A 72,089-nucleotide genomic window follows, 5' to 3' on the forward strand; every position below is an offset into this window, starting at 1 on the left:
TATAAGAGAATTAGCACAAAACTTGCCTCTCAGAGCTTTGATATCCTTTGCACCCTTGGATCCAGGAGAACCTCACGGGGGCTGGCAGAACTCCAGAGGAGGCTACAGAAGCCCCCCAGGGGACGCAGCCTGGGAGGAGGCTCTAGAAGCCCCCCGGGGTACACAGCCTCCCTGCAGCTCTTGCATGGGCTCTAGCTGCAGCTGCGATTTCTACAGCTTCCTTCTGTCCCTTCCTTAGGGGCACGGGGAAGAAGCGAGGCCAGCCCAGATGTCATATGCCAGAAAAAAGTGTTTGTAATGGAGCTGGGTCTTTACAGAGAAGTAGAAAACGAATTTATCTGACAATGTGTGCAAATCAGGTGGAAATACAGAATCACAGACGTGTGGGTGGGTGAGTGGGTTCAGAAAAAGGCCCCTTGCTCTGCTGTGTGTGTGTGTGATCTGTCGTGGGAAATGAACCTTTAGGAGGCTTTAGTATGAGCCTTTTTGTATTGTACAGAGGTTAAAATCATTCAAAACTGACCCGTTAAAATACATTGTCTTGTGTCAGTGCCTAACATTGGTAATAGGAGAACATACAGTTAAGTCACATTGTCTCTCTGAATTCCATCTCTTTATTTATGAAATGGAAATTAAGGTTTGTAAATATTTTGAGGGCATACTCTGTTGATACGTATATTTGACATAATCCTTGAGACAACAGTACCTTGCCTCATCAGGGCATATACATACTCCTAGAGCACAAACAGCAAGAAGAGAATCGTGCTGTTACCGTACACGTGACTGAACTCTTAATGGCCCCCGACCACCCACGGACGTGTCCCTGCGCGGTAGTAGCAGTCTGTGGTATGGCAAACTGGAAAATGTTTTGGCACCTCCACTGAGCCAGGAGGAAACTTGTTCCCTAGAATTCAGCTGGGGGTGCTTAATAATGCATATATTTTATATATACGTACGTATATATAATTATATATTTTAACATGTGCAGGACTATGTCACTCTATATATACATATGTTTCTCAACAGTTTTCTTTTGAGAGCAAAATAGCCCTCATCATACCTAAATGCTATTTCAGTTGCTACTTTGTTTGCTTTGATGGCAGCCAGAGTTTTCGGTACAAAGGGTATCTTTTGATTGTATACTGAGTAGCTAGCATAGTTCCTGTTCAGAGGAACACTTTACTTCTTGCACAGTCAGCAGCAGACTGTGCTTTGCTATTGCTCCCTCAACGGAATTACATGTTTCTCCATGAACCTTCTTTTGAATCTAGTCAGTCTTCCACAGGGTTAAGTGACAAATCAACTAAACAAGACTGGCAGGATCCTAAGTGTTGGGCCATGACTGATGAAGGGCTTATTTCCTTTTCTTGGTGTCCTGATAGGTAGTGAGGAAAGGACACTCAGTCTTTAACTGCTGGTTTGGTATGCTCTCCTGTTTTGTGTGCTTTGTGTTGTTGATGAGGCATGTATTAATCTTTAACTAAATTCATGGATGCTATTCCGTGTTGGAGGAAGATCGGCTTTCCCAGCTGAGCGATATGATCTCATATTCCTAATAATTTCTCCTCATTATTGCATCTTATTCTTCAGTGCCACAGGCTCTGTATAGGCATGAGCAATCTGATGGTTGAACTTGGGAAAAATACTTTGAACAACTAAATCCTGGACTTCATAGACCTTGACAGAAAAAATCTAGATATGTTGACTGAAATACACTCAGCCTGAGGGATTCAAAGGCCTGATTTAGGCAGGAGCTCATAATGATCTGTATAAAACTTCTTTGGTAACATGGGAAAGTTCCAGGTGAAAATAGAAATCTTAAATGTATAGCATCAGCCACTCTCATTAACTGGAAGGAACTAATAGAAAGCTGTTAAATCACTGACTAATTGCAAAAGGTGATTATTCAATGGTCTGTCTGGCACCGGCTGAAACCCATTTTTTTTTTGTGAAAGGGGATTAACAGGATTCAGGGAGTGGAGACACTTGGTATTTTAAGTAGAGAAGCAAGAGTAATCTCTTTTTAACAAGATGCTTCCAATTCAGCAATGTTTTGAAGAATAGAGTAATCTGCAAGATGGTTTTAAAGATTTAGACCCCAACTGTGAAGGTTATGTGAGTGAGCCATTTGACTACAAAATGAGACAATGCAGAGGGTTATGATGATGATAATCACTTAGGCAGCTGATGAATCAACTTCTTAGAGATGGGTCTAGTCCTTTTAAAGCATGCTTTTAATAAACTAACCACAAGAAGACTGTAGAATTGAGTGCAGCAGTTTTATTGGAAAAAGTCCACAGGTGTGTGCAATTCCTTTATTAAAAGGTTGTCAAATACATTGGACAAGAGCAATTGAAGATCAAGAGTTATACCTTTTTCTATACATTGTTATTTCCAAAACTATACAAACATTGGAAAACCTCCCTTTTCCTCCATTTTAGCTATTAATAATTCTATAATGATAAGTTACGTATCTCCCATTGCAATCCGCAAGCCCACTTTTCTGAAGGTGGCATTTTGTCTTTGAAAAAAAAAAGTCAGTAATATTTACATGTGCTTAAGGTTGCATAATTGAGCGTCATATAGGTTCTGAAAACCAGTGGATAAATGGATTTCAAGATTCACCCAGACGGGCTGAAGGTTTTAAATACACACAAACTGCATACATATGATTTAATAGCCACGATGCCCTCTGTTCCCCTTTGTTTTTGAGGTTATCTATAAACTGTGCTAGCCATGATAAGGGTTTGTTTTAGTAAAGGTACTCACAGAGTGAAAAGCGGCACTGACAACGACTATTGCTGATCAAGGAAATGAATGGGCACTGAATTGCACATGTATACATGACAAAAGTTTAACGTTTCAAAACAAACTTGAAGTTTATATATAAAAATCATGTCTAGAAGAAAAGCTATTTCTTGGACTGGGTTAAAGAAAAAGAAAAATCGCTTGTGTGAGAAAATTAGTAAAGCTCAACTTGGGAAAAGAAGAAGAGAAGCACATAGATTAAATTTAGTAGCTGATCTTGCAATGCATAATTATTGGAAATTCAGTTGAAATATAGGAACATTATCAATGGAAAATGAAGGCTACAACAGCAGCAGACACATACAGTATACTTTATAAACTATTATATTGGCCATACAAATTTGTCTACATGTTATTTATTTGAATCCTTAAGGCTTCTCTAATGTCTTACATGAAAGTGCTGTCTGCTTAGATCTTCCATGCATGAGGGAAGGGGGTATATTTTTAAGGAAAAAAAATATGATTTTTATCCACATTTCAATTACAATAGCACATCCAGAGACACAAAATAAAAGACAATACTTTATGGTACCTTTGTTTCATTTATTTTGGCCCCCAAAAGATGCATGCACTAGACTTTATGTACTATAAGGTACTGAAATATTTACAGCATTGTACATGTGCTCTTAAAGGGATGGCAAAGGGAAAGGTCTATTTTTGTCTGGGTGGGAGTAGAAGTTATTTTCCTAGCTTAATATCTGTTCAAAGTGAGAGATGACTCTTCCAAAAAGAAAAGCCCACAGAGAATAAAGCTATAGCATAATTATAGCCAATGTTAACAAACTGTACAGTACTTTACCTGGGAATTCTAGTCTCAGTCGCTCATGTTTGAAATGGCAGTACCAACTGCGAAGTAATGTCGCCATGCTCCCCTTGCGTGTCTGCTCTGCTTGTCTCTATTCCAACAGGTATAGCTGTATATAACCTGTTTCTATGACCTTTATTTCAAATTATTTTAACAAGTTGAATGGACATTTAATTCACAATAACCTGATGGCAATTTTTGGACAAATGGTGTGATCAATATTTACCAGGTTATGGCACTAAAGAATTCAGACCACTATAAAGCGCATCATAAATACTTCAAGTGGACTTAGAAAGGAAACCATCTCTCTAAGAAATTCAGTGAGTAAGGCTCATATCACTGATCTCATTCTGCTTTTAAAGGTAAAGATATGATACCCAGTACACCAGGTTAAACAAACAGAAGGCAGTTGGGAAGAAGATGCGGGCGTAAGAGTCCATTTTGGCAATGCGGATGTGTATTCTGCCATGCCTCCACGCTCCTGTTCGACAATCCTCAAAGCAGCAAAAAAAACTGGCACAGTCCTTGCCATCAAGACACTCATACCCGTATTCTTCATCCCTTTCTTGGAGATGTGTGGCATTGTTCATTTGAATAGTGGCTGATCGAGGCCGGATGTCAATTGTGGGTGCCTAAGATGGAGTGGCAGGAAAAAGAAGAAGATGTGGGAGGGAAAGACAGCATTATTATCACCATACCACCAGGGAAGCAGAGGCTAATGGTCAACATGTGAATGATGGTTCTGCATGGGGTACATGGAAAATTGCTGAGGAGTTCTAATGGTAATACTATCTTGAATTTATTCAAATCAGTTGCATCACACACTATAACTCTAGAGGTAAGCAGCACAAACCAATAGAAAGTTAATGACTATGGACAATTAGCTCCAATGCCAAACTAAGTAAACAGTAGAGGTTAAAGGAAACATTCAGAAATGTAACTGATGGCATTCTGAATCGCTTTTGTATTTTATATTTTGTATAGCTGCTTGATACATGAAGGCAATTTGGGTGTTGCACACGGAAGGAACTGAAATAATCAATTGGAAATGCAGGATTTTCTTTAATATAGGACTAGTTCATGCTGAGACATGAGCAAATACTATATATAAGAAAAAAGGCAACAACTGGGTCTTCTGAATAGAAGAGTCTCTATAACCCTCCAATAGTTTGTGTGAATATATGCGGTTCACCATCTCCTAATGTTTACCAACTAGATGGCTGCTTCAAGTTTTTTATAGTAATGTATATGTTTGGAATGAGTTGAGCCAATTAAGCATTTAAAACTCATTTGAGCACTTGATGAACACTGGGATGACAGAAAGACAGGCCTCAGAATTTCTGGCTGATAGTTATTAAGGTAAAATAACAACAATTCCATCTCATGAGTATGCAAATTTATTGACTTCCTTTTGTGTGTGTGTGTGTGTGTGTGTATGTATATTTAGAACAAAATCTCTGCATTTCTGAATGAAGATAAGATTCAGATGTATAACATAGCTAGGTATATTTGCTAATTTGTTAAGAGTGTGCTGATCCAGTGACAGCATTAAAAATGTATACATCTTAAACCCTTTCAAAACTCTAACTCTTGCGTAAGGAATAGCATTTCTGGTGATTACACTGAATTTTGTTCAGGTCAACATCAGAATAGATTTGGTTTTGTAATTTTGAATAAAATCACAAAAGTTAAGAAGAGGCTTAGAGATGAGTTCTGAAAGGGTGTATTGCAGGTTTCTGGTGTAGCTGGTGGCATTGGATCCCATGGGCAGTTGAGAAAGAGAGAAACACAAATGTTTTCAACATATTAAACTCTTAATTCATGTGATCCAATAATGTTGATTACTCTTGAACTTACAGAAAGTTCAAAACCATAGTGAATCAATATTTGGGCTGCTGAATCAACTCTACCAACTGTTCAGAAATACGTAGCCATTCTACTTAATTAGGAAGTTACCTTGAGTAGAATGCTTAGGTGTCTAAATTAAAACAACAACAACAACACTCTTATATAAGCTCTAATAGTTAAATTCAGCAGTCGCATGCAGTGAATTTCCATTCCAAAAAACATTATACCTTGAAGGAAAACATCCGAAGAAGCTTTCATTTTGTAGACAGAAAAGAGAATCAGAGGTTTTTTTTTAAATTAAAGAAAGACAAGAAAGAAAGAGACAAAAATAATGTAAATTAAAAATATGTTTCTAAAACATAGTAAGTCTAAACGGTCTAATTTATAGAAAAGGTGGAGTAATAGTCATTTACACAAGTATCTATAATAAAAAAAACCCCATTCTTGTCTTCTCACTTGCTTGTAACTATATCCAGGCTAAAGACATAAGATATCCAACATCTTTTAGATCTTTTCATATTCTGTAGGTATTCCAATCTTTTGTGTTGGACTGTTTTGAAAGAGATCTGGATCCTCTGCCATTCACACTTTATGAATACACATTTAAAACCAAATTCCTTTTTCTGTAGATAGTCTTCAACACTACTTCTAAGTTGGATTTCAGGCCATAATTTAGATTTCTGTTTGTCCCCAAAAGTTTACAGATAATAACATAAAGTACAAGTAGTCTATGCTAATATGGGCATCTCCATGTGGGACATGCGAACTTGAGATAATTATCCTTTTATTGCTAGTGAAAAATATAGGTGCAGAAAGACGGCTATGTATCTCATCCCCCAAAAGCCAGGATGAATCATGCTCCAGCAGTGCCTATTTCTTTCTATTGTCCAGAAGAGATACCTGTGATAAAATCCAACTTTAGCATATCTAAAGTAAGTTAAATGTGAATTCTTCCTCTGTAACTGCATGGGTGACTTTCTGGCTGTTTAGCCACTGTGGAGCACGTCTATTATTTTTTTAGTATGTGCTTCTCGACAATCTTTTAAAGATGAAATAAGAATAACGCAATAAAATGTTCTCCAATTAATACATTTCTCTATATTGGTTCTTTTCTGCTATTATCTTGAAAAGTCCTTGAAGATTTTAGGAGAAAATCCAAGTGTCTGTATTGTTTCCTTGATGCCTGAAATAGATTTGAAAATTCTCTCTAAAATATAAAATGCTTTTGTTCTTTACATTTTACACAGGCACATTTGATCTTTGAAAGAGATTTCGCTTCTTCTCATTCCCTCTAGTATTTTACACTAATTCTTTTCACCCCATCCACAGGTTGTAGACAACAGATTTTTCAGCTCAGTTGCAAAAGGCAAGAAGTCTGTCCTAGACTAAATAGGCAACAACTGTCTGGGCAAACCTCCTAACCTCTACAGAGGCAGTTTCCAGGATCCCTTGTTGTGGCTACTGTATATATTTTTTATTATTTTATTTATTTTATTATTGTGTACCATCTGCCCACAAGCAACATTGCAAACTGCTAACCAAATCACTTTCTAAGGGAGAGAAATAGATTAAAGAGGGAGAGAATACAAGAAAAATAAGATAAGGAAACAATGAGAAGGAAACAAATGCTTAAGGGGGAATTAGAATTAGAAAAAGCACATGCTATAGTTTGAATATAAAAGATAAACTGTAGTCCTGATAATAAGAAAAACAGAATCAAGTCAGTAATACAGGCATCCCTTCAAAGGTGGAGAATATCACCAAAGTTAAGACAGAGAAATACACAGTTCCAGTTCTGCTGGAAAGGTCACAGCAAGAGCTCTGTCTGTAACATAAATACTAATTTGAGTGATAGTTGTGATTTGCAGAATACTTTGATTAGAAGGATCCTGGTTCTAAGAAATTAGTTGCTCTGGCATCCAGACAACTGTAATAAATGAGCTTTTCATTCTCAAGGTGAATGTTTGCATTTCTATTAATACCAAGAAGAATATATATGTAATAGCAGTCTAAAATAATACAAGCATAAAGTGGGATTTAAATGTTCTCTCATAAAAATTAACTGAATCTTAAACTGTGATGGTTTAAAAAAAAAAAAAAGATACGTACTGGATTTTTCTTCTTTTTGTCTTTATCCTTGCTTGGCTTTCTGTTGCTGACAAAGTAGTGCAAAGTTCCATACTCAACCAGTGCAGAGAAAACAAAAATAAAACAAACTGACACAAAAAGATCCATTGCTGTCACATAGGAAACTTTTGGAAGAGATTTACGAGCAATTGTACTTAGAGTGGTCATTGTCAGGACAGTTGTGATACCTGGTAGATAGACAGAAAACAACAGAAGTATTACTACTTTAGGTGACAAAGAAGTTTTTCCAGTTAGCTCACACTAACTGGTTTTGAAGGATGCCTAGAGCTCTGACATATAGCAAGGATGTTAAAAAGTGCATCCCATGCAGTACATGTGGATTCGATGAGAGCTTCAGGGAACATGAGAGAGTATGGACCATCTTTGCATGGTCGGTGCAAGGGCTGTCCTTGCAGGACACTTTGATTAGAAGAATCCTGATTCGAAGGAAGGAATTAAGTTTAGTTTTAATATAGCTTTTTAGTTTGGTTTTAGGAGTTCTTTAGTTTAGGGACTTAAATTAGACTGAGAAAGAAGAGCTTGTTGTGTCAGAGGAAGAAAACCATGGTGGAGAGAGACTAAAAATATGTCTAACATTTTAGTCCATTCTTCAAAGTAACCTTAAGCCCAGTCTCTTTAAATCTTTTATGCTGCTGGCATCGGTTTCCTTTCTTTTTAGTTCTTAAGTAGTGATAGCACTGTCAGTAAGAAACACATCTGCAGGCATTACACGAGAGAAGTTCATGGACGTTCTAGAGAGAGCACTTAATCTGGCTGGGACTGCAGGAGGAAGTGCGTGTGTGATTGCAGGTATGCCACTTTAACTGAGAAGCACTGTTCCGTGCCTCGGCGTCCCTTCTCCTCTCAGAACATTATTCCCTGTATTGTCTTATGAAAAATATTAAAAATGCATCAGAACAGCTAAAATCCATCATGTTTATACATAGCAAATTTCACATCGCTGATTTTTTGGCCCTTTTACTTCCTCAGTGGTGCAAATAGACTAGTTCTCAATAGAGAGGTCTGTATTGTACATCTAAGTAAAATTAAAAATAACAGCTGCATAAATTTATTAATCTTTTACTTCTTTATTGCAGCTTTTGTAACCTTTTTGGAGGAAGAGTTGAAAAAAGGCAATAAAACACTCAAAACATTCTGTCATGGTAACAGCGGTCCTCTGGTCCTGTGTTTCTTTTGAAGGAGCTCTGCAGTGAGAACGTTGTTTCTCATTTTACACTCATGCTCTGTATTGTAGTTCTATGAAGAAATTAAAATGCAGAAGTAAAAACTAAAATGATTCTCATTCATATGGATTTAATGTAGGAGTAGAAAATCATTCATAGTACAGGATTTCAGATAGTACCACTAAATTCAGTTAATTTTTGTGGTCTGAAGGCTACATTTGACCTATGGTCCCTAAAGTAGAAGTCGAGGTACTATGCTGCCCTCTTTCTACTGCTGTGCGACAGACAGACGGAAAGATTGAAGCTCTCTTGGTATTGATTTCATTTGTATGGCTGGTCACCATGATGTGGAAATAGACCAAAATGTGCCTGCCCTAAATCGAGAAATGTTCCTCATCTTTTTGATTTCTGTTATCAGCAAAGACATGAATTTTTATTGCAGCCAACCTAAAATATACAGTTAGGATCCAACATAGTAAAAAGAAAGAGATGTAAATATTGTTTAGATTATGTGATACCTTGGAAATGAATACATCAGTCTAAGTGATAACAACTCGTGAGTTTTGAGATCATGTCACGCGTTTACAAACTGGTGATCTGCAAAGATGTCACTTCTGTTGTGATGCTTGAATAAAAGGGGGAAGATTCAACAACTCACCCAGTGATGTTCTGGCTGGAACAGCATCCTTGTTAATCCAGAAAGAGACCCAGGACAACACAACAATAAGTGTGCAGGGAATGTAAGTCTGAATTGTGAAATAACCCATTCTCCTGCTCAGGTTAAAGTAGACAGACATGACTACATAATCTCCTGTAAAATAGAAACACATAGAGACAGGGTACTGTGTTAAAACCCCTATCGACTTTATTGATGTTAGGGTATATTCTGATTTTAAGTTGTTTTTTCACCGGATGTGCTGAAGGCAAATATATGCATATCCCTTCTTTAGAGCTAGTAAAGTTCAAGAACTGGTGGGGTTTCCACGCTGCAAAAGTAAACTCTTTTGCAGGTTAATTCAGATGACTTGAACTCGTTTCAAGGGTAACCTCTCTTGCATGGCATAGCAGGCTGCTTTCTTACCAAGTCGTTCGTTATAACTTGCAGATGCCTAGTATAGTCATGCAGTGGCAACTGAGTGCCTGGTGGAGGTCTAGCAAACCTCCTGTCCCCATGCTGCCTCTGCTGCCGCTCGCAAATAATGCATGCTTTCAGCTGTACTTTCTCAATTATTCATGTCCTCAAATATTCTTCGGGGCAGGGCTGTGTCAGTAACTAATTTATGATTTGTCTACAGATCTCCTGTTCTATCGTCTCCTCTAAGAGAATTTGAACCCCCGTTTCCCAAGCAAGGTTACTCTGGAGTGTATTCCACCTCATTCCTGTTCTGAGATTCTATTTCCAATTTTCTTTTATCTGGTCAAACTGTTAAGTAATTCTAGCTGTGTTCAGGAGTAGAGCAAAGGTTCAGTTTATGATCTTTTCTTTCTTTTTTTTTTTTTTTTTCTGAACAAAAAGAGATCTCATCTTTACTTCAAGTTATAGAAATCCTCGCAAATCCCAATTCCCCAAATTCTACAGAATTTAAGGCTACAGATTTCATTCCAATTCTGTGAAATGGAATCCAGAGTAGTTTTGAACTGAGACAGAAGAGAGTTTGCAAATCTAGATATTTTCTTAGAGAGGTCAAAGAGACTCTGTGGCTAACGTGTGCTTTGCTTAGATTAGTACCTTTATTTAATATAGAGTTCTGGATTTTCAGACATAGTTAAAATCTTAATTTTCCCAGAATGGCCCTTTTGAATCTGGCCATAAAAAAACAATTTAAGACATAATTTTTCAGTTGATTTTTTTTTTTTACTTTTCTGTTTTTTTCAATGCAAATGTCCATATCCCATGCATTAACTGCTTTATAATTTAATTATATTATGTTATTATCAAACCAAACATTTAAAACTAATGATATGTGTGCAGTCTCTAAAGAAGATAATACTGAATGTAAGCAACCTATTTTAATTAACTACAGTTATTTGTTCCTTAATTTACAGATGCAGTGTTTGCATTATATGTGTATGTCTGATAAATATACAAAAATATTGATTAGGAATATCATAAAAATGAACCTGTAACATTACAGTATGAATTATTCTTCATCTCTGTGGATCATGTATGAACTTTTTGGAAAGTAATTATTTTGTCAATTTTGGGAATTAATTCCTTTATTGATCCACTTTGATATATACTGTTAATAACCTTGATATTTCAAAATTGGCTTTGTTTCTGCTATATTATGGTAGCAATTGTTTTAAGCAGTAGCTGCATTACATCAAAGCAGTCTCTAGGAGAAAGCCTTTTCCATACTCGGAGTTATTCTGCTTCTTTAATGAGACAAAAAATTGCTATAAAAGAGGTGAAATATAAATTAGAACATATATGAAAATATGAAAAGGTACAAAATATTAGTTCAGAACTGAAATAAAAATTCATCTGTTTTCTTTGTGCTCCTTCTTCTTTCTCTGAAGCTGATGCTACTGCTGTACACTGTCTTCTGGAGTAGCTAAGCTGATGTATCAGATCCTAGGTAACTACTTTTTTGGTGTTTTTAGTCCACATTTTTGGTCTTCTTTTGGACTGGTCCTTCTGGCCAACAGTTCTGGTAGTTCTAGCACTCTCATCTTCTGGAATCTTTTATTCAAAAGAATAGAAAATATCAGGATCTTGTACACAAGCCAGCGCTGTTGCTTATAGGTATTAGAGCCAAATACAAAACAGTATCTGTGCTGAGAAAATGAGCAGATAAATCCAACTAAGCTAGACCAGGGCATATTGTGAAGACCTCGTGCAGAGACTTCTTCAATAACATTATGCGTGACCCAAGCCTAATAGGGATGTGAATAACAGATTAATAAATACATACATACATATATGCGTGTGTGTATATATATGTATATATATATATATATGTATATGTACAGTAGCCTCAGACAGTCTTTCCATTTCATAGACCTTCACAAACACTGTTCTTATCAAGTTTTCTCTAGAAAACCATGAAGATGTCTTTGGATTTTCCACTTAGCTCAAGTAGTGTTTTTATATAGTAAACTATTGCAGCAACATTTTAAAAATATTTTATGCCTTATTTTAAAATAAACATACTTTTTTTTCAAAATATATTATAATTTATAAGAGCTTTGAAAATGTTAACAATCTTGGTCAGTCCTTTATCCATTCAGCAGCAATGAAACATTACCCAGAACTGTCACTGTTGTGCCAATGATGCACTTCAGTGGCCAGTGCATTTCCATAGAGACACCAGTGCCCTGTCACAGAGTATTTGCCACACATCCTGGACATCCTGGAGACTCTCCAGGTGGAAGTTCTTTCATATATATATTTTTTTTTGGTACTGACCATCTAACTGTATTTAGAATTAGCATGTCTGTGCCAACATGTTCCAGAAAGTTTAAAAGTGATGTAATTGTTCTAGATTTTGTTCACCTCTCACAAATGTCATTGCTCCTCCCTATATGTAAGGCCTTCCTACAGAACTTATTTAGTTTTGGAAGTTGTGAGATTGCAGTTGAAGCAGCATAGTTCTCAACCACCCATACCAGTCTTCTGGGAGAAAAAAAAACCCCATAAGGCCTCATTTCAACAGAGCTGAGCCAACAGCAGTTGAAGTTCACCCTCGAGGGCAATCTGAAAGAATATTTCTATAACTGCAGACACATCAGGACTGTTATTGCTCTTGGAGGTTCAAAGGATGACTGCAACTGGACAGGGAACTCAAAATAACACCTAGGTTCAATTCAAATCTCAAATTGCTAATTATTAATGGAAATTTTCATTTTTCATTCTTTTCCTTCATTTCCTTTACCTTCGGGTGAAAGTCGCGTGGTGACCGTTATATAAAAGTAATATAATTACCATTTGTGAAATGTAAATAATGTTTTTCAACCTTACAAATTATGGAGAATATGAAATTAGAGCTTCTCTACAGTAGCTTACATAGTATAAAAGGGCCCAAATAAGAATTCCTTTCACTGTATACTGAGGACTCTTGATAACGTAGAGACAAAAAGAAGAATATTTATATCTTTTCTGTTAATAAAGTTAAATTATTCCACATAGATGTCTGTCCAGCACCCCAAGAGATGCAAGTTTCTCTGTGGAGTACATAAGAAATATATATTCCTCAGTAATCTTCTGAACTGCACATGAATCAGATGCTCAAACCATACTTTGACTTTTCAGAGAGAATTATCTCATGCTGTAGGAAGGACCTGGTTGAGGTGGTAGGTTTTGCTATTGTCATTGCATTCATAGCGATATACTATTCTACTTCTAATACAATAATTATTCTTTTTTTTCCTAATGGATATATGCTTAAAACCCCCCAAATACCTTAGAGATTTTCATAGGGAACACTTTATATCCGCTCGTGTTGTTTATAAGCAAAGCCTACAGAAGTATCCTGCTAGACCCACTTCTCATGGCAGTCAATACTTGACTGAACTCTCAAGGAAATAAAATATAATAATTAAAAACCCCAGGTAAACTCTATTGTCTTCAGAGTTTCTGCTAATGCAGAAGATAAATCAGAGGAAGTCAAAACTTAAATGTCCAACATAACTTGTCAGGCACTGTGGAGCTGACCAGTCTGAGGAATCATTTGAGGATACATAAATTCTTCTGAATTGCGTGTTGCGGGCCTGTTGGTACTACACTCTGTTGTATTGTGAAATCCACTATTTCAGGGAATCTTACAGAAGAAAGGAATAATATTAATTCCACAGAGAGATTTTTTTGTTTATTTGTTTCCTTGGGAGTTTGGGGAGTGGGATCTATTGATGATTTTCTCAAGATAAGATGATTTCTCAAGGTAAGTTAAGAATAACAAGTATAAGATAGGAAATGGTGTAACAAGGTAAGCTAGTAATTCTGTGGTGTACTGAATGTCTCCTTCTGCCTAAAAGTGATATAAGCAATCTTAAGAAAAAGTAAATGGAAAAACAGGACTGTGGAATACTCGGGGAGGGGTTGCCAGGTGTTCCCTAGTTTCTGTAAGTGATTTGGGGGTGGTATAACTACAGGCCTTTTAAATATGTGAGATTTTGAGTAAGAAAAGCGTTCTGGAAATAGTCAAAGATATAATGCTATAGGAGTGTACAAGCTAAGGCAAGACCAAAGATGTGCAATTCAGAACCTAATACTAGTTGTCATAAAATGCAAATCCAAAACACAAAATGCATTAAGTGCACTAGAGAGCATGGACTAGACAGTTCTTTGTTTTAATCCCATTTTTCTTAAGCAAAATATGTTACCTCTGTAAGAGAATCTTTTCCCAGCCGTGTTCATCTGCATTTGTTTTCTGACTTTATTCATGGACCTCTCTGCTCTTCAGCTGAGACCAGCTTAAATACACTCTGTCTATTACTTTCAGATTATCTCTGTGCCGGAGGTGATTTGCACTCCTGGTGTGATGCCTCTATGAAGCTGTCAAACTAAGACATTTGCCTTAGTCAAAAATGACCAGACGATCTTCACCACAGTGTCAGTCACTAGCTCTTTCTTGGTAAATTGCTAATGTTTTCATTAGCACTTCTGTCCCCTTTCCCTGATCTCTGGCTCCCGTTTCCCCAGTATTGTCTAATGTAGCAAGGAGGCTCCTCAGCGCTGCCAGATTGCTGTTTAGGGGCTAACATATGTTTGGTTTTTGCTAGAAATGAGTGATAACGCAACATGGCAATATCTCTGTGAGTAAGACAACGTACTTTAATATTAGGCACCCTAATTAGAAGATTGTAGGTTATTTGGCCTTTCTCCAGAGATTTTACTTCCATGCTCTGCCCAGCCCATTCTGTGGTATGTATAGTTACTATATAAGTGTATAAAACAGTATGTCAATAATTTCCAAATTTTATTTACATTGAAAATGCTCATTCTTAATACGAATTTGAAATAAATCAAATCAGTTCAAATTATTTTCAAAGAAAAAGCAAATTTTCCTTGGAAAAAAAATCTTATTAAATGAAAAGCAAAATATTTTTTCCTTAATAATACATTTAGATTTCATTTGTATAACATGTATTCTATTAATCTTTATTCATCTCTGTAGGTATATATAGATAGATATAGTCTTCTTCGTCTGAAGATATGATAATCAGTTAATCAGTTTCTTCAGTGCAGTGTATTTGGGTGCATTCCCTTGGGGAAATGCTAACCAGATTATGCTTGCCCTTTTATATAAATACTCATATTATGGTTTCTACTAGATGCATATTCCCACCAGTTATGTTCTGAAGATCAGGATACCTAGGGCAAGATTCTGACTTGAGAAATAGCCTCTTTATAGTGCTGCTCTGAATGGGAAGTTGGAGATTTCTCTTACTGGCAGTAACCCCTGCTGCACACAGAAAAGTACACGGGCCTTAAAACACTTCTGGTAGAGCAGGAGGTGTTTTTGAAAAGGAGATGCACACTGTCCATATCCTGTGATGGTGACTGTAGTAAGACGTTATGAAAGGGTTTATTTTAAACCTATGCTGTGCCATTCTAAAATTAGGATGCTGTTCTATCCTATTTACACAGCATCAGAGAAGTGTATGCTAACTTTGGAGCCTGGGAAGTGCTTTCTACCACATTTTTGCATCATATACTAAGCTGTGTGTTTGAGTACTGGGTTTCAGGCTCTGTCAGACCTTAAGGTAAGGGAATTCCTGATTTGAGGAACCATCTGTGTCTATGTCCTGGCCTAAGTCCCAAAGGTTCAATAGAAGGAATTAGTAGTGCCAGGAAGTATAGCCAGGGGGGATGTGCACTGCACTTAACTGATTTAATCAGCACAGTGGGTGTGATTCTTCATTGCTTCCTCGTTGTGGAATCATTTATACGTGTGTAAAGCAAATGGGAAATTATACCCATTAGTTCTCTCTTAATGCATGTTTAAGTGACTATGCAAAGTGTGAGGTACTGGGGAAACAAGCCTCTAATCTGTACTCACAAGTGATTTGGAAGTTAATACAAATGCTAGAGAAAGGAACAGCTTTATAACATCACAGGAAATTGGTGCCTTTATTATGGTTCGGGTAGCAACACCTGTAGCTGAGATTGTCTCACACATACTATTATAAGATTCTCTTTTCTGTTGCTTAAACACTGCTGTATTTAAAATAACTGCAGAAGAGCTTTAAGAATTCTGTGTTGGCCACCTGGCCGAGTTTGATTTTATTCGTATGTGTCGTTGCAGTTCATCGTCAGAGAGAGGTTTGAAGTGGATAAAATGCATGGTTTCACTTCTGTTAACTAGACGGAGTCTGGAACACTGGGAACGCTCCCATGAAGAGTCACTTCATGGGAAGTGGAATTAGGTGAAGGGCTCACATTTCTGTGAAAATATACAGGTGTGCCTAAGTTACAAGTTTCTGAAAACAACTGATGTGTCCATAGACAAAGGAGGCTTATTAGAGTTTGTAAGATGACTGTGTCCAGACTAGTCCCGTGGTATTTCTGTTTCTTAGCAAGCTACTCGCCCCTGCGAAGGGCAGATGTGCTTCACAAAAGCAGGTGGATGCTCACACTGCAAGGGTTTGTGGTGTAGGTGGTCTGGTTCTTCTCAGACTCCATTGCTCTATTAGACCGGCTGCTACCTAAATTCCCCAGAAGTTCTCCGTGTGCTGAAATGTGGTAGCTCCTTGCTTCTTGCTGCCAGCAGCGTATGGGCTCTTCTCCCCCACCGTAACTGGCCATGTTCTGTCCCAGGGTCTGAATGAGATTTTCCCTGGGTATTTGGTTACCTTGAGTATTTCTGCTATCTTTAATAGTTAAAACATCCATGTTTGCTTTAATAGTTCTGCTAATATTCATAATTTTTTACTTTTTATGCCTGAAATGTAAAAATCTGTGGAGAAAATACTATAAGAGCATATTTGTGATGAATTAGTGACTGAAAAAAAGATGCTACAAAGTACCTTAATTACACCATTTTATAACTTGTACTTTTCCTCTATAAGGCGCTTTTCTTAAAGACATCAGAATAGCAGAGCTGGAAACTGCCGCAAAAGAAAAGACGAAAATACCAAGAAAAAAGGACAGCCGGACTGTCCTCAAGTTTCTCATACAGGTTATCACTTATTATTTAAGGATTGATCAAATGACTAGCAACTGGGATTAACATAGGTCACTGCTTATATGGTAACTAGTAGGCACAATTTTGTTAGCGCAGCCAATAGCAGCCACATGGTACATGCAGACCCAGACACACACCAGCTGTCCACATTGCCAACAGGTTTTTTCTCTCCTAATTTTAAACAGAAACCCAGAAAAGCGCAAACAGTCAAGAACTTTTAAAAGGTTTGCTTGGAGAACCATATGAAAATATAGCTAGAAATTGAACCTTTTCTCCAAATTAACAAACACATAAAAAAAATGAATTGTTCTATGCAAAAAACACTATTCAGTTCATCTCTCTGGATGGACTTTGCATAGGCAAACAGCAAATAAAAAAAGCAGTGCCACAGGACAATCTTTGTTTTCTAGGTTTACTCCCCATGTTGATTTATACTAACACTCAAAGACTGTAACTGACTTCTATGGCCATATTATTTTAGAGCACTTGTGAGAATAAATCCAACTCCTGTATGATAGAAATATTACCAAAGTACTATCACCTTTGCAGTACACATTATGAGTATAAGCTACCTAAATTTTTAACTAGAACAACTGTGGCAGCAGAATTCATCTTCTTTCCCTCATAAATATCTTATAGAAACATCCTTGTTCTCTCTCTCCTTTACTGTTAACGTAGCCAAAGGTTCCATCTTCTGCTATGTAGAGAACCCAGTTCACACTATGTTTTTTAAGAATGAAATGATAAATAGTAGTTTAATGGAAAAGATGTGTTTTCTTATTTTTAGTCATGGTACATGAAAATACCATCAAAATAGTAGCATAGGGTTTCTATAAATAATTTCTTTAACTTAGCAGCTATAGTTGTAAATTAGTTGTCAGTTAGTATCCTAAACTAACTAAACTTTCACTACAAATGAATCTTAGTTGAAGTTAAGGACAGACAAGAGAAGACCACATTCGTGCTGTGATTAGGAAGGCTGCTCAAATCATGAAAAGTTTGAAAAAAAAAAACCCAACTGCTTCTAAAAATGTTTAAAATATTTTAACAGCACTGGAAGGTCTCAATCATCAGGTGATCAGAGAGTTTACTATTCCAGTGAGATCTTTACATTACTAGAACATGTGAAAGTGTTACTGTTACTTTTCTGGTGCTGATGTTTCTTGCTGTGTATCAGTTCCATGTCTTACGTATCTGGGCTGGCGCTAGGTACTGAAATCCTGCTGAATCTAGCTGAACTTCTAATTCTCTCTCCTAACCTACTGCTCCACTATTGACTATAAAAATCATAGCAAGTAGGATCCCTAAAGAAGCATCTTTCTTCTTTAAAGCGGGGAACATTTAAGCCCTGGTAGATGCCCTTTCTATACAGATACTCAATAATAGCAAGTAATAGCTAGTTGGAAAGCTTGTAGCTCACTGGAGGGCAGCAAGGTTACCAAACAACTACCACTAGCGGGGAAGGATATTTAGGAATGGTAAAATATGGACAAAGCTTTTTCCCTTTCATGTCAAGACAGACGGTGGCACCAGAGCCACTGGTGTAGCTCAGCAGCGCCTGGGTGCAGATGACTCCTTCCCTGGAAAGGCAGGAGAAGGGGAGAAGAGGACAACTGGCTCCAAGACTGCTCTGTGCCCAAGTCAGTCTGGTGTCAGGCAGTGGCGGCTACACTGTACAGTACAGCTCTGATCTGGCATCAGCAGGCATGTTTAAGAACTGTGCATTCGTCTTGATGCATTTTCACTTGCTTCCCCCCTCCCCCCCCATCTCTTTTCCTGCCTTGACAGGACCTGTATTTGGAATTGTGCTGGCATATTGTGGTAGAGGTACCAGGTACGCCTGAAAATGCTGTTCAGTGAGATGTCTTGCACTGTTATCGTGGTATAATGAAAAGAAAATGCTCCTTTCTAAGCACACAATTTTCTATGAGGATTCAGATTTAATATATTCAAATGACTTTATTGTATAAAGTCTGAAATGACCCATTTTTGATGTTTTTCTCTGAACAGATATTAGAAAGTGCTTAGGCCTGTCTTGTTCAGCACTACCAAAACACTACTTCTAAAGTTTGACATTTATCACTTAAACAGATGTAAACACTAGCTCCTCCAATGCCATGTATTTTTACATATATCATAGTAAAATCATTTTTAGCTGAACTATTTGATCATTTGGGCACACAAGTGAATTTTCCTAAAGATAGGACAGGAATTTGATCAGCTTTATTGATGTCTACAGTGAGAAATGGAAAGACTCTGGGGAAAAGGCAGAAGCACTGCACTGTCCCCCACTTCTCTGACCATGAGACCTTCTTGTTGTCTCATCCTTTGCCAAGTGCCGTTTTCTTTATTTCCATCCTTCACAATCTTTTGTTCTTTCATCTATTTTTCAACTGTGTAATGACTAGACAATTAACAAAATATAAACTCTCTTCCTTTTCAGAAATATCCAACATTTTCTCTCCCCCTGAGGTCTAGCAACCAAATACCGGTATTGTATCACAGGGAGTCAGGAGGTCAGAGAAAATACACTGAATATTTAGCTTTTGGGGGAAAGAAGGACAGGCTCTGCCGTAGCTGCTGGCGTAGGACAGGCTGGGAGCAGCGGGCGGCTGAGCCTGCTGCGTGCTCGGCGCGCCTGGGCGTTACGCAGAGCACGGGGCGGCGGGTGATCGCCCCGAGACAGCGGCGCCTCCGGGCCAAGGCGTTCCAACCCCACTCGAAATATCCCTTTCTAAGCCACGATTATAGCTTGATTACGTAATGAGGTAGAACGACATTAAGACTTTGACAAAGCTTGTACTGTAGTCCATTTATGTAAGATTATCTCTGGGATTCAGATAGCTGCAAGCCGGGTTTTCAATTTACATTCCGAAGGATGAATCCTAACTACGTTGTACAGCAGTGGGGAGGGGGCGGAGGAGGGGGGAGATTTCCTCTTTTCCTCTGTTTTTGGAGAGTAACACGTGTATGTCTGTGTGTGGACGTGGCTGACGTCAAACGGAGAGGAGGGAACGAGGAGAAGGGGGGCTGGCATTAGTTTGTGCTTGTGCGAAACGACAACCCCAGCTGATGAAGCTCCTGCAAAACACGATGAATCATTGCAGCTATCTGAGCAACTGAAATTTCTTTATGTGTGACGTGACGTTCTGCCGACAGTTCTGGATTTGGCTTGGACTTTGGCTCCGCGTTGCACGTGCAGTGTTGTTTTCTCCATTCGCTTGACAGAAGTGTTCCGATTCTCATTAGCTTCTAATTGTAGCAGGAAAGGATGTAACAGCCCTAGGCAGTAATTCTCATCTATTACTGTTGCTCCCACCTTCTCCGCACCCTAAGAATTCTTTTTTTGCTGAAAAATATCAGTACGTGGAAACTTATTAAGTTCGGGGGAAACTGAGTGCATATGTTTCTAATGCTCCATCTATGAAGTTGGAAGGAAAAGTGAACTTTACTGCCCCTATATGTTTTCATCTAATTTTTTTCTAGATGGGGGCATAATTACAAGCAATTTATCCTGTTTTTTATAAAAAGCTAAGCTACTACACTGGTTTTAGCAAGCACAGGAGGATTTTTAGTGTGCATGATTAGTGTTCAGCTGTGGCAGCAGCATGATGTAATAGATTGCAACTGCTGGGAGGGAACCATTATGCTCCAGTGTGTAAATAATCTACAAATTAAAGAACCTTCTGCTCCGCTTCCCATTCCCCTCCTCCCTAGGAAGCATCAACTCAGGATGAAAGCCCTGCATCTCATCTCTGAGTGGTTAGGAATAGTTAGGGCTTTTCTTTCTTTCTAAAAAACATCTTTGAATTACTGTGATAAATATAATATCAGAGAAAATAGTTAAGCAAATGTGAGAGTGACAGAAATTTCAAGTAATGTGAAAGAGTAGAGGGCCAGAATTTTAAAGCAGCACAGCCAGCTGGGGTGCTGTTCTGCTGCAACTCTTGCTGTGCCTGACTCAGTCATGCTCCCTGTGTCCTTGGTTATTTTGGATGTCTAGTTGTTACCTGAATAACTAAATAAAGGCTGCCCTCTTCAAGAAAGAGAAAGAAAAAAAGAAAAAAAGAGACTGCTTAGCTAAGGGCTTTGTGCATGTTTAAGGCAAGGACTTGATTTAATTTCAATGTTTGACTTATTATCATGATAACCCTAAATGTTTTGAGGTATAGTGAAATCACTAGTGAGTGAGTAAACAAGAAATATTGTTTCATCATATTTCATTCACTTCAGGGTATCCAGATGGCATATCCACTTCCTGGAAGCATCCAACTGTGGCTGCTCTTAGATACAGGGAGAACTGGTTTGTTACTGTACTTCAAAGCATATGCACTGTGCCATATCCCTGGTACTTGAGACACTGTCAGGTTATGAAACTTCATGATTAAAAATATAGTCAAAGCATTAGATGTTATCATACTGAAATTTTCAATAGTTTGCATCAAGGAGAAAAGCACAAAATGATAGTTATTTTGGTTTTACAGGGGTGGTAAATCACAACATTTAGACTGCATCATGGATCTATATATATGGGCTTCCTAAGCAACTGTGGGAAGGAGCTGCATGAAAAAGGGAGTATGGAGAACTCCGATGATAGTAACTTTAGTATAAGGTCCCTTCCAACCTTACCAATTCTATGATTTTATGAAGATGTAAAAAAGTGGGAATGGAATAAAAGAAGATAGCACTTTGAGGCCTGTATTAACCACTGCTAACATTAAGTACCTGCAGTAACAAAGATAGCAGCAAATGGTCAATTAAGAGAGACAGACACCTTCCAATGGGCAATTCAGACCTGAGGTAGTGACCTCAGGTCACCAACATTTCCACAGTTGTTGGAAATCAGATACAGAGCCATTTGGTGAAGTCCACAGTATAAAAAAACCAACTGATTTAATGTTTCTGGTCTAAATAACAATGGACTTATAAACATGTTAGCAAACTCTCTAAATTAGCACTGTGTCTAATGAGCTTTGTGCATGTTCTCGTTGCTGAAGTGGCTGCACAGGACTGCGGCTATTCATACCACACTGTTTCTTAGATTTACTTCTACATCTTTCTGAATCGTCTTTGCATGGCAAAGGTCATTCTGAGATTCCTCTAAAAGCCTTTCATTCTGAGAGAGGAGGAATCTGAGGGTACAGTGCATTTAATCTTTGATCTTTATATTTCCAGTTATTTTCAGAGCCAAGAGGTAGTATTACATAACCCAGAGCTGCAATAGAACTTGATGTATTCTTCTACTTTATCTCCAGAAGAGAGAAGGCATGAATGCATGGAGGCAAAGTTCTGTAGGGAAGCTTCAGACTTTACAGATTCAGACTGCCTGAACGTCCCAGCAGAAAAAGTATTTATACAAGCAAGTACCATTAAAACACCAGCATCTTGCTTCCACTGGATGCACAGGGCCATCACTAGAAAGGCAGCACCATTCATAGCCGAGGGGAGGCTGGCAGGAACAGAACATGCTCTATCGCTCCACTTCCAGCACTATTCTTCTCTTTTTTTTTTAGGACCTCAATTCCATTTATTTTTGGCTTCCTTTAAATATTTTAGAGGATTTCATCTATGAATATTTTATTTTAAGCCCCCAGGAAACCAATCTGAGTAACCAAGAAAAGACTAAAGCTCACCCGGGTATGAGATCCTGGAAGGCGAAACATCAAGAAGCGAAAGTAGTAAAGATCAAAACTAGCTTTCTTCAGAGCTCAGTGTGATCAGCTACCAAATGCCAGGGACTTCAGAGAGCTAGGGCAGCTCAGTAAAAGAAGATGACTTCCAGCAGAAGAACTCAGCAAAGTTACATAGGGAAAAATAAATTGGCTTTCTGAAAAGCAGAATAGTCCAGAAAGATCCCAAAGAAACAGTGCAGATTATTGATTAGGACACTAGAGCGGCAGACAAGATATCTCAGTTCTAGTCCCAGCTCTATCACCGAACAGCTGTAGGGCTGTTGGGAAGTGATTTTTCTTCTCCCAACCCTCCTTTGCTTCCTTGGGAAGCTCTATGGAATGTGTGCATGCTCTGTGTTTGAAAAATGTCTAATATTCTCAGATATGGAGACAGGGAGAGAGGATGCTCACGTGCTTTGTTAATCTGTCTTCTAAAGCCAACTTCTTGATTAAGACTTTTTGGTACCACTGTGTAGGAATTCCAGTGCCTATGTGAGTATTCATCTGCATTAACGAGATGTAGCTAACTCAGTTTGCTTGATACGTAAAGCTTGATTACCAAAACAGCAAATTGTCAGTCTCAGCACTGACTTCTTAGCATTCAGTGCTGCTGCACTAATGTGAAAGAATAAAGAGAAAAGAAAATCCTGAAAGAAAAGCAGGAGGAGATGGCAGTACTTAGCCTGCAGCATTCAGAATTTCTTAATAAGGATTTTGTTGTGAAACTGAAATAATCAGCTGCAAATAAAATTTTGGTTGGGAAACATTTTGATCAGAAATGTTGCACCTTACTGTATTTGGCAGGATTCATTTAAGAGCGTCTACGTGTCACGGCATAGCACTAGGCAGATATACTCAAGCTGCCTCTGAGGGAATTAGCATTAATAAAAGGAGTGGTATAGCTGGGGTAACACATGCTAGTTTGTGCTATGCATCTCGCATAGCCCTGCATGACTCTGAGCTACGCTGCTTCGGACGCATCTGGAGAGGCTGTTTCTGGGTGCTTATGCACCTCTGCCTGCTCAAGGCTCTGTACAGTCCTAGTATCCGTTTATGGGGCCATACTGACAGCACCTCAAATCATTTTCGGCTGATTCAGCGGATTCAGCAGTTTTTAGCCTGCTATTTTTAGAGCTGCTGTTTGAATGAAGGAATCTTGAAGATGTCTTTGTGTGCAGAAGGCAAGGGAAGAGGATCGGGGAGAAGGATTGTTTCCCATTTTTAGCTCTTAATGAAAAGCTAAGTAGTTGTCAGTGTTTTCCAAATTACAAGAGTGATGTGCTCCTGCTCTCACTATGTCTCATTAACCAAGTCTGGTCTGTTGGTGCACCAGGAGTGCCTGAGCCCTGGACCCGTCCGCTAGTGCCGTACGACACCGTTCTGACCCCGTAGCCAAACGTAGCTGCTGTGAGAGTTCCCGGCATCGGTACTACCGCTTACAGGCCCAGAATTGGTCGTTTCTGCTGGTACGTAGGGCTAAGTTGCTGCCCTGGGAAAAGAGCGTTTCGTTTCTCCGAGGCGGGGTGCTGGGGGAGATTGCCCCTGCGAGGCAGCTGCCTGTAAGAGCCACGGCACGGGTTTCTGAGGCTGGCGGGCACAAGCAAACCTCCCAGCTGTGCCAGCAGCCTGCGCAGCTACCTCCGCGCTGCATTTATTTGCCCGTGTCGCTTTGCTTTGCATTGCATGGCACTGTCATCATGCAAAACATGTAATATTTGGTGTCTTCTTTTCCAACTTCAATCCTTATCTAATATAACCGTTGAGTCCACAGAATAATTAGGTTAAAATTTTTAAGCAACTTTGCTACTCCTTAGAGTGATTGTACAGGATTTTGCTTCTAAAAGTACTGTAAACTTGTGAAAATTTTTAAATCTAAAATAGATGTGTTTTGAAATGCAGAATAGTGTGGAATAGACCTTTTCCTTCACCTGAATTGTATTATTTCCTATTTAGGACCATTAAAAAAAATCACAAATTCATTTGATTCCAATTCAAGCCTTTCCTCTAGAAAATGCTATTGCAGCCTGAGATTTAAGAGGCAAGCAGTGGCATCCTCCTTCGCTAGCTATCAGTTTGCCTGAGGACAATGTCTGCTCTGATGGCAGATTCCAAATTGTTTCTGGTTTCTTGAGCGTTCTGTCTTGCAGAAGCCAGGTGCAAACCTTCAGCAATGTGCAAATTAATCTTGTTCACAATCACAGCTAACATGTAACAGCAGAAACATACACTGACAAAAGTAGGTGTTGCAAAATAGTCTAAGGTGTGACTGGTGAGGAAATTGGATGGAAGAAAGTAGCTCTAACAGAACAGTTATTTATATGCTGAGAAAGGAGACAGCAAATGTATTTTGGGTATATTTTTAAACTCTTGAGCTTTTTAGGAGGATATTATTGACATTAGGTGGAAAGCAAAATTGTTGGAGGAAAGAAAAAGCAGCTGTCAAACCCAGAATCTCTTCAACTCTTAGAAGGAAAAAAAATGGGTTTTTAAATCAAAGAACAAGAAGGAACAAAGGCACTGAAGCAGAAAGAACTAGGTTGTAGTTAAAATAGTAAATAAATGTAGAGTTCAGAAAGTGGAAGGTGTCAGTGAGAGAGAAATCGTGAAAAAAGGCAAACAACGAGATGATGTTGTAAAGTTATAGTTAATATGAAGAACAGGAGTGAGAGAAGCCACAGGCCTGTATGCAACAGGCCTGAAGGGAAGAGTGGAGATGAAGAGGTTCCTTAGTTTGAAGATCATGTCTGAAAAGAGAGAGCAATGGAACATGAATAATTTATAACTCGTATCACCGTTTCAAGTCAAACGGATCAAGTTTAGGATGTAAAAAAATTCTCCTGAGACTACAGATACCAACTTCAGGTTCTAGTTACTCGGTAACCACTTTTGCAGGAGTAAAGGTAGAGCTTTCAGATGTATGTAATCACTCAGATCCAAATTCTTTAAGGTATTTAAATAACACACCCTTTCTAAGGAGATGTTTGAGGATCTGGACTACATTTATTTCTCACATAGGCACATCTGGGATGACATTCACAGCTACTACAAAACAGGTTCCCCTGGGAATCTCCATTCCACATCATGGTGTGAATATGATCACGTTGTGTGTTTTCAGGCCATAAAGGGCAATCTCTTACTCTTTTTTAAAAGCTGAAGATACAACGCTGTGAATCCCATGGGTTATGTCTCTTTAAGGCTTTCCACTTTTAACATTTTTTGAAAATTGTGGCAAGGAAGCAGTAGACAGAGCTTGACCATGCAGGCCATACCGAACACTTCACATATGTCCTTGGGAATATGACAATCCTATCTAGATGTCTGAAGTGTGTCCTGGATTGTTTTTTAGAAGTGCAGCTACTGTGTTTTTTTTACTTTGTAGAGAGATAAGGTTGCAAATGTAACTAGGCACCAGAAGAGGTTAATATGCACAAAATAGTGACCCAATGCGTACTGCATTAATCTTTCTGTTGAGGCTGCTGTCAGAAAAGACTTAAGAGTTGAGATGGTGGGTTAGATGCAGAAATAATACAGTAGTCATTCATAATCTTGCTTGCTGGTTTGGTAGATACAGATTCTAAGCAAAATCAGATGCCACAAAAGAGCAGAGTACTTAAAACCAAACAGGTAAAACAATAAAATTGCAAGTGATAACTTCTTACACCCAACATAAGAGAATTTGTGGTGAAGGAGCCCATGACTTTTCTGGAAGGGATGTGGCCATCCAGTTTGCTTCGAGAAACCAACATCGCTGTCAGGTGAGAGCAGCGCTCTCTGTCTGGCCCAGCAGCCGACCTCTGTTCAGGTTCAGCATCTGTTGGCACCTTTCCCTTGCGAGCGCTTTGCCACCAGAGGCACATACAGCAGGTAGGAGAGAAGGAGTAGCCAGAGCCAAGAGAGCACTTAAAGCACTTCAGAAGAGTGAGAAGGAGAACTCCAAGTTTTGTTGATAACTTCCAGTTTTAGCTATGAAGATGACAGCAGTGTTGTTTTCAGGTTGCATCCCAAAGATGCAAGATCTTCCTCCCAGCAAGAAGAATCCTAAGCATTTTATTATTTCTAGTAGTGCAATAAGTTCAAAGGAAGATGAGTGACAATAGTTATTGAAAAATACATATAGTATTGATGTAGTTTCCTCCCCATCTCTTGATCCTAACAACTCCACGTGAATACCTTAAGTAAAGCAAATTCAATGTTTGAAGATGTGAAAACAGGTGAAAACGAAGTTTTCCAAGCAACTGTCAGCATAAACAATTTATTTGATGTATTACCATGAACTAGCAACTCTTGGACAGAAATTTCACTATCATGGAACTTATATCTAGAGCAAGTAAGAGAGCTTGTATCCCCCAAATTTCTAATCACTAGGTAAGTGAATTATTAGAATTACATTTTATTATTAAAAATAAGAGCACTTACTGCTTTTTCTAGAAAACTACCTTTTTCTTTCCATTTATTTTTATGTAGTATTTAAAATCATGTGCTTGGGTAGTAACTGTGGTACTACATTCAGATAGTCATATTAACAAGTATCATACATTTATCTTTGCGTTTAGCTAGTACAGGTGTAATAAAGCACTCTCACTTAACTGGCCTACAAAGTGTAGGCTCTGTAAATTAACAACTTCAGCACTTCTCAAAATAGGGAAATCAGCCCAAGCTGCAGTCAAAGATTGCTTTGTGAATATATACTATGCAAAATTTTTGGTCTCATGTCTGCTGGAGAATCTCGATCCAGATTCTCAGTGATTGAAATGAGAAAATTATTATTTCTTTAATTCTGCACAAGTCCAACATGTTTATCAGAACCGTGCATAAAATAACTGCCATTCTTAAATTTACAAATATTAGGTTGAAAAATCTCAGATGATTTGAATCATTTTCTGTTTTCAGTATAATTCTCAAAATTCTCATTGGCATACTTTGAATCTTAGAGCTTGAGTCCCATCTGGAGGCTGGAATTACTGTGGCTCAGGAAATTTAGTAAGCAATGAAACAAAAACTAAATGGCTCTTTTTTATAAGCCTCAAAACCGGTGCTGTTTAACATTTTGTTAAAATTTTGAGAAGCCTTTTGCTTTTTGTCCTGTTCTGCTAAGAGTAATCAAGGTTATACTTTGTCAGGCCATCCTGGTTTGTAGCTCTGAATATGTTGATGAATTATAAGCACATTCAGTGTAAGACAGAAGCTGCAAAGGCGTCAAGAAGACAGGTAGAGGGACTGGAGGGACTGTCAAATGATGCTTCCCTACTGCTTTACACTGCGTCAGCCACTCCATCTGCCCAAGAAAGCGTGAATTTGGTTCTAGTTAGACTCCAGAGAAACTGTCTAGAGAAAACCGATGAGAAATGCTTCAGCTGCAGAAAATGCTTAAATTGGCATTTAAATGTGCCTTAAACACGAGCAAATTCTGTCATGGATGCAAATCTGTGCAAAATCTTCCTTCTGCTCACAGAACTGTTCATTTTTTGTTTTATGTTTTCCCTAGAGAAAATCTCTTATCATAGCAGGAAACACAAATCTTTTTAAAACTTTTAAGGGCATAAGGAATGAGGTGGGTCAGTGAGAGAGTTTAGGCAGAGATTTTTTCCTCCCAGTTCATCAGCATAGAAGGATGTCCATGGGATATGGTTAATTCTGAAGTCTAATGAAGAAGAGTTGAGCACCAAAGGTGGGATGCTCAGCAGGGGACTATCTGCTTGCGGTTCCTTTTGTATCGCATAGTTTCAGAACGTAACCGCCAGGAACTGTGGTAGCAACCGCAACTGTAAAATGATCATCGCTCCGTGCAGAGCAGGAGCTACCACGACTCATGGTGTGCCAACTGGGTTATCTGAGACATGCCAGCTGGTAAGAAGTTAAACACCGACAGGCTTAGTTATTACCAAGCCCTGAAATGATGTTCGCCTGACTTACGAGACTCTGTTCTAATAAGAACTAATTGCCATAGCCTATGTGGGATGAGAGGTTTCCGCAGTGCCTCCTCTCTGGGGGAACAGTAGGATTTGCTCTTGGCACGTAACAGGAACCAGAACACAAGTGGGGAGAAATGTCATGTTTCCACATTGCAGTGTTCAGTGGGTTGATGTTTTCCTCTCTTTTCTTGGCCTAATAGAGCTGTAATGAGTTTTTAGTATTTGCACTATTTGCTCGTAGCAAATTCCCCCAGCCAAGTTCTTCGTTTCCTATATCCACATTGAAAGTCTAGGGCTTATTTCTGCAACATTGCTAAATCTAGTCATACAGCTTTCACAGTTATGATTAAAAAAATAGTAGGCAAAATAAAAGTAGTTGGGTTCTTTCAAATTCAGTAATTTTCTTGCTTTTCCCAAAACAGCAATAAAAGGTGCCAAAATCCTTAGCCCTAGAACAAATATAGCAGGAATGACAGAGTGATCTCATAAATTACCCTGTTTTTTGCTGCTGCATTTGTACAACAAAGACATAAACTTTTTCGTTTACAATTTTTTTACCTTTTTTGGTTATTCCAAATACCTTTGTTTCAGTCAAGTAGCTTACTGTGATAAAATAAGAAATGTAATTTTATTGAACTACAAGGGTACTATGACGGATTCAGAGTTGCTGTTTTATATTGTTTTTAAATAAGTATCACTGGATAAAAACAGGAAATTATTGACTGTGTATTTTGTTGGCTGTATTCATTTATATTTTGCATAAAGAGAGAGACATTAAATAAGCTGAAATAGTTACTGCTATCTGTCCTTGGAAAAGGCAGGGTGTGAGCTCATTTTAGGGAGTTTTCTTTTGCTGGGAGTGAGGGATGAAAGTTGTTTTTTAACCCATACATCCGGAGAACAGAAGCAACCCTGTATGACTGGTTGTTGCCACAGCAATATGCCTGATTACTTGCTCTTCAAACTTATGTTCTCAATGTTAAAAAAGAAGCGATAAGCTACAGCCAACAAGAACACATGATTCCCATAAGATTTTTGACCATTTTCTCACTTCTTAGAGGTATATATGAGACGATGAATAACAATTGCCTACTAGTTTCATGATTGTTCCTAGTCACTTGCTTTGAGACACACAAAGGGTGTTGTGATACTTTATGCATTAAACCTTGAAAAATATTTTAAGATTCTCCTATGTAGGGCATGATAGAAGAAGAAAGTATTATTACATAAATTTTATCCTGCAGCTCTTTAGCCTTAATTATGCAGTCTTCTTGAGAGTAGCAAAGAACTCACTTAATAGGCTGTATCATTTTTTGAGATAAGTGGCGTATTTATAGCTTCTATAATGTACATCAAAATGAGGACAATTATGCCTTACTTAAAAAGGCAATGTTAAAACATGCTATTTACAATTAAGAATTTGGTTTAACAATAAAAAGGGAGGGTTAACATTTATTAAACGTAAGATCATATTGGCAAATATCTAAATATTACTACTATTCTAAAAATTATACTACTATGTTCCTCTGTAAGAATGTTCTGTCAAAGTTGCAAGATTCTATTAGGGAATAGACCGCATATATATAATCATAGGTATTGCATAGAGCATTAGAAGTCTGTACATATTGTGCACATTTTCATTTAACAACCTGGTCTACTTTCTTTTATACTTCTTTTTATTTTTTATTTCTCATTGATAGAAAAATTAAAAGTCAAAGCGGACTGCTAAGGTCTCTTTAAACTTGGTGGTGCTAAATTAGTTTTGTTTGCTTTTTACACTGGATATATGAGTGGATTGGAGTATTATTAGCTCCCACGAATGCTGTGTGATTCTGATAGTCTTGTTTTGGAGCCTTGTGCATCTTACATCCAATCAGCCTTTCAATTATATCTATTCAAGTACAACGACACCTCCCTGCAACAAAACAGCTTCTTAGATAAGTAGGCTACTGGAAGTGCTGTGTAACGACATGCAGTTCAGAGGCTAGACATTTCACTTACAGACTGAAGGGATTCAGCTGTGCAAGAACAACCTCCGAGGCATATGCATCTATTATTTAGGACATATAAATGCCCCAGGCAAATCCAAAATTATTTCAAATGAACAATCCCTACACTATGCACAGCATCATCATTAAGTTGTCATCACCTTCAAAGTTCCTTCCTGAATTGTTTTTGTCCCCAAAAGAAAGGGAAGATGATGGACAAAAAAAAAAAAAAAAAAAAGAGGAAAAAATGTGAAAGAAATCATCTTAAAATCATTCTACCACAAACCTATTTTTGGAATACAGAAAGGATTTAGAAAAACCCATCAGTAAGAAAATAAAACATCAGTGCTATGCTGATCATTTTACAGGTTACAGAGTTTACTTTGTGACGCTACAGCTCAAAGGCTGAAGTGCTCTGGAAACCTGCAGTTTATTATTGCTTGAAGTTCAATTATTTAAATAACACAATAAAACACTTATTTGTGTAAATCAATAAGTTCAACATGCCTATTCGCTATGAAGAAAACTCTTCTAGAAGGTGCTTTAATATACCAAATCATTGTAATGCTAAAGTAATTGGGAGTATCAATTTTTCTGTTACTGCTTAGCCATTATGTCTAATCCTTTTAAACTAAAGATTTCTCATCACAATTCATTATAATTAGATCTAGTTCAGGTTGCAAACAATGGAATTACAGTGATTTTCTCTTGTGATACTGCAACAGTCTTTGTCAAAGTCAGTCAGTGGTTGGGATATGATTAAAAAAAAAGTTACCTAACAGGAATTTTAAAAAGGGAGCTGAGATGTTAACATGCTTTCTGTCTTAAAGAGTCATCAGTATTTATGAAAATATATTCACAAAGATATTATAGGCAATGCAAATGCTTATATGATGTCTAAGAAATTATTTGCAGGCCATGCTTAAGTGATAGGCTCAGTCTGTTAATCTGCTGATTTTGTCATGAAATCAAAGCATTAAAAATATATGGTTTTTTTCTTTCTTTTTAAACAATTTAAATCTCCTAAAACATCTAATTATTTTTCATGCAACTAAGTGGACAAACATTTTTCTTGAAGTCCTTGTTTTTGTAAATCCATAAAACTATATTTTTACAAAACCAATCTTGCCTTCAGCATCTCTGCTCTAGCAATTACCCTGTGTTAGGTTCGGTGGAACTGCTTTTTGGACGCCACATTATCCCTTATTCTCTGTTTTCTTGTATGTTAATCTTTTTTATCCTTACCTGCCCTTTCTAAAGCTCAGTTTAAATTGTGGCAAGTCACGCGGTCAGGCATGAAATCTTCAGAAAGACAAATCTCTGAGGGACTCGGTCGGCATCGCTGAGTCTAGAAAGAGGGAAGGGTCCAATGGCTGAACCACGGTCACGGAGCTTTCAGAGAGCCTTTAACCCTTCCAGCAGAGAGAGGACCACGATCGAAGAGCCTTTCAGCTCCGTATGTGAGGCCAGGCTGCGAGGGCCGCCGGTGCCCGTGCCCGGCTCTCAGGACCCTTCTCCGAGGGACGGCACAAGGGCGAGAGGCCGGAGCTGTTCTGATGGTACAGTGCCGAAACGGCCCGTGCACGGGCCGCAGAGGGCTACGTGGCGGGCGGGGGGGGAAAGCCTGCCTGGCTAAATTAGCTCGTTCATGCAATCACGTGAATTCTTCTATAAACTTAACGCATTTGCCACACAATTAACCAACTCAGATGAGAGAACATGTACAACAGATATGGGGAAGAAGGGATCGTACTACATCTTTTCTCTTTGAAGATACGATCCTGAGAACTAGACTAATTATTTTCGGTGAACAAACTTTACAACAGTTATAACTTTGGCAAGCAAGTGCATTAGTTGTTATGGTTTGATGAATGGCTGGGTAAATACAAATATCTGGCTTATTAGAGAAATGTTAATTACTACATTTGTTATCCTTCACAAGTAATCATATGCAGGACTAGTTACCTTATACTGCTTTTATTCCTTGACAGCATTGTCAAAGTGATGCAAACCACGGCCACAGCAAAAGTCTTCCTGCTCACAGATCATCTGTTACCCTTCGTAAGGTGGGGTGTGAAAGTTAGCTCTGCATTGCAGTTTCTTTCAAATAATGACACATTAGGTACAGTAATGTTAACAGAGGTTCATATGAATAGTCCCAAATTATTAGAATAACAAAGAGTTTAAATGAGAAAAAATGAAGAATTCATAAGCAGAAGTATTCATTGGTGCTCTCTTTCTTGAGACATGACAAGAATATTTATATTATGAATAGGATCTTAATATTCAACTATTAAGATGTTTTAAGAGTGTCCTAAAGATATCAGGGATGTTAGCTTGGACCTGAGGATTGAAGCACCAAACAAGAAACAAGCCTTTCCGTCTATTGTTTTAACACTTGCTGCTTTGCATGTTTCACTGTCCTGGAGAGACGGTATTCTTTCAGCTGGTGTGTCTAGGGTAATAATGAATATAGCTATTTAAAAAACTAGGGTATTGAGACAGATACCCTCCTAAGCCATCAAGAGAACAATAAAGATGCACAAGAGTCTAAGACACAGTAGGCTGGAGTCTCTGCTGATTTACAGCTTCTGTCATCATTTGCTCCTCTGCAAAGTGAGTACAAAGATGTTTAAATGCTGCCAAATGCAAAATGCAGGTATTATTATCTTGTACCTATTTGCTAAATCAAAATCTTCAGACAGGGAAATGACTGTCTATGCTCAGAGGGACTTCCCTGCCAATACCCTGTGCAGCCCATATGGAAAGCTAGAGCTGCTTATGGGCCTGCCAGCGGTTTCTAGGCACAGTGATATTTCACCTATGGCTTTTTTTAATGCCAGGTCTATTTCCCAACTATATGCCTAAATATTATGTGCACCTGTCATACCATATTTGACTAAATAAACATAGGTAAAAGCCTCCTGGTTGTTAGAGGCATTACGAGAGCTCTGGGAACTGCCTGCCTGCCAACAGCTCACTTCATTACAGTAGAGCATTAAGATAAAGTATGGAAATCTGGAAGTATGTCTTCATCCACAAATAATAGCCTGGACTACATTTTCCTGATAAACAGAAACTATCCACCCATCTATTGATGTGGCTTAAAAGATGCATAAAAAGATAAATATTTCATTACGAATTTAACAGTGTTTATCAGTTATGAGCAATACAGTCTCTACTGCACAGTTCCCATTAGCTCTGCAAAACACAAAATAGTAAGAAACTAAAAAAGGAGTTTACAGGCATTGGTTCACCAGTCTTGGGGTTAATGTGCAACTTGTTCCTCAGCTATGTCTTGATTATTTTTATAATGCCTATACCTCATTAAAAATTCAGCATTTGCTCTGTGAATAAGGACTAGATAACGTCTAGGCTAAAAAAGAAACTATCCAGTTACAGAAATGAACTGTGAATAACACAAGCTCCATCTGTCCTGAGTAATTACACTTTCAGAAACTGTTGTGCATAGTTCAATGTCCTGTTCAATATCAGGTAACAGAATTGATGTACATTCGAAAACAGTGAAAAATCAGTAGGACTAGTTTGTTGGGTGGCATTAGGAAATTCACAGAAACTTATTGGTGGAAAGACTTCCATGATATAAGCTGGCGCTTTCCTCCTGGTTTAAGGTTTAAGGTGTGTTCACTATATTTCTAGACTCTCTCTCGCCGATATTTAATTTATTTCTTAAAATCTTTGATTTCAAGTATTCTACAGTCTCCCTAAATAGTCTGTGGCTAGTGCTGATTATTCTTATGGTTTTAAAAGGATGTGTTTGTTTTTTTCCCTGCCTACTTGATGCAAATCACCTGCTTATTTCTAAAAAGAACCCTAGCATTAATTGTCCTTTGATCACCAAGCTTGTTTCTGCTAAACAAGCTCCGTCCTTCCAGACATTTCCATAGGTTCCATGTTTTCTAAAACCTTAACTTACTGCTCTCTGCTGGACTCCCCTCTTTTCATTAGTGTCTCACTGAAAAGTGAACAGATTTTTTAATCTAGTAGATGGAGCAACTATTTGGCATCAGTTTTTCACTGAGTAGAAGATTTAATATTACTTCCAAGTTTTAGGTACAACAAGCTGGACAACCTATCCCAGAAAAAGTGTGGCAATGGTATCACATTCTCCATTGTAATATGTTCATGGACTGCTACAGCTCCCAGACTTCTTCCTATGCAACTACTGATCCTTTTGTATTTGTGTTTGAGTATTTCCTTCCTAGAATCTCTCTCTCTCTCCTTTATTTAATGTAGCAAATTACAAATTTTGGAATTTTCCTATATTAGACTGTGCAAGTGCAATCATCTCACTGATTGGTGTCATCCAGTTGTGCATTATGTACTGCAAAATGTAAATTGCTCTATCACTAGTTGCACTGCAGTAACAAATGGAAATTTAAACCTTCCATTTTTTGCTTGTCAAATAAGAGTTGAGAGAGTTCCCTAGGAAATCTGCTTTGAAGTTCCTCCTAAACACATACACTGAGACACATTTATATTCTATAAAGTGATTTTGCTTGAGCTCTATAGTATTTTCATTTTGACATCTAAAAAGTGGAGAGCAGAAACATTTGCTGACATGATTCACAAGTGGTGAACTTGCCAAACTATTTTCCCATCTTGTGTATTTTTAATCCACACTGAATCCAAATGATCAGAAAGGAAATAAGATAGAAAATGTTGTTTTTAAAGCAAAAATAAGAAGTCATATTCATTTGAATTAGATTTAGACATAAAATGCTGTCCTGTGCTGGAGCAATCCTTTCTGGTTTTCTTCTCTTTATGATTGATGTTTATGATATGATAAAACTCTTTTTCTATGTTAACTGTTCACTCTCTGCCACACTTAACAGCTATTTTAACAGTAGTACAAACATGTAGATTGTATGCCTAATAAATTACACATCCTTAATAAAGACACATAAAATACACCATGAACTCTGAATATGCTGTAGTAAAACAACTACCTTCCTCAGCATTACGTTTGAGGTAGGATTTTATAAAATAAATAGAAGCTTCATTTGTAGCAACTACACGTGGCTTTGTCCATCCAAATTTGGGGAAAAGTTAAATTTTTATTCCCTAAACTCAGTCACTGATGGCACTCCAGCTTCTACCCTTGACAAAGGAAATACTTTTCCGCTAATTCATCCCTTTTTAATGGAGAATTGCAGTATCATTGTGAGGATGGGGCCTTATACCGTAAGCAAAAAATTCGCAGCAAAGAAAGGGTAGTTTCTTACTAAATGAGCAAGGTCAGCAGTGTTTGAGCAGTGACTGTTGACTTACTTCAGTGATACAATAAATCATAAACCTGTCTCAGTTTAGATGAATATGACACCAACTGGATTATTTTATATAACTTAGGTAATATTATGCCTTAGTATACATTTTATTCCAAATAATGTGAACTAAATCACAATGTTTACGTAGCATAGGTTGTAAAAGAAAGTGGGGGGGGGGGAATACTGTCTTTATTTCTGTGTGCATGGGTATTTCTGTGTTGTAACTGTACAGACTACTTAGTCATTTTAATGAGATGTTCATATTCCTGTGGCTGGAGAGTTGCTAGTACCTTTTCTTAGCAGTCCCAGCTATTGTGGACACTGGATTCCATTAGCTGAATCGTGTCTTACTGTTTGCTTGTCGGTGGCTTTCACAGAAAATTAAGTTCAGTTAGGAGAGGAACAAGATAACAGGTCTGGGTGACTCATTTCAGATAAGGGAAACAGGATGGTTTGGGTAGATCAGCTGCTTTTTCTTGCTGTTACCAGGCTTTTCTAGCTGCTCAGGGACCCGACTCCGACATCTGGTGCTCTCACGTCTTACAGCTGTGCTGCCTCACGTCTGCTGGGGCGCACACAGGAGAGGCTGCAGATGATTGTGGTCACTTCAGCTCTTACGAACCGTATGCACAAACGATACTTGCCCTTCTCTGTCCATAGCTCAGCCCAGATCTCACACGTTCTGCTCTGACATGGGAGCAAGTGAGGTCACGGCATTCGTAACGGCCACGTTTCAGCACGCTTTCTGGTTCTTTGCTGCTGTGGCCCAGCCAGGCGGGAGCCCTGCGAAGGGCTGGGCTCTCCTCGCCCCTGGGAGCCGTGCAGCCAGAACCACAGGTTTGATCTGAAATGCAATAAATGCGGGTGTGGAAAGTTGGCTCCAGGTTAAATGCCATAACGCTACTCCCAAGGCTCCGACTGCTCTCTAACTGTTAAATCTCATGTGCTCTAATTCCCTCTTTTTTGTGTACAGCTTGCTCTGGTTTTCTTTGACATCTAAATTTGGTTTGGGGGAAGAGTTCTGGGAAATATGTTCCTCCTTCAAAAATTTCTTTAGTCTTTCCATCATCTCTTCCACTGTACCTAAGCTTAATCGCCACTGAAACATTGCCAGCGGGACTATCACTTAGTTTGTATCTAAACCCCATCATCCACAACAAGAAATTAGCTGCACGAAGTCCTGAGACTCACTTCGCTGTGTGGATCTTCAAACACTTCACGTGTGCATGCAGGCTGCACATTGATTGCGAATAAATCTAAGAGCTTGGAACATTTTTCCTATGTCTTTTCTATTGGAGAAACTGTTAAAAATACGTGTGTATGTAAGAGAGTGATTATAGGCAGTAAATGAGATTGGCTGAGGAATACTGGGCTTAATGCTGTTCCCAGCACATGTAGCTAAACAGTGAATACTGTCTAGGCCCTGCCAGCTCCATTACAATATTTATAGGAGATAGACCAGATTCACTAACAGTCCAATTTTGTTGTTTTACCTTCTGGTTATTTAGATAATGCACCTGGATCAAAATGAAAGTAAATTTTCATGCCTATCTGCGGTCATAAAAACAAAAGAAGCAAGGAAAATCAAATATATGATACCCACAGAGAAGAAGCATTCAAGCCAGACTTTTTTCCAACTTTTTTTTTTTTTTTTTTTTTTTTAACCCAGCAGATCTTTGAAAGCAGCTCAACAAGGCTAAGTAGCTGTCAGGAGCATTTCTTCTTAGGTATCTAGTGATAACTGGAGTGATTCTTTGCTGCTTTAAAGTGCATGCTAACTGCTAATTACTTATTTTTGTTTAAGCAAATTTAAAAGGCTGGTGTGTGTAATCATATTAAAAACAACTGACAAAACATTATGGTAGTACTCTAGGAAAGTAGTGCAAGCTTGAGTGACTAGCCCCTGAAAAATGCTTCTTTTTGAACGGGAATGTTTCTTTTTCCTGTTTGTCTTTTATTTTTAGTATATTTCTCAGTAAATGCTCTCTTTGCATTAGCAGAATATTAGGAACTGCTCCTGATTCACCCACATGCAAGATGAGCTGGAACAGCGGATCTGAAGCTTGTAGCATGTTGAGATTTTATTGCTTCCTATCTCTGGCCAGAACCAGTTTATTAGAGAATGGTTCGAGCAGACAGAGAAAGAAAAACAGCAAATGAAAGAAACTCAAATTAAGTCGGAAGTAAAGGCAGGGTGCAGCCTGAGCAGGGTGGGACCCTGAACCACAGCAGCTCACTGCTGCCTTTCGTGCCGTGCCTGCTGCAGCGGCAGCCTGAGCTGTGATGCATTGCTGTTTATGTTTTTGCTTTGAGAGCAATTCCACCGTGTCACGTGTGATGGGAGTTATTAGTGGCTATGGCTCCCACACACGCTTCTCTCTTGTCCTCTTTTGCACCTTTATCTTTTTCCCTGGGAAAATGTGAAAGGTCAAATGCTTTCTTGAATAGCTAACTAAATATCTTCCCCAGCTAGAATGACAGAAGATGCCATAAGGCAAATATGGCTACAACTGGGAGGCTTCAGTCCATTTTTACCCTGCTCATAAGACTAAACATGTCATCAGTGCTTAATATCCAGTGATTCACAAGTTGGATGTTGAATTAATTCTCAACCTCTTTGTTTGCACTCCAGCGTAATGCACGGCAGGCTGCTCTCCTTTTGAATATAACAGCAATGCTGACCTTTTAGAAATAATTGTGTTATTTCTTTTAATGGATGGGGATATTTCTGAAGTCAGAATAAGCAGAAAGGTCTTTGAATTTAAATCAATATATTTGCCAGAACAATAACATAGAGGTAAAAATCAAAAGCAAACTGAAAAGAAAAACTGCTTTCATTTCACTATTCTTTTTGAAAGTAAGAAATCAAACACAAGGGATATCATGCATATACAAGAATATTAATATGCAGTTCTTCTCATATTCACATTTCCTTTCCACTAACAAATACAATAATATATATGTCTAGGAGAAATTATTTTCCTGCTTAGTTGGTAGGATTTAAATTACCATTTTTTATTAAAAGCCTAGTCCTTCCTCATTTATCATTTTAAATTCCATTACTTGTTTCCAAGGAGATAGAAATATGCAGGAGAATCATCTGAGACTCTGGCTTGCAAGGCTGTTCTTTTTAATGAGAGCTGAATGTGCTCTGTTTTTTTTTTTTTTTTTTTTTTTTTTAAATACACTTGGGGCTGCTGTAGTAAAGAGGTTGGGACTTTGAATTTCATTTCTGCCCAGACCTACATTCTGCTTTTGGCAGACGGAGAATGAAATGGTAAGATATTAAAAGCAATATCTGCTTATCACTATCACCTTAGTGGCTCACCTGCACTATTTTTTTGGGCAGTATGGTCTAGCCTCTCTGCCCTGCCAGTAGTGGCTTTTTCTTGCAGTTCTAGTCTTTCAGAAATCCATCTTTGGAGAATTCAAGAATGGACAATAGACTATAATTCATTTTTTCTTCCTGTGAGGTCATAGTCAGAAATACTAAAGCCTGGATCGTGTCATGGATGTTAAAAAGCCTGTATTTATTCTATGAAGTGCCAGTGCTGAGTTCCAGACAATCAGTTAATCAGTTTTCTTTCTTTTTTTTTTTTTCTTAAATAAAATCCTAAATTAATTTGAAGGTAAACAGATCAGTTGTCTTACCTGAAGTAGTCTTCACCACCTCAGTCGTATTTCTCAATCCCGTAAAGGAAAACTGGTAAAGCCTCCAGGACCTGGTGTCCCCCACCTCCACTGAGCTGCGCTTCCATTGGTAAATGATCTCTTCTCTTGGGTAACCATCTTATTGCAAGGGAAAATAGAGAATGCTTTGTTTCATAGCCATTGCTAGGATTTTATTGTACTTTTGGGGAGGAAAACTATTATTTTCTATTTCTGGGAAAAATCTGGAGAAGCATATTGCAATTTACAGATTTTTTTTTCAAACTGCTTAGTAGTGTCTTTTACTTAACATCACATTTTATTTATTATAAATTAAAATAGCACTTCAGATAAATATTTCAAAAATGACTTTTTTGTATTTATGAACTTAACAGGATACAATTTTGCCTAACCTTCAGTTACTGCCAAAAAAAGCCTTCAGCTGGACTAGAATTCACTCCTTAACATGTTTGATAAGAAATCAAACATCCTTAACTCCAGGTATTGCTAATAGTAAAACTCCCATGTGCACAGAGAGAGTATCAGGCCATAAGATGATAGAAGTAAAAATTTCTGCTGTTACACTAGGATGACTGTATAAATATAAATTTATAATAAGTAACTCAATGTGGGACAGGAAAGTGATTGCATATATTTCTAGATGTATTACTTACAACTTGAAAATTCCAGTGGGCAGGAATGAGCGTCCATGGGGAAGTTGTGTAGCTGCAGCTGACATTCAGCATCGATTGTCAGCCTAAAGAGACAGAGAGGGAGAGAGAAAGTAGAATATACAGAACACGCTCTAGAAATCTGTACTTTCAAAACAAGATTCTTACTAATATTGAACAAGATTATGAAATATGCAAATAGATATCATAAACAGAAGTATCAATGTGTATATATTATTCTGGCTGTTCCAAACACAGTGAGACAATGGTTATTGCTAAGAACTGTCTTTCTTAGTTACAAAGGTCCTCATCATCTGCTTTTGAGACTCTAATAGAATGAGCTATTAAAGTTTTGTTCCTATGCATCTGAAATGGCAGCATTACTCATGACTAGCAAATCCATAAGTGAATATGCAGGTCATCTCATATAAGCAGTGACAAATCTCTATGTCACAACATGCCGTAATACATTTAGACATATTTTACTTGGAAAAAAAATCATTTTAGAAATGACAGATGTGAGTCCTCTGTCCAAATTTAGACATCTACATCCAAGATAGTCATCTAGATTACCTTCATAGCTAGTAGGAAAAAGGCACTCTGAGAATATACTTCATTCCAATAGACTGATTTAGACTTTTAATTCAGATTAGACTTTTAACCGAATTAGAAGAAGAAATTACTAAAAATTTGTGTTTCTTTCCAAAGAATGCTAGGAGAGCCTGTATTGTAAGTCAGGTCATGTAGGTGATATAGGCATTTTTCAGGTAGAGGCACATACTTTTAGATAACCAAAATTAGACAAGATGTATTCACTGATGTGCCTAATAAAAACTCTGCCTTTTCCTTCAGTATCTTCATTGTTGCTAGACTATATGTATCCCCAGCCCTGTCATGAGCTATCATCTCATCTATCATACGGTAGATGGACTGGTAGCAAATAATCCATGAGAAGAAACAGCTTTGGAAAGGAGGCAGAGGGGAGATGAGAGAGGAGACAAAAAAAAGAGCAGAGTGCAATTTATTTGTTCCTTAAATCTTCATGAAAAATAATAGCTTTCTACTCTTTGTTCATTCCTTGGTTTCCAAATGAGCAACTTTATGGGTTGTTTCTGCTTCCTGACTCTTGTGCATAGGTGTTCCCTGCAGGTATCTTCAGTGTCTCATACTATAGGATGAAGAGAAGTCTTGTAGCCACTAACCACCAAGTTGATGAAGTCAAAAGGAAACTTCCCTATATTACGGATTTAGGAACAAATCTAATTTTCACTGAAATTAGTGGAAGTCCTGTCTCTAACATGAAAGAAGAATTGATTCGTTGTGCAAAGAGTATTACCCTTTCTTTCTCATTTCATTTCAACCGTTTTCAGTTTCACTTCAAGATAATCATGATACAGATCAAAAAAATGATATGGTCTTCCTTTAATATTGCTTTTTATCTTGTGAATGCGAATGCACTGTTAAATAACATTTTGAACCTGGGATGGGTTCAGAATTACTACTATTTTTATTTGTTTTCTCTTGAGGAAATGATTTCATTCATGAGCAGAAAGCCATTTTTCGTAGAAGAACAGAATAACAGCAATGTTGAGGTTGGCAAGGATCTCTGGTGATCCCAGGTGTCCAACTCCTCTGCTCAAGGCAGGATAAGCTACAGCAGATTGCCCAGGACTATGTCCAGTTGGGATTTGAATATCTCCAATATCTCTTGGCAACCTGTTCTAATGTTTAACCACTCTCACAGTAAAATGTTTTTTCTGCCCTTTGAGCTGGGCAGTTCAGCTAGTTTTCAGTTCACCTCCCTGTTCACTTGTCTAGTCTGTACTTCATCAGTTTGTCAGTGAGGATTCTGTGGGATACGGTGTCAAAACCCTCCACTGAAGACAAGTCTTCCTTGCTCCTGACTTCTCCTCTCAAGTGCCTAGGATTGTGATCTGCTTAGTGCTGATCTTCTTAGTAAACAGCAAGGTGAACAAGACATTGTGTACCTTGGCCTTTTCCATGTCCTTTGTCACCAGGACTTCTGTGCCATTCAGCAGAGGTCTCACATTTTCCCTAGTCTTCCTTTTGCTGCTGATACACCTGTAGAAGCTTTCTTACTGCCCTTCACATCCCTTGCTCCAGCAAGGGATCCCAAATCCTAATGGGCTTTGGCTTTCCTAAGCCCATGCCAGCATGCTCAGACAGTATCTCTGTATTCCTTCTGAGTCACCTGTCCCACCTTCCACCCCTTGAGTGCATCCTTTTTATATTTGTGTTTTGTCAGGAGCTCCTTTATCATCCATGCAGGCCTCCTGCTAGCTTTGCTCAATATCCTGCTGATCAGGGGGGACTGTGCTTAGAGGAGGTAGTCCTTGAAGATCAGTCTGCTCTTCTGGACCGCTCTTCTCTCCAGGAGGTATCACATGCGATTCTTCCAAGCAGACCTCTGAAGAGGCCAAAATTGTCTCTCCTTTAGTCCAGGGCTATGATCTTACTACTTGCTACTATCTTGTTCCGTCCTTTCAGGATCCTGAACATCAGCTCATGGTCACTGCAACCAAGGCAGCCCCAATTTCACATCACTACCAGTTTCACTTATGTTTCTACTTGACAAAAAACCTTAGTCTGAATTATTAATTTTGCTTTGAGAGGCAAAAAATATGTTTCACAAATGATGAGATTCTTACTGTTTTGTTTAGGAAATTATTTAAGGTTTGTTGCTTAATACTTAGGTATGTGAGAAGCTAACAATAGTAGATTCTGACATGCTCTGTGCCAGATTTCACATGCACATCTGTCAGAACATTGCATTCCTAAGTTTTCTAAAAAGATATTTTTGCCTTTTTTCTTTAATGCAGATCTGCAATGAAACTATCATGTTTCATTTTTGAGTTGATCCGGGATATAGGATAAATCATTACTGTTGCTTGCTGTGACTCACTAGAACAACTAACTATACATTAATATCAGATAACTGTGTTTCTAAAAGTTTCTAATGAGAGAAGCTGAATGGTTTGAAGAGAAAGGTAATGAAGTCTGAAGAGGAGGTAGTATAGCTAAGTCCAAATTAACATTTCAAAAGCCGATCTAGCATCTTTATCAGACTGACTTTGATTTGCACTGGATTTCAATTCCAGTCATTCTCTTATCTCTTTTAGCAATGCAGTATGTAAAGAAGTAAAATACCTATGAAATATAACTCTTTTTGTAATTTGGACAGTTCTTGCAATATTAAAAGGGTCTCTCAACCAAAGCTTTATATCTGTTTGTTAAAATGGTAATGAATATACTTTCCTTCAAAACTTTCTTTTTGGTATGCAATAAAAAAGAGCAGAAAACTAGAAACATTTAAGCTTTTCAAACATAGGAAACATCTTTCCTTATGGTCATTGGGAGTATGTCATTTAGATTTGTATGTATTGCATATGTAACTTTTAAGTATAGACATACATGTAACTGTTAATTATTGAAAAGATAGTTTATAAAGGTAATCTGACTCAAAAAATAGATACATCATTAAGTAATCTGAAGATGATCATATCAGGTTTAGCTTCATGAAAATATTAGTTGAACAGGGTATATCTGTGGGTTTTTGATTAAACCATAAATGTCCAATCCTAAAAAGAGAATTCTTATTTTCACAAGAAGTTAAAGGAATCAAATGCTTTTGCAGGGAGGAGCTTCATCTAGACAACCTGTAGACAATTTGGAATAGAGGCCTTTGATATACATAATGTATTTCCTATACTGTCTGCTTAATTCAAAGATATTTCAAATTCCTCATTTTAACAGAATACAAAGGTAAAAGGCAATAGTGACCGATCTACTGGTAAACAGTAAAACATACATGAAAATGAAGATGAATTCCTGTAACCATGCTTGTATTGATTTTGACATAATAATGAGGCTATTTGTGAGCCAGACAGTGCAATCTATAGGTAGAAATGAAACTCTTCTACTGTGTCAATACTGCGTCAATAATACCTTATTATATTTCCCTTTTCCAGAGTTGTACCCATAAGTAATAGGAAAAATATATATTTTTTTCTTTGTGTTAATATCAAGTGATCTGATTTCACAAGGCTTGTGTATCAACACACTTTTCCTTGGCTTTCTCTTGAAAAATTGGAAGTAAAGTCAGGTATAAATACCTTAGCGTGTACAACACTCTGCCATCATTCCAGATCCTGAGCATCCTATTAGGAGTTGTTATCCAATGGGCATCAGCTTTCTTGGAATTTCGGAAGAATGTGTCTGGTATCCAGATCTTCCCAACCATGTTGCTGTTTAATCTGAGCACTTTTATAGTGCTGTTGAACTTCAGACGTCTGTCATACCACGTTTGGGCGAAAAATATATCAATTGTATATTCCTGTTGTGTCAACCAGAAATACTGATGAAAACATAGCACTCAGCATTTCACATTACTCCTGATATGCTTTCCTTGACTTCATACAAAAAACCACATGTGAAAGATAGAAGATATTAGAATTGATAGAAAAAACAATATTTAGCAATTTTTGAGGCTGTTGTCTACCAAAGATTGTTGTTGAAAACCTATTCTTTTTCATTATTTTCCTAGGTACAGGTTGACCCAAAATGTGAGTGAGTCATTGAGGTCCCTTTTTCAATCCTGTGTCCCCTCTCCTGTCTGATCAAACTAGAAAAGAATTATTTATTTTCTTGGATCTGTGACAACTAAAACTCAAGCAGATTTGGCCTTGAACTGCTGCTACCCTCCAGTTAATGTCAAAAGTGCTGAAGACTTGCTCCCCTGAACCCCACTAGCAATCCAGTGGCTGGAAAGGGAATTATAGACCTGAAAAGAACAATCTGCGATTTCTCCCTACACATAAAAATTGCAAGAGTGAAATAGAAATGGTGGTAGTAATGCTAACCCACTCTTTCTTTTTCATATGGAGATACAATTTAACTCTCTTTAGGAATTTCAGGAAAAGGAGAGGAGAGAAGATTGGGGCTTTCTTGATTTCTTGGTAGCAGGGTTGGTGCTATCACTAGTGAATGCTTTTGCCTTATTTCTAGCAATCTGGAAGCTCAGTTTTAGAAGAGTTAGATTCTCATAAGGCATGGAAGTGTGCATCACAGTCATAGAAATGTTAGCATGTGGTAAAACTATTAAGTTATTCATTTATTTCAGCACACTTTAGTTGCCGTTTTATGTAGATTCATAGTTCATATAGTCTTCACTTCTGTAATAATAATATATTGAGACTTTTAAAATAATGCAGATAAAGCACATCAAAAATAATGGAAGTTTTATAACGTTCACAAATGATGTAAGCTTTGTCATAAAGTGAACATTAAAACTGTAGTTAAACGTGGCAGTCCTTTACCTACCATATTGATAGCATTCACTGGTCCGATGCTATTTACATACATGTCAGTGTGAATCACCGTCGGTTTAACTGCAAGAGAAACAACAACAGTCACTAGCATGAGTGAAGGTCAAAATGAACCACGTGCAAGTCAAACACAAGCAGAAGTGCCTCTGTTGTATGGCTGTGGTTGCCTCACATTCAAATGCGATAAACATAAATCAGCGGTGATGTCTCCGGGTTGAAATTAGATGGAGACACTTTGGGACAAGTTCTTATACCATTTGTGCTATCAGAACAAATGCACTTACACTATGAAAACCAGTGTCGTTACCTTAGAGTGAGTCTTATCTGACTGAGAGTGTGTGCATTTTGTGTCAGTCCACAGCAACGCATTTGACAAAGCACTATCAGCGAAAGCAGACTTTTTCCTCTTGTGATGTGTTGCATCATGCATTTTATGCTATAACGCCAAATACAACGTGACTGCTATTGCCTGCGGAGATGGCTGTTGATAAGTAACAATTTCATGAGCCCAAAGCAAGAACAGTACTCAAGGATCTAGAACATGAGTAAAAACCAGCTGTTAGATTTATTTCTTTTGAAATTACTCTACTGTGACTATATTATTCCTGTAGACCTTGACTAAAAGATGGGTTTTTTGCGGGGGGGGGGTGGGGGGGGGAGGGGGCAGATGCTTTTTATGAATGCTTAGTTCATTTCTGTTCTCTAAAGTCTTGGATTGGGAGAATGAGTCAAGTTCCTCTGCTAATTTACAGTATATACATGTGTTGAAGGTTAAATACTTATGTTATCCCTCATGGTGGAAAACTTCCCTGGTTCATAAACCTCTATAATGTGGTAGAAACAGCCTCCCTCATTAACCTTGCTGCTCCCTACCTGCCTCACCATGAGCTCTCTTTTCTGTACTCTTATTCCTACTGTATCCTCCTTTCCAGAGGTGTCACCTGGCTGCTCTGTGCACACGTGGGGTGTTCTCAGGCTGACCGGCTTCCACCCAGGAAGACTTTTCCCTCTGGGCTCCCTCGTTGACCAGTGGAGGGGAAGGGTCCTCTGAAAGGTGGTTCAGAGCAGCCAAGACTTCCCTCTGAGTCTGAGTTGGAGTCTATCTCCAGGCTCCTAGGCTTACCTAGGCTGCAGGGGTAGTCCAAGGAGGTTAGCCTGACCGGATTAAATTTATCTTTTGCGAACGCTTCTTCCACTCTCCCCCATTCCCTGTCACTTCTCGCCTTGTGAGCTAGTGAGTGCACACGCTGCACTGGTCAGCGCAAGCCTGCTGCTCTCAGGGGCTCTGGCTGTGTCCGTCCAATCACGCAGAAATCAGGCTACATTATTCCTTTCCTAATTTGTTGTTTGTGATTGTCTGACAGTATCTCTTAGTTATGTAAGGAAGAGAGAAACTGCCTTTTTAGTTCTTCAAAAGTTAAATTCCAGACTTTTTATGCAGATGGATGATTGCAGGCAGCCTGATTCAGCAAATTTGAATGCTCTCAGGAAATGTCTCAGGATATATTGTTATCTTAACAATAGATGCCAGCTTCCGAAGGCATGGGTGCTTTTTGTGCCACTGAGGTTTTGCTACATCATATTTTGTTTTCATACCTACTTTGAATAGATTCTGCTTCCTAGGTAACACACTACAGTATGAACATTCTTTCTCTTAATCAGCCCACTTAATCAGAAATGGGCTAAAAAGAAAAGCAACATACCTCCTATGTCAGGTCTCAGCTTGTTGTCATATCCTTCCAGCAAGCCATTTAAGATAAGAGTGACATCACTCTCGTGAACTTTGGGAGTCAAAACCCAAGTCTTATTTGAGGTGTAATCTTCATAATCATCATCTCCCTTTTGGATCGAACTGTTAAAGAAATAAAAATGAGGAAAAAGAAAGTCTTGAAATACATGAATTTAGAGGCAACACCTTTGGAGACTGACAGTACACACATATCCTAGTTTTAATAGTATGGTAAAAAATACTGGAAAATAGCTTGCTTTATATAAGGAGGCTTACAGCACGGATGTCACGTAACAGTTGAGGTTACAGCTCACTTTAGCAAAATTTTGTGTTAGTACAGTTGAGATCATATTCTGTCTGTTAAAAGGAACAGCAGTGCTTATCACCTCTGGCATGTCTATTTTTTCTCTTTCTGACTCAGGTGGGACCTATTATGAAACAAATCTAATTGTCACTTTGCTTATGCAACTCTCCACCAAAATATCACTTAGTATGTACACAGAGCTGTTGCATTACTTCCCTTTGAGAGAACAATTTGATGCAATGCATTACTGACAAGTCCAATAATTAGATTCATTCAAACAAACAGTCACACAGCCGTTCTCCACTCTGATGAACTTCAGCTTATTGTGCATTTGGAAAGTTCAGCACAAATTTTTGCCAGTGGTTTTGATTTTTACTTTTTCTAACTAGAACCCCATGAGAATAAAAATAGTCTGTCTGCTATTTTTTCTGCTACTGAGCAGTATAACACCAGATCTAGTATAATACTACCTGCTTAGCACAGTAAAAAGGCCAAGTTCAGAATCGGAAATGTATAGACTACATTTAATGGATGTTTTGCTTTCTTTGAAATCAGTGCCTCCAGTTCCAGAGTAGAATATAGAAATTAATTTGGAATATGACATCAATGGATATTTTCACTGCAGAATGTCAGTAGTAATTAAAGTTGAATGGCTAGCATGGTGCTAGGAAATTCTGAGCAAGTTTTTTTTTTGCATAATATGCCAGTGCCCTTCTTTCCTGACCTGCTTCTATGACAAAGTTGAAACACTGCTGGATTTTTAAATTCTTAATAATACTGTAAATGTGGTAAACCAGTGGGTGGGGTTTGGATACGAATGAGTCAAAAGCATAAAATTTAGTTATACTCCTGTTTCAGCCGGTCTATGCAGCCTCTCGAGAGCATGCAGGAAAGACACTGGTTGCGCTCGCCCGGGGCTCCGCGTGGCAGCAACTCGGGACGTTGGGCTGACCTACCCCATCCTCGTGCTTGGGGAGCAGCACCGGCTGCCACCTCCTGGCACCCCCACCCCAGCTTCAGAGCTGCGCAGGCCTGAACTTGCAGACTTTTACTGGCAATCAAAAGCTGAGTTTTAATTGGTATTGTGCTACGTAGTGTTCCGCTGGTAATGACAAGCAGGCTGTGATAGTTAAATTGAGGAGGGACATTTGTTGGTTTAGCGCTCAGGAGTTTCAGAGCTCTAACCACAATTCACAGGAATGTAACTGAAGCTGAGTTCTCCCACCTGGTGGAAGGTGAAGCTTTTTAAACAGTCATTGCAAACAGGAGACACTAGATAGTATGCTTTCACTCTGCACAAAATGACAGAAAAAATAAAGCAAACATATCCTTGCACAAAGACAATGTGTCCTTGGATGTGAAGGGGATGACCAAGCTTTGAAAGTCAAGGAGCTAGTTAGCAGAGCCCCATATCCTGGACACAGTGAAATTAAAGGATGAAAAGCATATCTCTTTCTAGGACTTCTCTCAAGACTAGAACAAGCTTAAGTCTCATGAGTGCTAAAGCTTCCATTTGCCCTTGATAATGATTTGTAGGAGAGAGATAGCTATTTGCCTATCTGCCGTTTCAAGCCTTTTTGGTACTCTAAATCTCAAAAGGCAGCAAATGTTTTATGAGGGGTTAGTGTGAAAGAGAGGAGAGGGAACCCAGTCAATGTAACTAGGGAAAAGGCTACTGAATTCCGGCTTTTATCTGAATTCCGAGAGGATCGTAAATCAGCAGTGATATCCAATTGTCTAAATGCTGTCGTCTGTGTAAAACTGTACCCAAGCCAGAACAAGCAGAGGTGCATCTCTACCCACATGAGCAGGGCTTTAGCTGTGCGAGTGCCATTATTTCTAATGCAAGTTATAATGACAAAGCCTGATTCATCTCCTTAAGACTGTCAGATTAGTCTTTCTGATAATAGGGCCTAAATTTTGCAAGTGCTTTTAATGTCCAGAACAAATTTGATAAAGCCCAGATTATTCTGAAATGCTTATTGAAATCTCTTTTTATTTTTATGACTGCTAGAGGTTTCCAACTCTAGTGATCAAATAGGTAAGGAAAGGAGCATCTGTTTAACTTTTTGAAAACGATGATGTAATTTTTGAGAGTAAACTTGTTTCACACTGATACGCTCTCATTGTCTGAGGGATTTCCACTTCTCACTTTAGCCACTGTTGCAAGATGTGGGCCAGGTTGTTCCACCCATTTTCCCGACTGGAAAAGAGGGGGGTTAAGGCAGTCAGAATATGAATTTGAGAATTGGAATCGGAGAGTAATTGAAATTACAAAAGGCTTTTGGAGGTCATCTGGCCCAAACCTGCTCAGTTCTGCCAGCTTAGCCTGTATGAGCTTCCTATGACTGTAATTATTTACATATATAACCATGATTGTGCCTGAAATTAAGGGGGGCTTTTTGCATGTGTCAAATTACTTGAAGTTCATCTTTACAGAGCAGTTGGAGGGCAGAAATCACTAAATGTTAATAAGCATTTATTAATTTAGATCAGAGAGTGCATTAATTTAGACCACAGGAAGCTTTGTATGGGGATGACAGCATGAGATTAAGTCACTTTTTTTTTTAATTCACTTTTTGATAAAATGCATAAGGATCTAGGAACTGGTAATTCACAATTACCTACAAAGTATACAGTCACTGTACGTTGCTTTTTGTCAGTGAGGTTTTTTTATCTTGGAAGAGAGTTAAAACGGTTTTAACTCGTGTTTCTTAGCTTTCTCACTATAAAATATATGTACTAGTTGTAATTCTGTATTAGAGAGGTTGTTACTTGATTGATAACATTTATGTAGCTCTTTTGAGTGCTCATTGGTGAGGTTTAACTTGAGCACAAACAGATTACACTAGCTAAATGTTCAGGGCCAGATTTTCCAGCTCCTTGCTAGTGTACCCCGTCTGCACATTGCTTGCATACTGTCTGGACAGCACTTAATCATTGCTCTTCATGGGGCAAGGGTAACCTCCATGGGCAGAGGTACCTACCGTGGTAGAACTGGTTTCTGCTACCAAGGGATGAAGAACTAATGAAGAGATGCTCCATTTCATTGACAGCCTCTTTTACAGAACTCTTAATGCTAAATGTATTATTTCTCCACTGGAAATATGTTGAAATAGTAAACAATCACTTCAGTCGTTCCCAGAGGATGTCTCTGCTGAGAAATCACTAATGTCTTAGGGAAAAGGATTTTTCCATCTTCTTTTCTGAACCTTGTCCAGAAGACATCGCAAAGACTATTATTCAAAGATTTTATTAATGCACTGATATACTGGCCTCTAAGCAGTGTGAAAACATAGATGTTCATATTGCAGTTACGGAATCCATTCCTGTTTTAATTTTTTATGTTTTTCTTTCTTTTCTTTCTTTTTTCTTTTTTTTTCTTTTCTTTTTTTTCTTTTCTTTTTTTTTTTTTGCTTTCACTTCTTTGGAATTAGATTGAGATCTTCATAAAATTAATCTTCAGTTTAGCAAAATCCAAAGATTAACTATGTTAATTATAGTCAACAGTCTTATATTTATTATCTTTTGGAGTCTTTTGGCTTAAATTATTTGGTTTAAAATTCACAATAAAGGCAGATTATCTATTAGAAAACTATCATGTTTTTGTTCACTGCTTGCATAAAACCAGCACTATAAATTTTGACAGTCTTCATGGTATCTCTTATTTATCTACTTCTTTGGTAACTTGGGTAAGAACAGTTTGCTGTTCCATAACATATCTAGATCAGAAATTCTCTTATATAATTTTCAGAAGAATCATATGTAGTATTACTTGGAAAGACACTACTGTGTGTCGATCAAGATCCACTACAGATTATTTAAAAATCAGTCAGCAGCAATAATTTGGAATTCTAAACGTAGGGACAGATTGTGAGCATCTAATTTCATTGGTGAGAAATCATTCAAAAGGGATAGCCTCCTGAAATAAGGTAAATATTTCCTGATCCACAGGAATATGATTTTTGCAACTTGACATCTAATGAGCTATTTGAGTGATGATGTAAGTAAGTAGAAAGAAAATGATACATTTATCTGAAGCAAAAAACTACCATGAATGCTCAGTCTTTCAACATTCAGACATGAAGTTTTATATTTAGCTGGTCAAAATCTCTATAATTCCAGCAACTTTAACCAAGATGTGCTGGTTTATACCTGCTGTGTCTCTGTCCTTTAACTTTTCTAAATATAGGAAGCAAATTTTAACCATTTCCAAGTGTTCTATTAAGAAACTTCACAAAAGAGTCAGTTATCCCTGTGGGATTCTGCCTGCTGCTGCATTGCTGTTTGCAACCAGAATGAGAGTGCCTAAAAAAGACCTCTAATAGTACTGGATAGCCACCAACTAATTAGTTGAACTCCAACTAAAACTTCAGTTTATTTGTCAAAAATTCTGATCAGTTTTATTTTTGATACCAAATAGGCCATAGAAATTACAGAGCCTGCAGCAAAGATTTAATAAACTACTCACACATGCTATAAATCTTCCACTTAAAGCACTGATATTTTCTACCTCTCAGTGAAGGACTGAAACAAAGCTTGCTGTCTTACTTAACAGCACTGTTTAACTTAATGAATAGTCAACTTAATTCATTCTCTGATATGCATAAAAAATTACCCTAATCTGTATGTCATACATTATTCATGATGAGAATACAGTCATCTGGAGGGAAGGACGTATTCCAAGTTCCCACTGCAGATGCAGAGATGCTCTATGCAGATGAGATGCATGAGTGTGTGCAGAATAGAATATTTGCAGGAGTCTGTGGAAATGTAACCATATCTACATACTCTTTTGTTGAGTGCTGATCATATTTTAAGAAAAACTACCTATTTTCTGTTAAAATAGAAAATGTTTACACAAAGCCATGAGCCAAATTCTCTCTCCTTGTTCACATTTTGATTCTGTCTATATATATTGTTTAAATCGTGAAGCTGGGCCCAGGACCATGCCTCCTATCTTTATCTTAAAAATGATGCATGTTTTCTTTTCTACTGCTGTATGTCCACTACAATACCCCACCTTCATTTTTTTCAGAATTGTAAATCATGTTGTGTAAAGGTTATTTTCCTCACAAATAATTTACTTGCTATTATCCACATCAGCCACAGAAACTCACTGACCCTGGATAATGCTCTGCTTAGAGAGTGAGAGGGAAGGTCTGGTTAGTGATCAGAAGTGCGATGATAGTTATGGGCTAAGAAATTGGAGAGAGAAAGTATCTTAGTGTCCTGCTCCTTCCTCTTAGAGCTCTTGGCTCTAATAGGGTAGCAGGTCTGGTACTGGGTGTCAGCTATGTTGCAGAAGAGCCATAGGGGACTTGAAATGCTAGAGTCCCAGCTTCCCCAGAAAAGCTTGGTTACTGTGGAGCAGGCCCAGTTCTTGGACTCGAGAGCAAATAAACTCTCAGAGTCTGATAAAAAGATATAGTCTAGCTACAATAGTTTTACATGATTGAGTCCCAGTGGAAACAGGAGGGAAGCATGGGGAGCGTTTTTGCTATTATGGAGGATCTGTATTAGGAGGATTTGATAGTACAGGTTATTGTACTCACAAACTCTTCTTAAAAAAGACTAAGTCTGTAAAAACACAAGTGATTTGCCAATTGCTGAAGCTTTTCTGCAGAGAAATCTGGAAGGTTATACTGAGTCAGTGAACACCGATTTATTTCAGTTTTTACACCCACATAAGTATAACGAATTGTAAAGCATACATCCAGTAGTATAAGATGTGTTTCTTTGCTTCTGTAATCAAAGATCATGTCCCCTCCACTGTGAGGCTGCTACTTGTACTTTATTTTCCTGGAGATCTTCACTGTCACAGAAGTATGCAACAGTACCTGGGCAGAATGATGTCACTGCACCCAGCTAACCTGTCCCCAGCCTCTTAGGGACATGTACTCTGACAGTCTCATCAGCAGATTAATCATCTTCAGAGAGATTTAGCTAAGTTTGAAGTTCCCAAGGTAATTCATGCAGCCACATTGTACCCAGGTTTCAAGGAGGAGGAACTGGATGTCAACTTAAACAAGATATTTCTATGTTTCTTCTGGGAAAGGGAATGTATCTATCATTCATGTAAGGCACACTGGAAAATAAATCAATAATTTCTAACTCTACAAAACTGAGAAATTCATATCATTCTTAAATAAAAAGAAATTCAAAGTGGCAGTGCAGGTAGCTCCAATGTATCTGGTAAACTAGACTTTTCCTATAGCAGAAATATCCAGCCTTGGAAAAGGCCTGGGATATGCAGACTCCTGTGGAGACGCAGGAGGGCTGTATGTGCCAAACTTTCCCTTGCTATGTAAATAAAAGTGAAATTGTCACACAACAAAAATCCCCATCTGTATCAACTCATGGGATAGTGAAGTTGTATCACATGTCTGAAAGTACATGCCCACTACCTGATGTATGCGATGAGACTTGGTCGTAAGGGTCTATTAGTTGCCTTTTGGCCACCTGACAGAGTCATGTGGGGAGGGAGGCTTGGGAAACCCTCAACAAGAAGAGAAAGAGAATGGGTTTTAGCCCTATTTAATTTCAGTAGATTTCAGTAGGTTGGATTTTAGGTAGGTCACCTATACTAGATCATTTATTTGCTGGACAGTTGCTACTGCTAAAGCTGTCGTTCCATGAACTGTTCAAATCATTTAAAATATTCAAAAAGAAATATGGTGTGGTGCTTCGTAAACTTCTCATAAAATGATCAGACTAAAGTCTTGGATTGCTAATGTAACAGAAAATGCTGTTAGAGGTGAGAAATGGCACACACTGGCACACAGCTTTCTTTCACAACCAGGAGCACTGCTTAAAAACAAAACAAAGCTCAGTTTTTCGGTCGTTCCTAAGTCACAGAGCTACTAAAGTGAACAAGAGAAAAAGCATAAAAGTAATATTGCAATTCTCACTAGTAGTTATAGCCGAAACACTTCAGGTTAAGCAGGGACTGAGCTCGCAGGTGGCAGAATGAGTGCTCTGAACGCAGGAATCACTGGCGTAGCGCAGATGACAGAGTATGTGGAGGCCCTGGATTGCCAGCAGTCAAACAGTCCTGGCTTAGTCATTTCTTATAATTATGCCTAGATTGAGATTTAAAGCCTGGCCCAACTCCTGTGAATGTTTGCACTGTTCTTTGCACTCCGTAAGATGGTATCTGGCAACAGAGCAGCCGGGTGTCATACTGTGGCTTGTTCACGAGCTTTTCTCCAGCCGTTCAGCAGCTCCCATCGGCCTCGCTGGCACTTGTCAGCCATTTCGAGTAATGCAGTCCAGTTCTTAAATCTCTTCGCTGACTTCTACTAAAATATTGCATGGAATTCAGGTTTTTTATTAGCCACTTTTAAAGCTGTCAATCTTAGCAGACTGGTTTATCTTGTAGCCTTTCTGTGTCCGCCCCAAGACATTCACTCACATTAGCTACTGCTCGTTATCACATCATAAATTTTAGCCCCTAGTAGTTCCATACATGCAGATTCAGCTGAATTTGACTACAGCAGGAGTGTTTACATGGAAAGGATGAAAATGAAAAATTTAACTTAGTTTAAGTTTTGTTTGCTGCCTGTAAGTTTGTGAAATTATTTTTTAAAAAAACATTTGGAGTCTATTTATTGAGAGTGCTATCCTGGTTTATAGTATTTAGTGTTTTCTACTCTGAATTCACTGTACTGAAAAATTGGCCTGTGATTAGTATGCAATTGATTGTATTGAAGTTGAAAATAAGTATAAAGGTCATTATCATGTGTTAAATATATCTATTATTAACTAAATGGGCTCATGGCCGATCTCACCAAAATTACCAGAAGCAAACACCAGTGTTACCAGTCTTGGCAAGGAACCAAATGGGAAAGGAGACTGGAATATCTATTTCCTAGACAATCTGGAAGCAATTTCTGCAGCAGAAAGTAGAAGCATACTGCCTGAGTAAGTTGGTAAAGGACTTCCATCTTCAGATCTGTTAGAGCAGACTGATATATTTGACCAAGATGGAATTACACTACAATATGAGACTTTCTGGCAAAGATAGGAAATATATATTACCCCCAGGGAGGCTAGCAAAAAGCAGAGGAATGAAACAACATGTTTAGCCAGTAAGGAACAGGTGAGACAATTATAGACACCAGCACAAATCATTCATTCTGAACAGCCTGCGCTGGAAGAGCAACATTTATACTTACGAGAACTCTGGAGGAGTCTAGGATGTGATTGCATGGTTCAGACAAGCCCCCGCAACTTAAGACAATTATTTCACATTTTTCTGATCTGAAATTTTGTATGAATATGTTTTCTTACATTTTATTTTCTGGAGATTATGTAATCTACTTGCAGGTCTTTCTTCGTATAGTCATTATCACTACACATTTAAATAGAAAGTATTTAAGAGAAGCCACAGGTTCCGCAGGGAAAGTAAGCGTTAGATAGAAATGAACAGAAAAAAAAGGAGAAATAATCTCAGATATCTTCTGTATCATAGGTTTTGCTTTGTTACTTGCATCTAATTGTAAAAGGTGTAGCCCTGGAATTATGTGAACCTTAGAAGATTTATTTTTTGTTTTCCCTTCTTCTTGTCCTTTTGTATTTTTTTCTCTCTCTTTTAAAACTGTTTTATTCATCTCTGCGTGTGAAACCTGAGGCTCTTTGGGCATGATTGTCTCCTTTTACTATTACTCAGCTCCTGTAGACTTCAGCTATAGTTGGCAGAGCTCAAGAAATGGAGTTAAGTTAATGGCCGTTACTGAAAATGTGATCTGACTAGATGTTTTCTAGTGAGCTCTCATCATCTTTCCTGGCTGCATTTTATTGTATCAAACTGTCATCTGTTACATTATATGTAATTTTTCTTCCCAAATAAGGTAGAAAATATCACTCTAAAATTTCACTATAATTTAACAAGAGGTGCAAAGAGTTTGATTTTTATCTCAGATTAAGAAAACACAAGGGCCCTCCAGCTGTCTATTTAAACAACAATAACGTAGAAAAACAATGTTATTGCTCATTCAAATTGAAAAATGAAAGATTAAGGATTCCTGTTCTGTAATATCTTGCGAGGGACTCTTATTCGTGTTTTGACAGAATACCTGAAAAAAAATTTTCTGTATTTTGTCAGCATGGCAATTTTACTGAGAGAGAAATCACTTCTGGATCAATCATTCATGATGTAGTCAACTTCACACCATTATTTGTCAATGTTTAAAATCAAACATGTGAGATGCCACAAATATCAGCAATTTTGCTTGTTGAATAACCCTCCTGAACTTTTTTAATGAGTTTTATAATACTTCTTAGTTGCGCTCAGGTGTGATCTTTAGAATTCAAGTTAAACAGACTATAAATCCTTATTAGAATGAAATGCCTCAGTGAATGTTTTCATTCTCATCTTCTGTGTCTCTCAGTACACAGCAAAACACAATAGAGTAGTGGCTGGGAATCAGGAACATTGGATGCTTTTCCCGGTTAAAGGACCTATGTCTTTTTACTTGCTGTATTTAACGAAGTCATTCAATAAACACTGAGATAATAATACCTCACTGTGCAGAAATCACCTAGTGATTTGTGCCTGACAAAAATAGATGTCAAAAATATTACTAGAAAGGTAAAGCTGTATCAAGTAGAATGGCAAAAACATAAACAAACAAACAAAAGTTCCCTTGCTCCACCTGTTTTACAATGGATTTCTTAATTAACGTCAGGAAGCAAATAAGTGCCATAGATCTGCCTTCCTGATCTTTGAAAAAGCTGTTTGTTGGACATGATTCTTATTTTTGTCTTTAACTAAGTTAAAAAAAAGTCATGGGAAAACAGTGTTTTTTTTTTTTTTTCCCTTTTTCTTTGCATATTCTTTATAGGTAACATTAAAAAAATCATTGATTTGGAGATTATTGCTGCATTTGTACTACATACTACTCATCTCAGAACAGTATATAATCCAACAGAAACGACAATGCAATTTGGACATTAATTAGATCTTGAACATCCCTATGCAGAGCACAGAATAAAGAGATTACAGTCTCCTTGTCCTCTTGCAAGGCTGAACTAGAGTGTTTCTATTATGGCTTAAGTGCAGGAAAGTGAGAAGTAACTTATTTTACATCAGGATATCTCTTATTAGTGTTGAAATTTAGTGTACACTTGCAATGCTGAGGCACCTTTTTAGCCAAGGATATTATAGGTAATGCTCGTCAGCAGGAGCCCTCTTCTCCAAACCCGTCTCCTTCAGTTCTTGGATTATCCTGTGCTGATGACTGAGGGTACAGCTTCAGTTTTGTGGGGACCTCAATCTTGTATGATACTGCAAGATCAGCAGTGTCTACTCTGGACAGTGGAATGTCAATGGCCTAATTAAACCATTCATAAATTTAGACAAAGATACAGGGAAACAAAATAAGATTTTTAGCAATTCATGATGGCAACATTTTTTATTTTCTTTATTCCCTTCAGTTTGCAGATTATCAATCAAGCTTAAGACATTGATACAGGAAGAGACACTCCACCCTGTTTCCTAGAATTGGCATCCCTACTCACACAAGTCCTGTCCTCAGGTCTGCCTGTGCCCGAATGAATACCCCTGAGGCTTGCTCAGCAGAGCTCCTGCTGAAGTAAACCTGCTCCTCAGGTTTCCTACAGTTCCCACTCTTGCTAACTGATTCAAGCAGGACATCGAATTATCTTATTCCACTGCGCTAGCACAGTGTCATTGCATGCAAACGTGTTTCTGTCACCTGGAGACACCTTTGGACTGCATCTCCTACCTGAGTGGACTTTAGCTAATCTTAACACCTCATTGCTTATGAACAAAGCTGTTTTCATGTTGTAAATGTGCTGCTTGCTGAAAGGTGTTGGTGAAGATAAGTTATATTGTCTCTGCATCTAAGCATCTGCCAGTTTTACAACATAAATAGGCACAAGTTCCTTACTACTTTCATTTGCTAGAGACTACACATGATGGCAAACCAGTCTATTAGGAGAAAACAATCACTGACCATGCCTTACTGGAAATGAGACTGCTTTGCTGGGACTCATACTGCCATCACACTTAGCAGCCGAATTATAGCTCTTGTCTTCTGTAAAGCAAGTGATGATTAGGGAGACAGTCAAATATATAATTAAAAAACAGTGTAGCATGTCTTTTTTGTTTATTCTGAGTATATTCTTACTTCTTGCTCCTTTCAGATCATGGAAGGATCATTACTGAAATGTTTATCAGACAAAAACGTGTCTTGAAGAAAGAGCTGAATGAACAGAAGTTAGTTGTTTCATACACAGCTCTTTAATTAACTCATCATGAAGCACACTCATTCACAAAATGAGTGCAAGCAAATAGTGAAAAACAAACTGTTTGGGTTCCTTTTTTAAACAATGCTTCTGATTTCACTTTCACTTCATTTTTAATGCATGGTAGCCAGTAGTAACCGGTATGTTCCTAGATAAACTAACATAGCATGCAAGAAGCCGTTTGCACTCATGTTCATGAAACAGACTGTGCAAGGGTGGATGTGGAGTTTAGTCCTGATCACAGGGCAGATATGTGATACATTAAGAGTATAAGTGGCAAGTTAATGTCTCTATGTCAGCTAAGCAGGAAAATTGTCAATAAGTATGTCTGAATATGCTCATATGCAATTTATTTTTTTCTGATAAAATGACATGCATTGGTTTTGCTAAGGAATTTTAATGGATTTTCCTTTGTGGTTGGTATTATTCGGATAACTTTATGTCCAGAGCTCCTTAATTCTGGGGTATGCGTGAGCATCTTAGCTTCTGGATAAGGGTTATCAGCACCTCTCTGTTTATATGCACCCAGACAGGATTATTCAGTGACAATTTTCTGACCTTTTCATCCCACAAAGGAGCACCTTATTTTGTAGGAAGTCTTTTCCTTCATATTGGAGCTGAAGGAAACTTTCCCCCCAAAAGAGTGGGTCAGGACATAATCCAGTAGAACAGTTAGAGCTATATTTCACTTTCCCATTCTTAAATAAGAGGATATTATTTGCCTCATTCAAAGGGAATGCCTGGTTGTATTTCTTCCCACCAGTGAAGGCAACAAGAAAAATACTCTTCTATTTGCAGTGCCCTATGAAAGGGGCTACATTTGCCTGTAGTAGATGACATCAGTTCTATTCTGCACTGAAGATCTGATATATTCTGTAAATATTTTTCAAATAAATTATTAAATGAAATATTAAAAAAATCACTTCCAAAAATGTTATTTCTTAAGCCATTCCAATTTGAGATCACTGTGCAATGGAAAAGCATGTCCAGAAGCATTCATGGATTAAACTTCAATATATATCTCAGAAGACAGAGTGATTATTATCAAGCAACAGAGTGAGAGAAAAACAAAAGGTGTATGTTGCAGACTATAACGGTTAGGGGAAAAAAACGTTTTTCACAGAGCTGTCAGAGGAGCCAGGTTTCATCAGGTAGCATCTGAGCTGATAGATCTGTATCTGCAGAATTCCTCTTCCATCTTTGCATGTTAAGAGACTATCAGGAATCAAGTTTCATTCCTACACTTCTGCTGCTGCTGCTTTCTGACTTCTTCGTAGATTTGCTCCTTCCATAAGCCTTGCTTCCTGTGTTCCTCACAAGGCTGTGTTTGTATTAGTATTTTGATTCAGAGCAGTATAGCAATCCTGAAGCAAATCTCTAAAGTATGTGAGGACTTTTTACATGTTTGTTGGGTTTACAGAGATGCCTTTGAGAGGAAGTGAATTGGAAGCCCCCAATTCCGTTATACAGAGAATGGGCTTTGGTCCGTTGTGAAGCTGCAGAGATCCCATCAAAGGCTTATCCTTTAGATAAATTCAAACCACTTGCAGGGAAGGACATTTGGTTCAGGGTTTAGGACTAGTGGTTCCTCTAATTTAGAAAAACTGAGCATTTCTGAAGGCAAAATTGTTTTGGAGACCCTCTAGCTGATCTAACCCTGACACTGAAGAAATGAAGGCGGCTAATGCTATTTCAGACAGTCTCATTTCTATATACTTGCTAACATGCTTTTACACCTTTGCTCTTTCTTCACCAGTCTGCCGCTCCATGTTACATATGTTACATGTGGGTTTGCTCCATATGGTGCCCAAGTTCGATACTACTTTGTTCTCTTTGTTACCCCTAAACCAGTTTTGTCCAGGTCTGAATTTCTTTAACTGACCATTGGTGGGTTGTTTATAGCTGTGGGTGTCCAGTGCCAGCCTGTGCCCCGTCTCGTATCACTCCGTGCCTGTACTGCTCTATGCTGTATCCCATGTCTCCACTTCTGCAGGCCGTTGCTGTCATACTGGGCTTGTAACCCTCCAAAACCCGTCTTAGTTTGAGCTGCACGCGTCTTCTTCTGCGCAGAGTAACTGCTCTCTATCTAAAACTACGATTGTACTGTACAAAGATAAATAAAACAGATCAGCCATAGACAGCTGGTCAATTGGAGAAACTGCTGTCACAGATAAACCGAGTTAAGCAAAACTGCAGGAAGGTCAAGAAAAGTTCAGACAGAGCAGGTCTGACAAGCCTGTCCTGAGGCCTCGCAAGCTCCGTGGAAAGCTTATGGCCTGTTGCTAGCAGTGGCAATGCTGTACTGTAGGGCTACTCACGAATGGCCCTTCTAGGGTGATACTGATGCAGCGCTGCAACCTCTTCCTTTCCTATTTATATCCCCAAGATGACAAATATTTTGGAATGCAGTCTCGGAAAGAAATGCCACAGTATAGAAAAGGATGTGAAATACACTCTTTGGCTATCTATTCCATAGAAAGAAGATCTCACTATCAGTTATATTCAGCTTTTTATGCGAGAACTTCACATTGTTTTTTGAAAACTGGTAAATTGTTTTAATGATGATAACTAATAAATAATAAGCTGACTCAACAACTTTATTGAGAAGAAACTGAGGATAGGTTCATTCAGCAGGTGTCTTTTTGCCCCTTCCATCAGTCTCCAGTAAGTAAAAATGTAAGGCACATAACATACAAATTGTATGTAGCTCTCAGATTTTTGACATTTGCGTGGGCTTGACATTAGGCATAATGATCATTGCAAAGCCTATCTTCCAGTCCCTTATATTTAAGTGTGACTGTTAAAGCTAATCAAAACAGCAAGAAAGTAGGAGCAATTCCTATTTCACACACACACACACACACACACACACACACAAATGTATGCTTCCCAGGCTTTTCTTTTTCCTCCAGAAATATTTTGGTACACATTTTCTGACTCTCCCTCATAAATATATTAGAATTTTATTGTATTAATTGTCATTGTTCCACTTCTGATCAAACAGAGAAATTTGTTATTGCAAAAGGAATCAAATTTTTTAAAGAGAAAACTGCTAGGAGCTCAATTCAGAAATTCAGATGAAAGACAGATGCTTCACAACTCAGAGGGCAAGAATCAGAACAGTAATAGAGTGCAAGAGAAGTTAAGAAAGGGCATATAGGTGAGTTTGACTAATGTGTGGAACTGGCTACTAGTGTCAGAAATAGCAGTAGATGTAGCCATAAACATATTCCAAAAATATTACTAAGCAAAACTTCACAGAGAGCAAAGATTACAGGATACAATTATTACTGATTTATTTCTGAAATTCCTAGAGGGGCAAAAGCACATCAATGTCTCAGAGATGCAGACTCAGGTAAATAGAATTTCAAAATATATTTAGCAATGGAATAATGCAGAGTGCAGAAGATACCGTGAAGAGCTGTACAAAGTACAGAAGGAGACACAAAGGTGAAAATATTTCCTCCAGTTAGACAGATTATGTAAGAGGATTTTTCACACATTCCCCCCACCCCTTCACTACAGCTCTAGGCTGTGGCTAAATCAATGGATCCACTGAATGTGCTGCAGAGCCTTCTTCAGACGTGAAACAAAACGTCTGTGTGTTCAGGACACAGTGTCCAGGCCCCCAAGGTTTCTTTGGCCCCTTTTTCAGAGTTCCCAGGGAGCATCCACCGAGGCCGCTGCACCAGCAGTAAGCTTTAAAAGTGACCGGATGCAAGGCCAGGCAGTGACAGCAACGACAGAACTTTCTGACATTAACAGCTGGTCTTGTATGAGTCTAGTCCTAGCCTTTGGTCACTCCATTTTAGAGACATCAGCACCACAGGCACATGGTGTCATTTATAGGGGCTGTGAAATTCATGAGTCCTGAGGCAAGACCTGTGAAAACACTTTAGGATAGCAGCACCGGGTCTCAGGATAGCTAAGCATGGGATAATTGGCAAAAGGAAGATGATTTCAGCCCCCTGTTCCCTGTGGGTATAGAGGAATTGCTTTGATTTGATTTGATATAGAGGGCTCTTGAGTAAAAAACGCAGAACACTTGACGACACAAAGATGATTCAGAGATTACATTGGTCCTTGATGGATCTTGTCCAAATTGCATCATTGATCTTTAAAAGTCTTTTCATGACTAGAGTGGATGCTAGATGGAACCGTTAGGTAAGGATGGAGCCCTGAAAACTTGGAAAGAGGCCAAATTCTGAAATTAATGGAACATGAGCAGAAGCTAAAGAAGGAACGTGTTCATTTGTTTTTGTTTTATTGCTCAAAGCCTATCTCCCATATAGATAAATCCATCTTCAGTTTCATTTACTACAGGTCCAACATCTTCTTTTGAGCCACAGACTTATGCAGAATACTTGGCAGGGTGCTGTTGAGAAGCAGTTCCTCAGGAAGCCATTGAAGCTGGAAGCTTCTAAATGCAGCTTGTTTTCCTGAAACTCTAGGAACTTTGGTGAATATGCCTGAAAATATTTTGTTAAGTAAAGAACAGGTACTATGCCAAGCCCTACAGTTTTCCAGGGAGAATTCCCAGTAAAATAATTTAGAAGAGAGAATATAACCTGAACTTATTAGCAATGTTGGCATTTTATGCTTACGTTTGTCAGATTTTCCAGGATTATGTTCTTCACACTGCTAACTGCTCAGTATTGTGGTCCTGGTGCAGAAAATCATGCTAATGACCATTTCAACAGAAGCAAAAATACTTTCCTAGATGAAGGCCAAAATGCTCAGCACCTTACAGGATTGCACCCATTTAGCTGCCTCTCAGCCGCTGTCTCCCAAGCTGTCACTGGCAGATGTGAGGTCTCTCTTAGGGAAATACATTCTTCACATGCTATGTGGAAGTCTTACAGGTAAACTATAATGACAAGTCCTATTTAACTCCTATTTAACATATGTACTATTTATGGTCGGACACAATTTGCTATTAAGCTTCCAATTTTTTCATTAAGTCTTTTCATAACTGTTTTATTGGGGAGCTTAGAACATTACATATGTAACACAATTACAAATAACAGATGTTTCTTATTATTTAATGTGAACACATATTGCAATAAATTAAATCACCTCTACTGCTTGTCTAGTATAGAGCGAATAAGAAAGATATTGCTTTGGGGACTGTAACAGAATAATCAGTTTTACAGACATAGTGTATTTCCTCTTTCTTTTTCACTTATCAAATGATATAATTAAAGCTGCAAATGATTTTCTCTTCTAATATGCTATAAAAATCTTCACACACTTAGAACTTGTTCAAAGTTACAATGTGAGCTAAAATTCTTGGTCTCTGGCCAAAGACAAATTTTATTGAAAAGCTTAAAATAAAATCCACTTTCTGAAATCTTTAAGATCAAAATTATTTCTATTCTCCTTTCAAATCAAATCCATATATGGTTTGTTTTCACACAGATGATCCTTAAAGGACTGAATAGTAAATTCTGGAACTCATTATGGAAATAATCATTATTGAGGAGTCTACCCAGAGTCAAGTGTTAAAAATGATTGGATATTAATAGCAATGGATAATTTGGAATTGGTTAATGCTCTTACTGAGAAACGAACTCTTTGTAGAGGCAGTGGTGGCATGTTGTGAGAGGAAAGAAACAGTCATCACCTAGGGAAAATACAGATAATGTAGTTCTACAAGTTGTTTGACATCAAGGAGGCAGACTTGTGGCTCTGTATCAAGACAACTGGGGTAGGGAACAGTATTTTTATCTTCCCCTTGAGTGCTTCTTAAATATGGCTTGGAGCCTGATTAGTTACGCTGGACCTGGAAGTTAAGAATTTTGCCTTAAAGATTTGTGGTGGTTTAATCTCATGTGCTATATTAGAGATTTATTAAGGTTTTAAGCACATGCTGTAAGTCTTTAAAGCAGCTTAGTGAGGTTTTTGAGCCTTTCCTTTAACAACTAGGAAAATAAAATAAGAAAACATTATGAATGTAATGTTGATTGTCCTTGCCCCAAAAGCTTATGAACATCCATAGATGTTTAGTCACTACAATGCAGTCTTTGACACTAGTTAATTATTTTGGTCCAGTAAAAAACCAGCAGTATTTATGTTTTTATTCTAAGATCTTCAAAGCATTTTACTACCGACAACCTTCCCTTCTTCCAAATCCTCATCTTCCAAGAAAATAGTGATTTGTCTATTACCTTACAAAACCAATTTTTTGTAACACAGACTAGGGTTCACAGACCTCACAGGCTGTAGGAACGAAATGCGTTATTTCAGTGTTTTACATAGAAGTGGAAAGGTGTTTTCTCAGTTTTCAAGTTCAGCTACTAAGACGGTTCGTGGCTGTAAATACCATTACATGGATCTCAGTCCTTATCTTCTCTTCCAAACCCTCTTACCGCCTCACTGCTGCTTTCACCAAAGCTACTTACAGTAGGGAGTTACTTTGGGAACTTCTCTCTCCTTTTACTGCACAACCAAGAACCACTATCAATTTTCTCATTTGTGTTATCGTAGCAGCACCGAGTCTCCCTTCTCTCTAACTTCCAAAACATATACCCAGCCCAACTTTGTTTCATACAAAAGGCTGCCCTGCATTCGTCATCTTTATTGGTTATTTGATCACATAGCTTGTCTTTCTGAATCCCTGCATTGCTTTCCTCTTTGAAGTAATACCAGGCTTCTTGTCACTATGTTCAAAAGTCTGTGTAATTCTAATTCTGTAAATCACTTCTGTATCTCCTTGTCTTCTGCCTTCTGTTCACTATGAACAGTCCTTATTCTCCATATAAGTCCCTCTAAGAGGGACTCATCCATATCAGTGATGCATCTCTAGAGTCAAGCTGACTGTAATTTGAATTGTATATTGATAATTTAGTGGCATTCTTCATTCACTGACATCTGTGTGCTTGTTTGCCCTTAGATTGTTATCTCTTCAGAGCTATGACTTCTTAATTGTTTTTAAAATAGTGGCCATTGCCACTATTTTAATAAATAAGCACGAACTAGAGATTTGAGCATAGGACTGTATTATTGACCTTTTTAGGTGTTTTGTTTTTCAGCGCACAGAGGCAGCCTGAGTGCCTAAATTTAGATAGAATAGCCTTTTGGCCTATAAATGCTGAAATTAGAGATGTAGTTCAGGATATCAAAAAGTTATGATGATTACAGCCCTCTTAATGAACCATTCTGCCTTACCTGCGCCAGCATTTGCTGTGCAGCTGATTGAAGCCTTTTTAGTATTAATCTACAATGTGAAGTCTTTTGTGTCTTCGTCAGTTTGTAGAGAGGAAAGGCAGAGTATGTTCTATACTGTCCTTTTCCGAGTTCTACAAAAAGTGGCCAAGAAATGACTGATCTCTTTATCTGACTGTTTTGGGGATAACTGAGTGTGGTTTGGGGGTACGGTTCCTCTGTCAAGTATGCATGGGCAAGAGGGTCCCAGAAGTGCAGTAGTACTTAATAATACATTGAATAACATATTGATTAGTTTAATAAGACTTTCTAAAATTGCCTCATTAATATTAATTGTTCTTAATTGATCTTGTTCTCATTTTTTCTTTTTCTGTTTTCTCTTATGAAGCAATCTAAGGGATATTTTTCTGCAGGATAAATTAAGCGGAAGTCCACTTTAGGACTTAGATAATCCTCAATCTGTCACAGCAGGCAGACTTCTGTTTATATCTGAAGATATTTTACTGCAGATTAACAAAAGCTTCATATGACCAGAACACGCTATTTATGATACAATATAACATTGAATCAGTATTGAAGGAAAACATTCATTTTCTGGTATCACCCACTGATTTCCCAGGAATTCTGTCAGAGGGTTATTTTGGGTAAGCATGAGATCGATCCTCTTTAAAATGCATTTCTCATCATTACTCTATAGGACCAGAGGTAAATGGCTCAGAGACCAGCTAGCCTTTCATCTCAAGGGTTCACATGGGAGTCCAAGATGACATTCAGTAAAGAATACAATTTCATACATGATTGCCTACATCATTTGGAAAGAGCTAATGCAAGCATAAAAACTGATATCTTCTTTTCATTCCATTCCTTTCTAAATTATTATTATCATTACTATCCTTCATTTTTTAAAATAGTTTTCTTGCCACATATTGGCACTTTGTTTATGGTAATAATCTATATATGTTGGCTTGGGTTTTGTTAAACTGTAATTCCTTTAATGTTTCACTGGCTGTTTGCAAACAGATGAAAGTTCTATCTTTTAGAAGTAACATTTAGTTTCATGTATAATGGCCAGATTTCACAGTTAGGTCTACACATTGCCTTGTGCATTAATAATTATGTGTGAAAATTTCCTTCAACAAAATCTGAAAAAATATAATTGATCTTGTAGGTAAGAAAATTTGATTGCACATTAGTGTATATTTAATAGTTTATTGCATTAAGATTCTTGTATAAATAAGTGAAGTTCTATTACCTGCCATCACTTTGCAGACATAAGAGGAGAATGTAATGATTATTCTGGATTAGATCTACCATATATCTTGCCCCATATCCTATCTTTGACAAATGCCCATAGCACAGACCTAGCTAAGAGCAAAAGATCAGGTCAAGCATACAGCAATACTTCCCTGGTAAAACTTCTCAGCTTCCAGAAACCTGCAGCTAGAGATTTCCTGTAATGAAGTGTTACCACTTGGCCCTTGGTCATTTTTCTGATTTTTGAATCTATATAAACCTTTGGGCTCTGCAGCTTCCATACTGAGTAGAAAGAATACTAGGTTTTTGGTAAGTTTTCAGCCCAGCCAATGATGCTTTCATTGAGTGCTCTGTATTCTTTATAAAAGGGACAACAAATACTGCTGCTGTAGTCAACTTTTTCTGTGTCACTTAGGGCATCCTGTGGTAAAGCATTATGCAGTTGAGATAGCCATTTATGTCGGAAGGTGTTTGCTTGATTGCTCTTCCTCTTATGCAGGCACTGAATTACTTCTCCCCACTACTGGCTTTCAGCAGCATCAAACCCTTCTCTTTTTTTCTGTATAACAGAAGTTATGTTAAAAACATTATCTGGTCATATAAATAAGAGGATTTCACTGTATGTGAGACCGAATACCCAATATTCAGTCTGACAAGACTTCGGTATCAGATTCTAGTTACAACTCTATGAATACTCCAGAATTGCAGTAGATATAATCCTCACTGTTCCCTCAATTGCTTTCTCAGCCTACCACTTTCACCCCTCCTTTACCTCAGTTTATCTCAGCCTGTTGGCAGATGCTGGGACTTGTGAAAATACATACCCACCATCTCCCTCTGCCTACTCCTTTTCCATATGCATGAAAAAAATATTGAAGTTTTCATATAAAATCACTCGCACATCGGAGGAGATGGTTATGCTTTCCTATATAAATGAATTTCTAACACTTTGCTTTTAAACACATGTTTTAAAGCAAATAATATTATAATATTATAGAAAATAATATTATTTTCTAGTTTGCCAAGATAAAATTAAATGATGTTTTCTCCAACTTCTAGCACAGAGCAAAACTGAATTTCTTTTAAACTAGAAGAATCAAACCAAGCAGGTTACTTCTGAACATCACACATGGAAAACTGGGTCCAATTCAGAGAACAGTAAAGCTCCTACTGATTGCACTGGAGCACTTCTGACACAGGAATTCACCTAAATAAAATGCCTGTAAAGATCATATGGCTGCATAGGTGTATACATCGGGTGAAATGAGACTCTCACAGTATACTTTTTGTTAGCATCACTATGCTTTGGGTTATAATCCAGTATGAAATAGAAACATGCAATGAACATTAGGTTTTAAGTCATCAGAATGAATATTGAGTCTAAAGTCTAAAATCAGTGTGTTTAAAATGGCCAGTTTATGCCGTTCCATTCTCATATCACTTTTAGCCTTCAGCTAAGATACCTCTTCATCCTATTTTTTTCCTACTTTGGATATATTCCTTGGTGCAGTCATATTCTCTAATTTCATTAATGCTCAGTAAGTTTGTACTTAGTCTCATTCTGCGAAATAGGCTCTTCCTTCTCTAATAATCCTTATAATTACCTGACTATGGTGTTGGACTTTTTTCTTGGAAGTTTTGGATCTTTCTTGGTTCTTCCTGAAGGAATCTAGTGTTTTTCTAGTAAATCTAGAAAATCTAGTAAAACATACAGTGCATGTAACTTGTTCAAGGAAAGCAACCTCCACCTTTGATCTCACAAGCACACTAATTCTTGGACATCTATTCCTATCATCAGTTGTTACATCTTGTCTAAAAGGAGATAAACAAACATGTATTTTTCTGTTTTACTGCCATAAAGTCTTCCTAGCTCTTATTCAGAACTTCTATTCACAGACAAATCCCATTCTTTAATGAAGAAACTCCTTTATGTCCAGCAGAAGACCTATGCACCATTTAAGATCAATTTGCATTACAGTCTGTGAGCTGAAGTGGACTGTAAATCCTTGATACATATTGTGCTAATCTTTTATATAGAATAAACTTCACCCTGATAGAAAAGAAGTATTTTATAGCTGTTGTAAATTAGTTAGCAGGAATGTAGGTTGAGAGCTTTTTGCAAAGAGCAAAAGCATTATGCAGTGTAAGAAGCACTTCTTGAAGATTCTTATTGAGTTATAATCTAGCTTTGGGTTATTTCCCAGTTCTTACTTAGGAACACACAACTACCTATAAGAAATTACACTGTTTAGGTCCTGGCTTTTCTATCAAAAACAGACTTTTTATTCTCCATTCAGTTCTTTGTTTGAGAAAGTGATGGTCATTGCTTAAGTATATAAGATTTAAAGTACAGTGGGACTGAGGCTTGGAATGGTTTCCTTTGACCAGACATATACCTGCTTTCTTTTCATCTCTTCATTCCTGTTCTGATAGGAATGAACTCTGATTCCAATTCCTATCAGAATAGGAAAGAAAAAATGAATTAGGAAAGGAAGGATACTTCATTTTCTGATTTCTAAGTTACTGTTATAGAGTATCTTGACATAACTCAACTGAGCAAATGGAGCAGAAAGAGGAAAAGAAGGCAACCACAATCCAAATCAGCAAGATATTTTTCTGGATCAGTACAAGCCTACAAAACTTTAAGCTTAAGATCCAAAAGCATGATTTAGAAGGCTGTGTAGAAGACATGCTCTATGAATCATATGGAAAATATTACTTTAAATGATTAGAATAATTTCTAATGCTATTTTTATATAGTTATGTATAAAATCATATCTTAGACTTTTCATTTTTATTAGTAAGTTTTACTTCTCAGATTTTCAGAGATTCAACTTCTTTCTGAAAGAGGCTCCTAACATTACTTTCCTAACATCAGTTGGCATATTCACTAGAGTGATTTGGAATATATGAATTTGGTATGCAAGTTATGGCTAAGTGGTGTAGTCATTAAAGCAAACGTTAATAAAAGGGCTTATCTCACATTTCCAAACTTACATAGTTGCCAGCAGGGAAACAGCGTCTGTCAAGTTATTAATAATGAGATAGTGATTTTTTTTTATTAGTTGTTCAAATTGTTAGTTGGTTTAGATTTTTGTGTTTGGCAATCTTTATATCGCAATAACAGTTGTTTCAAGTTCTTTCGTTGAAGCAGCTGATACCCCAACATGAAAGTTGATATTTGATAGCAGTCAGGAATGCAGCATGGCAAGGAAAGTCTTAAAGGCAGCCTTGCCTTCCTTTCCACCCCTGAAACGTTCACATAGAATGAATGTCCTGCTCCCAGACAGCTTTCAACTCTGTTGGAACAAACACTGGATTATTTGGGCCAGTCAGCACTAAACCTTCAGTTCCATAGTAACAAAGACGATAATAATAAAGTCATAGTTGGACAGCGCATAGATTCACATTTTCTGTCATGACATTTTGTTTGCATAGGACCATTCTTTGTTATTTGAAAAATCTCCCACTGAGAAACATCTTATTCCAGCGGTGCTCCAGGGGACTTCTGTGGGGTTTCTGACTTAACATTAAGTGCTACAGTGTGTGAAGGTATTGGGAGCTGGTGGATGCATAACTACAGCTGCAGAATTAATACCAAACTGATGCTAGCAACCTTTACAGTAATTCTATATGACTCTGTAGTTCAGGGATATTCATGTCCCTTTTAATCATTGTTATTACATCTCTTACCATACAGTGCAAGAACCCAGTTCACACTGCTAGTGCTCGACAAAAAAAAAGTTTTTATTTATTCCCCTATTGAGTAACTATGCTAATACACATATCTGCATACGCACAAGATTATTTTGGTGTTAATATGAGTGTTATGAGTTATGATTTGTACTTTTTTAGGCTGGTCTTGCCAGTTTTCAATTTTAGATATCTAGCTGCAGCATAGAAATATTGCCATGTGACTATTTGGGCACTGACAAGTAACAAATTAAAAGTTGTCACAGTCCAACATTTCACAACCAGACATTACTCTGCACTGTGTTCAGTGATTTTTGCTGACAGTTTGTTAAGCCTAAGGTCTATGCAAAAATAACAAGTAAAATCTATTTGTAAATAATGCTTAGATTATAGCTTAATTCTGTCAGAAACTTTGCTGGTCAAAGACCCCTACTACATGTAACATCTGTTAATTTCCAGTTAGAAATTCAATAAATTTAATTACAGATTAGTCCCAATTAAATCCCATATCAATGAGTGTAAATATTAAACTATTTTATTTACTTTTTAAAAATGCTTCCTCTAAAACCGCGTATTTTTAATGCACGACTTTCAGAAATGCAGACTTGGGTCGTGGCTCGTTTTCACTGAGCCACTGCCTCGGGCAGCAGGATGGACTGCACCGGGCAGCAAGGGCAGGCCTGAGTGAGAGGCTGACCAGGAAGTTTATGCAGGAAGTTTCCAGTGCAATACAGAAATAAATTAGATGAAAGCACTTCTTAATACTTTAATGTACACAATTATAGGGATGTACTCTGTCCATGTGATAAAATTAGTGATTTAAAGTTATTTTAAAGGTAAAATATTTCAATGATGTACGCGCACATTCTGAATTGCTGAAGTCATGGTTTGCTGAAGTTGGTACTGGAATTTGAAGTGCTTTAAGTGAGGCTGGAATGATACCCTAACTTTTCTTTTCTTTCTTTAATCTTTTAAAATGTCACTGAAGTGCAACAATTGACTTCTGCAGAAAATAAATTGTTTATATCAATATGAGAATACAGATCTCCAAAATATTAGTAATCCGTTTCTATCTGTTCAATTACTTGACCAAATTCCACAAGCACTTAAACTTTGCACATACTCTGGTTGCTGTCATGTATTTATTCATGTGCATAACATGGAGCACGTATGTTAGTGTTTAGTCACACTGGCCTCTAGGAATTTGCATGTCCAAAACAAATTACACATGAGGAAAGTGTGTGGTGAGTTT

General features: G+C 37.9%; 1 protein-coding gene across 4 annotated transcripts; it reads right to left on the reverse strand.

The window, feature by feature from the left end:
• Positions 1–3,969: 3,969 nt before the first annotated feature.
• GABRG2 (gamma-aminobutyric acid type A receptor subunit gamma2) lies at positions 3,970–45,474 on the reverse strand. 4 transcript variants are annotated; one of them, XM_062587046.1, is made up of 8 exons: positions 45,418–45,474; positions 44,211–44,431; positions 40,081–40,163; positions 39,410–39,547; positions 9,431–9,580; positions 7,571–7,776; positions 5,689–5,712; positions 3,970–4,245 (listed from the first exon to the last, which is right to left on the reverse strand). In XM_062587046.1, the coding sequence occupies exons 1-8, from the start codon at positions 45,457–45,459 to the stop codon at positions 3,970–3,972; spliced, it is 1,140 nt and encodes a 379-aa protein (XP_062443030.1). In that variant the 5' UTR covers positions 45,460–45,474. The 4 variants fall into 4 exon arrangements, with proteins under 4 accessions (XP_062443030.1, XP_062443028.1, XP_062443031.1 ...); XM_062587044.1 differs by having other exon boundaries at positions 9,431–9,583; XM_062587047.1 differs by lacking the exon at positions 5,689–5,712.
• Between the last annotated feature and the right edge of the window lie 26,615 nt (positions 45,475–72,089).

This window comes from Rhea pennata, chromosome 14 (assembly GCF_028389875.1).
Source record: "Rhea pennata isolate bPtePen1 chromosome 14, bPtePen1.pri, whole genome shotgun sequence".
In the NCBI taxonomy this organism is placed as follows: Eukaryota; Metazoa; Chordata; class Aves; order Rheiformes; family Rheidae; genus Rhea; species Rhea pennata.

Coding starts and splice junctions, on each gene's coding strand:
- GABRG2 (XM_062587044.1), bottom strand. CDS start 45,459: ATGTATGTAAATAGCATCGGACCAGTGAATGCTATCAATATG. Junction 5,713..7,570: donor ACAAAAAGAAGAAAAATCCA/GTACGTATCTTT, acceptor ACAAAATGAAAG/CTTCTTCGGATGTTTTCCTT. Junction 4,246..5,688: donor TTCGGATGTTTTCCTTCAAG/GTATAATGTTTT, acceptor ACTCCATCTTAG/GCACCCACAATTGACATCCG.